Raw genomic sequence first — 71834 nt, forward strand, 5'->3', positions numbered from 1 at the left:
CTGCTTTGCATTCTAGAAGCAGGTGGAAATGTCTGACAGCTGTTTTAGAACAGCTAAAAGTACAGAACGATTGGTATTCTTTGGAAAAAAACTCCTTGCACTTCTCACCCTAAATCTCCCCATCCCTTCTCCCTTTATGTTGTTACAGTTTCTGGGGCTGATATAAACTGCCCCCCTCCCTGCCCCCAGCTGTGATAAGTGGTGTCCAATACTGGTTGAAGATAAGAGGCTACCATTTTGTGGAGAGGATTCTGAGAAACACAAATGCCCTCCTTCCTTCCTGCACCCCTGAATTATTGGGCCACTAAGTCACGGACAAAATTGTTATGTTCTGCTCCCAGTTTGTTGTTCTCAGTGGCCGGTATGAGTTCTTCTGTCTTTCTGCCTCTCCTCTTGGCTCCCTGCTAACCCCTTTCCTCTCCTAGCTCCATGCTGACACCCCACCTTTCCCTTGTAATTTTAACAATCAGAGTCAAGAGGGACCGTCTCATAGTGCGTTAACCCAGAAAGGCCTTGGAAAGCTAGGAAGAAAGCATCCCCTTTGTCCTGGCAGTGGTATTTACTGAGCACTCAAGTACTTTGGCTTATCTCAGGCCTGCTGGGGTTACTAATTCAGTGATGGAAAATGAGCCCTCCTCTGGTCTTTTCTCTTTCCGTTATGAAATATGTTAATCTTGCCTAGCTGGGGTAAGATCTCATCCTCTTTTTGAGCATCAACCTGTTACCTTTGAGAGTGATAGTTTTAAAGGTCTGGTGGGAAGGATCAGGGCCAGTGTGGCCACAGGCCTGAAGGGTTATGTGGGTTGGTCTCAATGGGAGGATTGCCCTCAGGGTAGGCACCACTTATCCTCTCTCTCTCTTCATTGTGGTAAAATATACATACACAAAATTTACCATCTTAATCATTTTTAAGTGTATGTTGTGGGGGCTTTCAGTACATTTAGTCTTGTGTAACCATGGCTACCACTGTCTCCAGAAAGTTTTCATCTTCCTGGACTGAAACTCTGCCCTCATTAAACGCTGACTCCGCCTCTAGCGTTTGGCCACCACCATTCTACTTTCTGTCTCCATGAATTTGAAAGTTTCACTATTTTAGGCATTTCCTATAAGTGGAAAAAGGACAATCCGTGTCCTTTTGTGTCTGGCTTGTTTCATTGAGCATAATGTTCTTCGCATGAGGTAGGGTGTGTCAGAAATTCCTTCTCTTTTCAGGTTGAATGACGTTCCATCGTCTGTGTATGTCACATTTTGTTTACCCATTCATCTGTGGATGGGCACTCGGGTTGTTTCCATCTTTCGGCTGTCGTGAGTAATGCTACTGTAAATATTGGTGTACGAACATCTGTATGAGTGTTTGAGTCCCTGCTTTCAATTCTTTTGGGTAGGTACCCAACAGTGCAATTGCTGGCTCATAAGGTAATTCTATACTTAACCTTTTAGGGAACTATCAAACTTTTCCCTAGTGGCTGAACCGTTTTATATGCTTACCAGCAAGAGTAAGCATCTTTGTCATGGGTGCAGTGATTTATTTGACACCTTCAGATGCTCAATTAAATCTGTAATCAAATGTCAGATACACATTCTAAAAGTATGACAGCACATGGGCCATTACGCAGCATAGAAAGATGTATTTTCTTCATGTTTTCACATCCAACCTCATAGGAAGTCAATTGCTTTGGGTTTAGAAAGTCTAATAGGTAAAAATATTTGATCAAAGACAACCAAAGTCTTCATGCTCTATTGAAAGTGAACTTCCCTTCTGATAAAAAAGGACCATGTCTTATACCCAAACATGACGGGCCATTTACATACCCAGGGACAAAATCTATTTCCTGATTTATTCCACAAGAGTTTGTTGAACTTTTTAGGGAAATTCTTCCTAAATCTAAATTTTTTCTCTTTGTGCTTGAAATCACAGAAGTACGTATCCTTTTTCTTTGACTTAAAATTCTATCAACTGTGCAGGCATTTGGAGAGTAGCGTATAGAAGATGCTCAGTAAGTGTTTTCTGGAATGAAACAGATGCTTTCTGATTAGGTTTGACAACCAGTGGTGTATTAGCTACTCTCCCCCGCCACAAATCTGGCTAGAGTGCGGGGAGGGAGAACTAACTTCCATGTGTTGTTTTAGATTTTGAAGTGTGATTGCTGTAGTACTTGCCAGTGACAAGCAGAACACGAGTCTTTACAGTGACTCTGCTTTGCCCATAGCACTGACTGTGCTTGTGGTCCAATTAAGCAGCTGACTCTCCTCCTGGACTAGAAGCTCTTCAAGGTGGATGAGCTGGAGGGAAGCTGGTCCTCTCAGCCTGAGCCCTGGGAAGGCCCAGACCCTGAAAGGGACCCTTCCGTATCTTGACAAGATAGCCTAGAAGCCAGCAGGAGAGGACTGAAGACCGGTGAGGAATGAACACGAATCCTGGGCTTGCTGGCGAGAAGGAACAGGGGAGGCCCTTCTCACCCCTGCTGCCACACCTGGGCATTGGGCATTGGGTTTGTTCTCCATGCAACCCTGTTGCTCTGGTGCAACCTTGCTCATTTAAGATCTTAATCCACAGGGGATATTATTATCTGATCCAGTCTTCCTGTGCAACACTATCGAACACAATAGTCACATGGCAACATCAATCTCTTGCTAACACATCACGTACATTCGTCTTGAAAGGCTCATGGTGGCCTGTGGTGGTTACCATATGAGCCTAGAGTTCTGTGATGAAGCTGCATTCCTCAGGGAGGAGACCATGTGGTCCCGCTCATTACCCTTCTATGAGCTCTCATGTGGGCTGCTCCGAGTCAGCAGTCACCCTGAGGCTCTTAACACACACACGTTTGGCACGGACCTCTTGATTCCTTTGCAAACAGAACAGGAAATCCATGTGCGGCCAAGTCAAGGGGGGTCCATGGTCTCCACTTGGCTTTTCTGGTATTGAATCCCTTTTTCTTTTTCTGATAGCCCGTTGACTTCGCATTTTGATATTAATGTATTTTCTTACCGTGAGTCCCACTCCTCAAGCAGGCTGAACGGTTGCCCAGCTCTTGGATAAAGAGCCTTCTGACAGTGATGAGGGTGTGTGGGTGCCCGCACCTTGAGCATCCTTTGGGGTGGCATCCGGGAAACGCTTGGTTGAGCTGGGTAGGACCAAACCAGATTTTCAGAAATATTTTCCTTGTGTTTTCACACATTTGCTTTTCTACCAACTGACTTTCATTAGCTTTCTGGAATCTGGGTGGGAAAGTTAGCTGCGTGGAGGAGCTCTGCTTGAGGGAGGTTTTGCCTTTTTCTTTCCACACCTTTTATACCTTACTTTTCACTGCTTTGTGGCCGAGCAGGAGGGTAATAACTTGGAGGTTCTGAGGGCTCTTTCCTTTTTTTACGACGTCTCCAAGAATTTATTCTTCTGATTGATGTTCCTACCTCTACTTCTTCACTTTTCAGAAGGCAACCCATGTACCGAGAGTGCATATATATATATATATTTTTTGGGGGGGGGGTGGGATTGGTTAAGAGTAATCGTTGATGTTTAAAATACTCTTTTGACCTTGATGTACTGGTTTGCCAGCAAATTTTATTGTGTAAGCTGAAGCAAAAACAATCCATGTCTACATTCTTCTTCTCTGCGATACTTAGCATACTGTGGTATTTATATGTCAAATGCCACTAATGGTAGTGTAAATAAGAGATTATGTGACCCGGGGGGGGGGGGTAGGCATTATTCTCAGTGCATTGTACAATGCTTTCTGGCCTGGATCAGACTTGGGTACTTTCCTTTTGCCTGTTACTTCCTGAGCCCTTGCGGTCATACCATGTTCCAGTGGCATAAGGAGAAGAAGAAGACAAATTCTATGCCCTCAAGAAGCTTGGGGAAGAGGCTAAGACGTGAATAGTAACATGCAATGTGACCATTGCTACTGTACAGATTCAGACCAGATTTGGGGAGACTGCTTGTCTCCCTTTCACAGAGGAAAGGAGAGTGTTCGGGAAGGAGGGCAAATGAAAATTGAGCTGAATCTAGACCAGGCTTTCTCATCCTTGCAACTGTTGACAACTTGGAGCAGATCCTTCTTTGTTGTCCTGTGCATGGTGGGATATGGAGACTGGCCGCTATACTAGGTGACAGTGATAGCAACTCTCTTCTCTCCAGCTTGTGTCAATAAACAAATGCCTCGAGACACAGCCAGCTGTCCGCTGAGGGACAAGGTCGAGCTTCACTGAGTCAGTCACTTGTGGAATCAGAAAAAAAAAAAAAAGGGCTTCCCATACAAAGGCACAGAGGTTGGAGAGAGCCCATCCCATTTGGGCACCGCTAGTGCTTCAGAAGTGGGTGGAATTCAGTATTACCTGGAGACTAAAAGGTAAATGGGCCTTTTGAAAGTCTTATGTGCAGAGCACTAACCACTTAGGTGCAGGGAACAGCACTATACCATCAGCTAGAGGTGTTACTGGGTAGCCTACATGGGTGTCATTAACAATATGCACCATCTGGCAGCTTCCTGCTATAACTAATTTCTCTTTTTTGTTGTTGTTTTAAATATTTTATTTATTTATTTTGATAGAGAGAGAGAGAAAGAGAGAGAGAGAGAGAGAGCATAAGCAGGGGAGCAGTAGGCAGAGAAATAGGGAGAGCAGGTTCCTGGCTAAGCAGAGCACCCACTGCAGGGCTCAAACCCAGGACTTTGGGATCATGACCTGAGCCAAAGGCAGATGCTTAACCAACTGAGCCACCCAGGTGCCCCTAGTCTTGCTAAGTACTCTCTAAGCTTTAAAAATCCTTATTTTAAAATGCTACACTCTAAAGTTTGGTGCCCTGGGGCAAAGCTTAGGTTCCTCTCTCTCTCTTAGCGGTCACACTTGGAGGGAGAGCTTCAGGTGTACTTGCTGGGAGCCAGTGTGGAAGGTCGCAGGAGAAGACCCTTGTCATAGCAAGACAACCTGCTGTGAAAGTTGGAGAGCACCAAGACTGCAGCCTGGAGACCAGGTAAAAGGCAACAGAAACATAAAGACCTGAAACACAGACACGACACCCAGGCTGGAGAGGAAGCAGGCTGGTGAGCCAATAGAAGGCCTAACTGGCCGGGCTTGCACAGGAGCCTGGGTGGGGGAAGGGGCGGTGCAGGATGAGCCCAGGTTGCCCGGTTTGGGTGTCTCCCTTTTGTAGGTGCCCAGAGATGGGAGCTAAGGGAAGAGCCAGTGCAGGTACAGGGAGGTGACAACGCTGGCTGGAGTCACTAGTCAGGACAGAGGGGAAATGATCTCTCAGACCACTGGAATCTGGGGCTGGGGAAAGAGGACCAGGCTGCAGATACCTATTTGTGAGTCACTGTACCAAGGTGGTGGTTGGAGCTGCGGGTGAGACTGCCTGGGGGGCTGGGGTGCAGAGAGAGTGGAGACCCTTGGACGGAATCCTGTTTTCCATTCCTTGCAAATCTTGCTCTAGAGCTCTTCTCCCACCGCTAGGGCTCTTCTCCCACCGCTTGCAGCCCCCAGAGTGTCTCCCAACCACTCCTCCTTTGAAGTCAAAACCATTGGCTAAACAGTCACAGACCGGAGATGTTTTGGGTTCTGACAACTCCCTGTATTTCTGGTAGCTTCCACGTGTCTCGCTCTTATCTTCCTGACTCCAACCGTAAGCTCACTCAGGCTGGGGCTCTATTTTTGTACCCTCTCCCCCACCTTACTCTATATCAGTTCCATCCAGTAACAATCCGCCCTCTGAGGACTATAGGCTCCCTCATTGAAGATCCTGGGTCCAGCCGAAGAACACCGTGTCGGAGGACAAAGTTCAGTTCTCCTCCGAGAGCCCTGCACCTGTGTCCCTCCTGCCAGCACCTGGGGCCCAGGACTGACTCACCGAGTCAACATCTCTCCCATCTGCTTGGTGGATTCCCAAACCCTGACACCGTGTGAAGCCCTTGGAAGACTGGTGGTTTATTTTACTAAAAATAAGCTGGATATTGAAGCAGCAAGTTGAAACACAAAGCAACGGGGTCATTGTTTATTTTGGGAGAAATATAAAAATTCTGTTAATGCCGTGTGATTGGTGATCAGCACCAGAAGGACCAGTGAGGGGCCCTTAGTAAACCCGGCCGCCGGAAGGACCGCGCAGAGGTATCGTAAACCCTGCCGGGGGTTATCTGCCAAGGAGGGTGCAGCTTATCACCATGGATGTTTTTGCCAGGCAGCTCGTGCACTTTAACCTGCTGTTGCAACTGGGGTCATGCGCAGGAGCCACAGGATCTGGGCCCCCCCGTGCGGCCAAGCCAGACGGGGGCCTGGTGTCAGCTGGGTGCTCCGACCTGCCGGTGAGGCGCAGGCTGGAGAGGGGTGGCAGCACCCAGCGGGCTGCTTCTGCTGTATCAAGACAGGGTGTGACGCCAGTGGGAGATGCGGTCCAGGCGGAGCCAGGCTTCTCCCCTGGAGGGAAATGGCGTAGCACGGTCCAGGGCAGTGACACCCCATTTCTTGACCTACCCACCTGTGTGTTCTGTGTATGCCCAGAGTGCTGGACCCTGGGCTGCTCTGCATCTCGCCCAGGCTGCCGGTTTAATAAGTGTGTGAATCAGAAAGTGTGACCTGCCAGCCAGCACCCGCAAGCACGGGGCACCCAGGCGTGTTGCAGCTCAACAGGAGCTGCCGTGGTTCCAGCCACCTGGAAGCGGGGCTTGGTTTCAGGCTGGGGCCCAGCGCTGGGTTTGCTCTTGCTGATGCGGCCACGGTGCCATCTCCCCAGATCCCACAACCCGGGGGGTGGCCGGGGGGGGGGGGGCGGTGGAGAGTGTCTCTCCTGCGACTCCCGGGGGGTCCAGCCTTCCTGAGAGTATCAGAGCTGAGAGAATGAACGTGCCCCTGCAGGAATGCCCCAGGCTGCCTTGGCGTGGCCACACGCATTTTCAGCTTAAAGGCATCGAGAGAAACAAACAGTGGGGCGAGCTGCCTTGGGGCAAGGGCACCCCCATTCCGAGTGACGGTCACATCTGCGGGTCCTACGCTCTCTCCTTTCTTGCCGAGGCCGAGGCCGTGTGCCGTCTGCAGCTGTCTGCTTCTGCAGTGTCAATTGCCTATGGTTTTTGCATTTCGCTTTATTTTTGCTGGGAGGCACACGGGGCCAGCGAGCAAGATGTGCCAAGGCCGTTCCTCTCTCCCTACCCAGAGATTTGCTAACACACGAGAGGTGGGCGAGAGCCCGGGGTGCCTCCGGCTCTGGGGCGGGAGTGAGTGTGGGCTAGTGGGTGGGGGTGGAGCCGGGAGGCAGAGCCGCCCCGGCTTGTTGGGGGGGCTCAGCGCCCTAAGGGCCGGTGGCCGGAGCCCGGTGGCCTTTAGCCTCTCCTTGGCCGGCCGCGATCTTTCTGCAGATCTTCATTCCCAGCCCCCAGCACGTTGCCTGGTTGGCGTGGTTGGGTAAAAGTGGTGAACACCTGGAGATGCGCGGGGCACAGGGAGGGGGGGCCAGGCAGGGGAGCCTCTTGCTCAGCCGCCCTGCACCTGCTCCTCCCTCCTTTGTAAGGCGCCCCAGCCTCCTCCTCCTCCTCCTCCTCCTCCTCCTCCGAGGACGGCCTCCTCTCCCCTTCCTTGCCCCGACCAGGGGCCCCCTGCTTAGCACGGAGGCCTCCCGCTGGCTGGGAACGGCGGGAGCACGCGGCCGCCCCATAGGCAGTGAGTCAGCACCCATCCTCCAAGAGGCTCTGGGAACCGAGGGTGCTCATCACCTCGGGTTAATATTAACTGTCCAGGCAGGTCCAAGGCAAGTCCGGGAAGAGAGGCGTGGCGTCCTCGGGGCAGATGGACCAGCCGAGAAGCCGAGTGCTCGTAACCTGGGCCCCCGAGCTGCCCAGCTTAGCCCTTCCTGCAGCTTGTTCCTCTGACCCCGTGACCCAGGGCCGCTGGCTTGGCCCCCAGAGGGGAGGGGGCTGGGGGCCCCAGGATGCTTGCTCCTGAGCTTTCAGAGGGTCAGAGCAGGATCAGAGGTTCCAGGTCCACCGTCGATGGCCATGGGGCCCTGGACGGGTTACTCTGAGCCGGGGTTTCCTCCCCCCGGGAAAAGCACCTCATTGCACGTCCATTTCATGAGCGACAAGGTGTGTAAGTGGCAGCTGTTAGGTTCCTTTCTCTGAATGGCTCTTTCCCTTGATACGTCCCCCAAGTCCTGGCTTTCCTGCCACAACAGCCCGCAGAGAAACTTCTCAAACAGCTCTGCTGTGAAACCTGGTGATGGGATCTCGTGCACGGCGAGGAGCAGCCGGTTTCTGCTTCGCTCGGGGATGCGAGGAGGGTGATTGTGTCGGGGGGTGGGGTGGGGACCACACAGGAGTTGGGGGGGCACCGTGCTGGGCTGCGCCGACTCCTCCCAGGTGCTGGGGTGGGGGCTGTAAAGCACTGATTCACCCCAGTGGGGATTTCCTTAGTGATCCCGAATCTTTTCTCGGGCCCAAGTTATCTTGACTCTGGAATCTCCTCGAACCTCTGACATTTGGAAAGGTGAGTTCAGGACGGTTGTGAGCAAGCCCTGCAGCCTCGGGGATTTGGGGAAAAGGGTCATGAAGTCGGGCATTGCATCTCCCGTCCTTGAAGGCTTATCATCCACTGACAGATAACCGGAGTCTTGGCCAGATGACTCACAGGCTGGTTTAACTCCTTCCGGGATCGTTCATGGCTAGTTCTTAGGAAATTAGGGAATACAAAAAAGAGGAAGGTTTGTTTATTTTCTTGGCAAATATTTACTGAGCACCATTATGCGACAGACCCGTCCTAAGCTGCAGAAGACGCCGAGAGCCCTGAGCTGAACGGACAAGGACCCCAGTTTATGTGCAGCTTCATTTCACGAAGGGAGGACAGGGGGCAAACAGGTGTTTAAGTAAAGAACAAAGAGCATTCAGTGGGCAGTAGGGTGTGATGATGAAGAAATGGGCAGTGGTTCTCAAACCCAAGCGATCCTCAGACTCACCAGCAGGGCCAGTTAAAACACGGGTGGCTGGGCTCCAGCCTCGGCCTGTCTCGTTCAGTGTCCAGGGAGGAGCTGCAGAGCTGACCTTTCTAATGGGTCCTCAGGGATGCTGATGCTGCAGGTCTCTGGGCTGCACTTTGAGAATCACTGACTCTGTACACGTAGGAAGGGATGCGGAGGGGGCTGGTTTAGCAACAGCGCTCAGGAAGATGGGGGTCAGGGTTCCCTTAGGTTGGCTGGGTGCAAAAAGGATGGGGGCTGTTTTTTTTTAAATATTTTATTTATTTATTTATGAGAGACCCAGAGACACAGGCAGAGGGAGAAGCAGGCTCCCTGCAGGGGTCCTGATGTGGGACTCGATCCCAGGACCTGGGATCATGCCCTGGACCTAAGGCAGACGCTCAACCGCCGAGCCACCCAGGCGTCCCAGGAGGCTGTATGCATCTGCAGTTTTGCTTGTGGAAGGGACAGCTGCAAAGAAACGGAAGCCTTGGTCTCCCTCACCTCTCACTCTGCTTTTGTCCCTGTCTTGATTAACATTTGGAATCTCCCTGCCCTGGAGCTGGCTGTCCAGTTGGCCTCAAGACAGGACGCTGCTCTGCTGCTCTGCGGCCGGCCGAGAGCACTCTCATCTGTTAGTTCTCATAAAGCAGCAGTTTAAAGGCCAGATCTCAGTCGAAACATTTCGGAAACATCACTGTCACCAAATAGAAAGACATTCCTGTTCTAGCTGTAACCAGCCCCCTGGCTCCTTGGGACCCTTCTTACCAGTCACCAATTGGGTAGTTGTGTTTGTGTACAAATCTATCTGCACATGAAACGAGGATGAAAGCCATCATGGATTCCTAGATGATGATTTATCTGTGGGCTGATGACATGACTCTCAGGGTCTGGCAACACGCTTGCCTCAATGATAAGCTGGAAATGCCTGTTGATTTCAAATATACGCTCGATTCACAATGGGGCACTATGGTGGGTGCTGGAGATTTCATGGCAAAGGAGACAGATGCAGCCCCTGCCCTCACTGGGTTGATGATCTAAATAGGGGATGCAGGCAAATTAGTAAGTACTTTCCATGTGGAGAGTTGTCTTACATTCTAAGCTAGGAGTAGGGCCGGGTGCTGTGGGAACACATAACCTGGGGAGGTCAGGAAGGCTTCCTGGAAGAGGTAACTTTTGGCAAGGGGGCGCGGGTGGGGTAGATAAGGAGTGGTGAAGGAGTGTCCTAGGTGCTGGCCCAGAGGTGAGACAGAGCATGTAGGACACAATCCCTGACTGGCATTGGTTTAGGATGACTGGCACCAAGAACTGGGCCCCAATCCCCAAGTCCTTGCAGGGATGAGTGAACAATGTTGGGGACGCTGAGAAAATGTCTTAGGGGCTTCATTGCTTGGTGGCTACGTACACCACGTGTAAGGGCTTGGCCTCACGCCCAGGTTGGGGAAACCTATGGCGGTGGTTGGATGCTGCATTGGGTTGGCTCTGTGTGCAGGTCCTGGTTCCCAGATCTGTAGTTCCTCCCACCTGTGGAACGAGGAGTCCTGGGCAAACCAGTTTGGATCAAGGAAGGAGCTTGTGGAGCTCTTCACCATCAAAGGGCATTCTTGGAACAAAAGTGACAACTGTATTATGGTGTGGTTGGCAGAAAGATCGTGTCCGAAATAGTTGTCGAAATACTAAAATACTATTTTAGTGTTGATGGCTTCGGCCCGGAGAGGCACAGCTGGTTTCCTGTTGAACTCGGTTTGCCTGCCTGGCATGTAGGCTCTGACGAATGACTCGGTGACCTGGGGCCAGCCAGGTCACCTTTTGGCACTCTGCTTTTTTATAGTTACAAAATGGGGGTAGTCTCTGCCTCTGAGAATAGCCTGGGAATGTTGTGTATAGACACGAGATGGGGTTTGAGAAAACAGTGGGCTCCTGGAGGAAAAGTTCAAACCTCCAGGACGTTGATTGTTAGAGGCATTTAGTTGGTGTGGCAATAGTCACTGCTTACTGTGTGTGTGTGTGTGTGTGTGTGTATTTAATGTTTAGCTCTTTAGCCTAGAATCCGTATTTAGTCTCTTTCCATAAAAATACTTTCAGTTTGCTTTTATGTAGACTTTCTTTTATTTATACAGAGAGTAGTATGTCCTCTTGATCGAACTCCAGGTTCACAAAACATCTCAAATATAAAGAGAATGAGCCAAACACCACTTTTTAAGATTAATTTTTAATTGCACTTGGAAAAGCTACACATTGCAGCTAAAAAGTTTGTGTATATCATCTCAAAAACTCTTTGAACCCCCTTACCTTTCTTTTTGAAACACTTTTTTTCCCTAAAACTATTGAGATTCTTCAGCTTCTTTGGTCAGCGGGCAGCACCCCCTCTGAAAGCGCTAGGGTCTAATTTAAACTGGAAGAGCCACTAACATCCTGGGTTCTGATGGACTGATTTTCTGGCATTTGTTTCACAGATGTGAAAGAAACTCTCTACCTGGAGAGACTTTCCATGGGCTTTCTCTTTCCTGATCTGATTTCCTTCCTATTCCTCACTGAGGAATGGCATGGAAAGTAGAGAAATGAACTTCTCCTGTAAAATGTGAGCTGTTTGCTTGGTGCAAGGAAGGGGGTTAAAGTGGCTGATGCCAAATGCAAATTATAGTTTGTGGCTGCGAGAATAATAAAGCTTCACTTTTCTCCCCTTTAATCCCGGAGTCCAATGTGCGGAGTCCTAAAGGGAATTTAAGTGCCTTTAATCAATTTGTGGATGAAGCCTAATCAAGCCAACTTTTATTCTTCTGGTAGAAGTCTTAAGGATGTGTAAATGGAACCAGAGTTTTAAATGTCCATATTCTCTTAAAATCCAAACTTGGCTTCAAATAGAAGAACATTGGAAATTCAATATAATGCAATTTATTTCAGACTATATGAGATTGGCTCACCTGGGAGCATCATTTCTGATTTGAGCCCATCAGGCTGTGTGCCAAGCTGGTCTTCTTGACTTTAGCCCTGCTTCCTCCAGGTCATCTTTGAACCATTGCCATAGCTATATTGCCCCCAAACCAGAGTCTGCTGCTTTTCCTCTACTTGATCTCCTTCCATGGCTCAGTGGCTGCCTATGACCTTTTGAACCCTTTCCAGATGCCTTCGCATGCGGTCAGTTCTCACCTCACTACGGCTCTAGCTACAACATTCCTTTCAATGCACCAAGCATCCCCTTTCTTGCCTTTCTACTTATCCTTTGGGATTTGTCCTTCTCTGAAGCCCTCAATGTCTTCTGAATCTCTCCTCTGGGCTTCTGTACCATGCCTGCATTAGAGCAGTACCACCTTGACTCACAATTTTTTCTTGATACTTCTCTGTTTCCTACTAGGCTGGGGGACTTGGGGGTTTGACATGTCTGTTTAAACCGAGGGTCTGGTTCAGAGCAAATGATCAATACTTTCATGTTGCATCATCAGTGAATCAATGAATGGGATGGGATAGGATGGGGGCAGCATGGAAGGGAGGATTCATGAACAAGTGTAAAAATGTTTCCTTAGAATAGAGGGCGCTTTGGGTACAACTACCAAAAACTAGGAAGAGTACTTATTCAGTTGGGCTGATGCCCAAGTCTGTGTGTCTCTGAACATGAGTCCTTTCAAGGAAGCTTTGTGGTCAATGATGGATTGCACACTGGGAGCTTCTAGAAGGGAGGGTGGTTGGGGGGCAATGGGAGACAGCCTGAAGCCTGAAGAATAGTGTTATCTAGAGATGTGGGAAGACTTTGGAGAACTGTGAGAATATGAAGCTTCAAGATGAAGCTGTCTTGATTTTTGTGATTTGAAAAATCACATGAGTTACCAGAACTAGAAGATTTTCCGAAAGCAAAAGTTGTTTTCAAGGTTGATCACTAGGAGTGATCAGGCTGGAAGTCTATAGTCTAATTTCTGATTTTGGTCCTTTCCTTCTTCAGTTTTCCATTCGATTGTTAGCTGATCGCAGTCAAGGACAATGTTCAAATTTTCCAATTATTTTGATTGTAAAACTAATGCACGCTTGTAAAAATAATGCACAGGTACACAGGATGAAGATGCAAGTCTCCCTTCATAGGATTGCCCCTGGCTGTAGGGAACGCTTGCATGAATTAGTAAAAGCCACTGCTGCTGTCTGCCAGAACATTGTCTAGCAGGACACATGTGAATCTGGTATGAATGCTTAGCCTACCACATCTGGCCACCCTGCTTCTGCAAGCCTCCCTCAGTCCACTGCTCTCCTCAGAGGTGGCCAGGTATCTATCTATCCGTGTATGTGTACATGTGCATATATTTACACACTGACACACATACTCAGAAATATATATAGAGAAGAATCAAGAGATTTATAGAAATGGGGCCATATTTTACATACTGTTGGGTCACTTGTTTTTTTCCCCTTGACAAGGATCTTGGATGTAATTTTCTCAATTTATATAACTTTACGTTATTCTCTGGTGGCTGCTTTCCCAATAGCATGGCTGTACTATGTTCAATCACTCCTTTCTAGAAAGGCATTTAGTTTGTGTCCAATTTTTTTTCCCAATTTTTTTTTTAAATTACACCCAATGATGTAATTAATGTATGTGAGTGTTCTACAGTATAGGTTCCCAGAATGAGGTTAAAGGGTATTAGATGTTCACATTTTGAAAGATGATGCAAAATTGTCCCGCAAAGTTTGAGCCGAATTATATTCCTATTTCTCCACATCCTTGCCAATAGTTGACATTCTCAATCTTTTATATTTTTATCAGCTCAACAGAGGGAAAATGGCACCTCATTTAGTTTTAATTTCCCTGATTACTAGTGAGGTAGAGCATCGTTTCATACATTTATCAGCTCTTTGTGTCTCGTCGTTGCAACATGTGTTTATCCTTTGTATTCTCAAAGTTGACTTGTTTAATCTTTACTGTGTATGCATTGTAATCATTTACTTATTACATTTACCTTATTATGTTTTCAACACACACCAACTTGCTGTTAACTCCGCACTGGAAATAAATGATGAAAACAGTAAGAGATAATGCAGTCAATCAGAAAGATCATAGTGCTTTGGAGCAGAAAGAGGTCATGGAGATTTTGTTGTACAAATGCCTTCTTTTACAGATGAGAAAACTAAGTTTTTCAGGAGGCAAAAGATGTCTCATAGCTGGTGAATGGCAAGTCTGAAAACGGAGTCTAGTTCAAGTTTTTTCCCCCCCTGCCTGTTACCCCTTCATATCATTGGCTTGTCTTTTCTGGGTACTGTGTTTTCCAAGTAAATCTTTACTAATTTAATAGGAAGCGGCTCCCGACAGCCATGTTACCATGCAGAAAGCCAAGAATAGTTTCTTAGGTATATCAAGAGAGTGGAATGAATAGTTTTTGTGGGAAAAATGGCATCGTGTGCTGATGGGGTTCTTACTTAAACAAGAGGGAGAGGCTGGTGATAGGCCCCCTGTCTGCGTGGGGAGCCTCCAGTGGTTGTTGTATACTCTGGTTCCGAGTGCTTTCAGAATCTATGATGAAGGGTCCACAGAAATCATTGGATTCAGGGCACCCCAGGTGGCTCAGCGGTTTAGCACCTGCCTTCAGCCCAGGGCATGATCCTGGAGGCCTGGGATTGAGTCCCACATCGGGCTCCCTGCATAGAGCCTGCTTCTCCCTCTGCCTGTGTCTCTGCCTCTCTCTCTCTCCGTGTTTCTCATGAATAAATAAATAAAATCTAAAAAAAAAAAAAAAATCATTGGATTCAGAAACTTTCCTATAATACTTGCAAAAATACCTCACATGATATGGGGGGGCGTGCTCTCCCCACATGCAATGAATTTGGCTTGCAGAGAAGACTGAGTTGGAATCTTCTTTTAAGGAGGAAAATGTATGAAGAGATTGGTGGAGAGTCAGTCTTCAAGTCAAGTTAGAGGCAAGGTAAGAACTTCCCTTCAGGACCAGAGCATGAGGACAGAGCTTCCTCAGAGCTGACAAAAGACGACAGGGTATTAAAGGCAGAGAGAGTCATCATAAGATTTTATGCTGACCATGCAGTTGGAATTTGAGGTGATGAGTTTTCTTGGTTCTCACACAGGACTACAAGGAAGAGAGGCAAAATGGGCAAGACCGGGAATGTTCCCTGGCCTGTTGGCCATGCGGTCCAGCGTAGCCCAGGGTGCAGCTTCCTGCACACAGTGGACAGGAATCTGGGAACATAAGACCGAATTATTATCTGAATATGTGTCTGCAGTGCTGGGACTGCCACCCCCTCGCCCCCACCGGGTGCTCACCAATCTGTCTTCTCTAAGTCATGTGGCCACTAGAACCATCCAGGCATTCCTTATTATCAATAACTACCCACCCAGGGTTCATCATTTTTCAATTATAAGATGGTGATGATTATTATTAATTATAATACAGCTACTTTTTTTGAACTGGGGTCTGATAAGGTTTATGTAAGTTTATAAAGTGGGGTTGGTGGAAATGTCTTTTTAAATCTATAATCTCCCCTTTACTTTTTTCTCTTTGATTTTTTAATTTTTTGGTTGCTTTTGAAAAAAATGAAGTCATTGTTTCCTGTGGAGTTTCCCATACTCTTAATGTTGCTGATTATTTATCCCGGGGGAGGGGGGTGTTGATCATGTTGTTCTGTCTCCTATGTTTCTGAACCTCTGAGTTGGTGAGATTTGGTTACATGCGAGTTTGACTTGTTTTGGGATGCAACCCCATCTGGGAAGTGGTCTTGTCACCTCTCTGACCTCATTTACCCCACTCTGTCTTGCTCATTCTGTTTCTGTCCCCCAGCCTTGAACGTTCTAGGCGTGCTCCCTCTGTAGGGTTGTTGTACCCCGTGCCTTGTTTCTCATCTCCTTTAAGTCGTTGATCAAAATTTCCCTTTCTTTTTTCAAAAAAGATTATTTGAGAGAGAAAGAATATGTGTGAGCAAGGGAGGGTCAGAGGGAGAGAATCTCAAGCAGACTCTGCCCTCAGTGTCAAGCCGGATGTGGGGCCCAATCTCACAATCCTGAGATTGTGACCTGAGCCAAAATCAAGAGTCAGGTGTTCAACTGACTGAGCCACCGGGGGGGGGGGGGGGGGGGGCTCTAATTTTCCATTCTTGATGAGACCTGCCACGGCTACCGATTGAGTACGTATGTCCTCATATCAGCACTCCTGGTCACACTACGGTGCCTCTCACTACGTGTGTGCTGGATAAGTCAAAGAAAGGGAGGGGGACCTCCCTCGGACCTCTTCCTCCAATGCTTACTCTGCCGGCGATGACATGAACAGTCACTGAAACCCACTCTGCACCAGGTATACCATGTGCTAAGTGCTTAGCCTATTTCATCCCTACAACAACAGAGGGCAGGTCCCATCATTATCAGCCTCCTTCTACAATCGAGTGTGGTGGCCACCGAGCAACTCGGCCCGAGTCCTCCTTCAAGGAAAGGCTGTGGCTCCAGGGCAGGGGGTGCTGTCAGCAGGGAGCCTCCAGCACTCAACTTCTTGTTCAACATCATGTGTAGTCTGTGCTGTCTACACTGATCACAGATCCCAAGAACAGCCAACTACGGTGGGCTCTAATGGACAACATATGCTCCAGACCTCATGGAGCTGGCATCGGCTTAGCTGAAGTTCTGCTTCTCCGTCTGCCCAAACTTGATTCCTCTGCCTTCCCCCTCTGTACTGTTGATTCCTAATAAATACCCTAAAAGTGAAACCCCACCTGAGCGTCTTCATTCTGGAAAGCCCACCCTGCGATGCCAAGGAAATAGATGCTTACAGAATTAGGTAACCCTCCCAGGGTCACGGTCTAGTGGGTGGGAGGGCTGTGGTCCCTGGGAGGCAACGCATTGTTTCTCTGAGTGCTCTCCCCACCCTGCCCCGAACCCTGCATGTGGGGGAGGACCGTCAATGCCCTGGTTCGGCTCTCTTCTGGTTCTTGGCTATTTTTGGGAGGCATCCTACCAACATTTAACATGTTTCTACAGGACACTGGATTCTTAGTCACAAGTGGCTGACTACATTGCAGGGTAGGAAGATGAGTTGTAGACTTCCCATCCAGTAACAAGGGAAAGATTCCGCAGAGAGCTCAGATGTATGATGCTCTGAAGAAGCGCTGTGTTGGCTGGGGCGTTAGGGATGGGGAGGAGGGCGGGGTGGCAGGATGTCGGGAGGGCAGGGAGGGGCCTCTGCGGTGAAGCTGGAAAGCTGGCAGGGAACTCAACAGAGGGAGTGGTTTGGTGAAAATGATGTGTTAGCAAGATCTGCACGATGCGCGCAGGGGGTACCGGGGCAGTGGGGACAAGTCAGGCCAGGAAACTGGGGCAGCGGTGATGTCGCTTAGACTGGGCTTGAGGACATCAGAGAGGGAGAGACGGGGACGAACAACGTGGCTTTGGAGTGGGAAGACAGAATAAAGAAGCAAATTAAAGATGAATTCCATGCCGTTGAACTTGAACATTTTAGTTGGACTGATTTAATTTTACTAGTTTGCCCAAAGAGATGCAAATCAGCACAATCATTTGGTTCCATTTCACCAATCAGTGTGACTTTCTCATTGTTTCAGTGAGTGTGCCTGAGATGTTTGAGGGGCTGGGGAAGTGAACAACTCTCCTGCTCTCCAGTGGGATTGCTGTAACTTCTTCTTCTTCTTCTTCTTCTTCTTCTTCTTCTTCTTCTTCTTCTTCTTCTTCTTTTTTTTTTTTTTTTGCTGTAACTTCTTATACAACCATTTCACAGTTCTGATGAGAAACTCAAAAAATGGTGGTCTTATGATGGTCAGAATATGGAAATGTCCATCGATGGACGAGTGGATCAAGGATATGTGGTATATATATGAATACCCAATGGAATATTATTCAGCCATAAATAGAATGCAATCTTGCCATTTGCAGTGATGTGGATGGAACTAGAGGCTATTATGCTAAGTGAAAGAAATCAGTTAGAGAAAGACAAATATCATATGATTTCCCTCATATGCAAAATTTAGGAAACAAAACAGATGAACCTAGCTAAAGGGAAGGAAAAATAAAATAAGATGAAGAAAGGGAAAGAGGCAAACCATAGGAGACTTTTAGCTATAGGAAACTGAGGGTTACTGGAGGTGGGTGGGGAGATGGGGTACCTGAGTGATGGGCATTAAGGAAGGTGCGTGATGTAATGCGCACTGGGTGTTGTATGCAGCTGATGGATCACTAAATTCCACCCCTGAAACTAATAATATAGTATATGTTAACTAATTTAAGTAAAACATTTAAAAAATGGCAGCCTTTCATTTCCCAACTTCAGGGAAGTGAACTGTGTGTGGAAGGCGAAAAAGAGGTGAAAAAGATCACATTTCCTAAGGCGGGAGTCCCTGCTTTCATCCTGGAGCTTTTGGTGGCCTCAGGACCATAAACCTTGCCTTATCTCCTGACCCCACAGATGGGTCCCTCCCCGGTGTCTTACAACACTGGTTACTTATTTTATTTTTTTTTTAAAAATCACTGGCTTCACTTTGTAATCTGTTTGTTTTGCTCTTCCTCTTAAGATTTTGGGTCCTCAGGTCAGGGGCCGTGTTGTGACTGTGTGTGTTTCTCTCAATGAGCACAGGGAAGGCATTGATCACAGATTTGATGAGTGAATAATTGAAGGGCTTACGAGGAGTGGACAATGGTTTATTTTCAAGTCTGGCTTCTCGAATTCAACACCACCTGCAGGCTGCAGGTATGTGTGTGTGAGGGTACAACACAGGGCGGCGATTGTCCATACAGCTTTGTCTGGTTTCGGCAATGACTCTGAGAGCAACGAGTTCCTAACTCCTTTGTTCAGCTCCAGAGGCCAGTCCATGGGCTTTTCTCCATGTTCCCTAGAAAAGGAAGTATGCTTTTCTCTGTCTGGCTTGTGCTTCAGGTCCAGACAGGGTCCCCTTCCAGCTCCTTTGCTATGGAAAGAGAAAGGTCCCTTCAGATCCCTACTCCTAGGGCAGGTGTTTCCCAGGTGGGACACAACCAACCCTTTCTTCTTTCTTTGGCCTCCCTTGGCATATTTGGGCTCCTCTTTGATCTATTGTTTCATGGATACTGGAAGTCCCTTGAAGAATCCTCCCTTGTTTACCCAATAGCAATGAACTCTTAACAACAAACCATTTCTTACCCGAGTTCTTCAGTGTAGCCTATAGGCTGCCCTGCGAGACTGCCTCAGGGAGGTGGCAAGGTGGCGGAGAGGCTTTCTGACTTGGAGTGGGGTGTCGCCCTTTTGAGGAAGATGGAGGCTGCAGGTGGAGACCTTGAGTTTGTGGAATTGGCTAGTAAAGAGAGCAGCGTGGAGTGATAGGTGGAAGGAGGATCGGATCCAGGGCAGACTTTGCATCCTGCTGGGGGGCTTTGTCCACGTGTAAGGTTAAACATCCACGTCAGTGAGTATTTTAAACTCTGGTGAAGTGAAAGCTATAGGGCACGGTGATGGAGCCAAAGGGAAAAGCAAGCAAGGCCCTGGGCATGGCAAGGGGAGCTCAGGGGGTGAGGTGGGGCCTGGGCAGTGGGTGGAGGGGCAGAGAGGTACAGTTCTGAGGAGAAGAGGTCAGGCAGACAGAATGGCAGCAAAGCTCCCCAAGAGATGACACAGTGGAGGCCATGGAACAGCAGTGTGGGTGGCTTGTGGGAGTTTCACCCCCAGTCCTGCATCAGTCACGTGGGGAATTTAAAAATATACTGATTTGGGGATCCCTGGGTGGCTCAGTGGTTTAGCACCTGCCTTTGGCCCAGGGCAGAATCCTGGAGTCCCGGGATCGAGTCCCACGTCGAGCTCCCTGCATGGAGCCTGCTTCTCACTCCTCCTGTGTCTCTGCCTCTCTCTCTCTATCATAAATAAATAAATAAATAAATAAATCTTTAAAAAAAAATACTGATTTGGACCTTTCTCCAACTGGTCTGGAGTTCAACTCAGGTGGGTCTGGGTGATTCTAATGTGCCAGCTGTTTAAGAATGACCACTTCGGGCTTAGGGGAGGGGGCAGTATTTTTGGTGAAGGTGGAGAAGAAGAGAGGGCTGATGGAGAAATTGAAAATAATAATAATATGTAATATCATGTATTTTCCTAGTTCTTCTCTTCACATTTCTCAGACTCGAATGTGCAGATGAATCCCCTGGGGATCATATTATACTACGAGTTCTGACTCAGTAGGGCTGGCTGGGGCCTGGCGGTCTGTATTTCCAACACGCTCCCAGGGGAAGCCGCTGCTGCTGGACCACATTTTGGTTAGCAAGGCATAAGGTTTACAAAGTGTTTTCATGTTGACCTTCTTGTTTTGCATCTCAATTATGATATGAGGCTCATTATTGGGTAGATCTTACTGTCCTCATTATGCAGACAAGGACTTAGAGATTAAGAGAAGGGAAGAGGGGCCAAGAGGGGCTCTGAAAAGCGATGTTTGGTGATCCTTTTGGGGCTCCCAGCCCAATACTTTACACCTGCTCCACACTTAACTAATTTCCTCAGACCACACACCTGTAAGTGGTGAGCCCAGGTCTGACTCCAAGCACAGAGCGAGATCTTTTGGATTCCAGCAGCCTGGAGAACCAGGACACGAAAGAACTTTGATATTACCGAAAGGGAGGGTGAGTAGGAATAGGAGCTTAGAGACAAGGATGGGCATCTGGACACACTGTTATAAGGAATCAGCCAAGGGGTGGGGAGAGAGGCTGAGCAGGTGGCGTTAGAGCCAACCCGCTGCTGGCCCTTCCTAAGTCAGCAGTGGATGAGATCCTCTGTTCCCTGAAGGGGGATGTCTCCAACTGTGCCCTAAATACAAGCCGAGAAGGCATATGGATGGACTTCCTGCAGTCAGGGAGATGAGAAAGATCATGATGTAGGCCAGGGCTTGCCAAACTTGAATGAGCATCAGAATCACCTGAGGGGCTTTTTGGACCCAGAGTATGCCCCACCCCCAGAGTTTTAGGAGGTCTGGGGTGGGGCCTGAGAATACGCGTCTCCAACAAATTCCCAATTGATTCTGATATTGCCAGTCCCAGGGCCCCGCTTTGAGAAATACTGGAGCAGTCCCCTGGCCACAGATCCCCTGAAGGTCAACGAGGTCAGTGAGAGCCAGAGCGGGCTGTTGAATCCTAGTGCCTTGTGTGATAAAGTCCAGGGAGTGAAAGTTTAAAAGAGGCGAAAGGTAGCAGTTTGACGGGCTCAGTGAGGGTATAAATTGGCAAAGTCTGAATCCTTGTCCTCTTGTTCACCTTTGAATCCACTGCGACTGGGAGAAGTTGCTGGCTCTTGGAGTGATGGTGATGACCCCAGGGAAGTGAGACTTTTCTGGGGAAAGGTCAGCTTCTGCAAAAGGGATGCCATGAGAAACGAGGTTTGGGATCTTGCCCTGATGAAGTAGAGCAGGGGTTACTATCCAAAAAAGGCAGCTGCAGAAGGACTTGCACGTGCCAGGGTGGGGTGGACTGGACAGGAGCCCCAGAGAGGGCAGGAGGAAGGACAGGTGGGAAGGAGATTCACAGAGCGTGATGCCCGCATGGGTGGACGAGCACTCCCTACTGACTGGTGGCCAGTGAGTGACCACAAATGTCATGCTTCCTTCCACTTGCCTGCAGTTGCTGGTCTTTCAAACAACTCGCCCTTCTGTTACCTCATTTGGCCTTTCAGCATCCCTGTGAGTATGTGAGGAAGCTACTCTCACTTTAGGCTTATAGATAAGGAAATAACCACAGAGGGAAGGACATAACTCGCCTGAAGAGGCTGGGTCAGCTGCAGAGCTCAGGTCTTCCTATTCTGGGGATCCTGATGTTTCTGGAAGCTGGTGAGGGCCTCAGGTTGCCTTGCTTTGAGGACAGGCCTGGGCGTGACTCAATGGACACAGTGGGATGGGCGCAACCGTGTCTCAGAGATGGACCCAACTCCCTGGAAGGGCTCATTGCTGAATTAGTTTGGGAAGAGAGGAGCCTAAGGTGCATTGCCTCAGGGGATGGGCGTTTGGGGGAGAGAGGACCCGGAGAAGGAAGAGAGGTGGGGAACATTTCCACAGGCCCCAAGGAGGACAGGGATGCTCTTCAAGGTCTAGTGTTACTATAGCAATAGTTCTCCCCCTTGAAAATGGAGAGGGGGGATCCCTGGGTGGCGCAGCGGTTTAGCGCCTGCCTTTGGCCCAGGGCGCGATCCTGGAGATCCGGGATCGAATCCCACATCGGGCTCCCGGTGCATGGAGCCTGCTTCTCCCTCTGCCTGTGTCTCTGCCTCTCTCTCTCTCTCTCTCACTGTGTGCCTATCATAAATAAATAAAAATTAAAAAAAAAAAAAAAAAGAAAATGGAGAGGGTACTGGGAGCCCTGCACCCTGTACAACCTCCTACCTTTATGGCCCTCCACCTCTCTCCGCTTCTGGTCTCTTGCTGCCTGCGACTGTCCCTTGCATCTGCTGCAACTGTGGCTCCACCATACTGCCGTGACCCGTACTGCTCTCTCCTTCCTGTGTACAGCTCCACTCCTTGGCATTCTCCTCCTGTGTATTATACTTAAGAATTCTTAACGATGAAGACCTTGTTTGAGGATGGGCACAAGGGTGGGGTCACAGTCCGCCTCTCAGGCTAGTCTAGCAAACTGGGACCAAGGTGGTGAGGCGATCTGGTGCAGAGCAGGTGTCCGGGCTGCCAGAGGGCATGGCAGGTCCTCAGAGTAGCACGCACCATACCTTGCAAAAGCAAAGCAGACCCCCCTGTCCTAGGGGAATTTGAGAAGAACTAGCATACCTGGGCAGGTTTCCAGAAGTTTCCAGGATTTCCAGAGAGTGAGATGAGATTTCATTTTCCAGACCTGAAAGGGTAAGTGTGTGGTATCTGGAGCAGCCCACAAGACCATAGCTGGGCGAAGGGTTAGGTGGCGCTGGATAGGGTAGAGGGACATGGCAATACGTGCCAGGTGATTGGGCTAACCACCCCTAAATCCCTCCTGCCTGGGGTCTGTCCTGCTCCTGGCTACCACGGCTGGGCTGGGCTTGCAGGGAAGGGTCTGCAGGCCTCAGCTGTGGGATGAATGTCAGTGACGGACTGACCAAGGCCATAGGGGGCAAGTGCAGATGGATCCACGTGCAGCAGACCACAAAACCACCATGTCTGCATGGAGAAGGGGCCCTCACACATAACACACGCATCGGGCCCTGTTTTCAAATGAAGAGAATTCCATTCTCACTTGTAAACTCCCAAGTGCTGGCAAGAGCACCTCATCTGTGAACGTACTCCTAAAGCCACTTCAAAGAAGACTCTTGCCCGAGGGGCTTACCTAGTGTTTCTCATCAGAAGCCACAGCATAGTGATAGAAGGAGGGGGTGCCTGTGGGTGGTGAGTCCTTGGAGAATATTCCAACAGAGGCTGAAGGGCCACCGAGCAGCCATCCCAATCAGGGGTGGCGAGTGTTGGCTGGAGGCAGGGGGAGGGGAGGGACCCTGGGGTCTTGGAGGCCCCTCCTCAGTCTGACACCGGATTAGACATTCCAGCCTCTGCCTTTACCAGGCTTCCCATTCCCAGGGCTGCCAGGAGCAGGAGGGGCCTTCACGAGGCAGTCCTGGTGAGCGCCTCGCTGTCCTGTAGGTAAATGGCAACTCGTTCCGGAGGCCCAGTTGTCTGAATGCCACATCATTCAAAGCAAGTACAAAGAGGTCACGTGTTTATGTCGTAGCTATTTCTCGTACAGCCTCTCCTACCGAAATGCACTAATGGCAAAGTAAATGTATTCTTTTATTGTTTATTTTTTTATTTTTAAATTTATTCATTTGAGTTAAAGAGACAGAGCATGAGCAGAGGGAGAGGGAGAAGCAGACTCCCCACTGAGCAGGGAGCCCACCTCGGGGCTTGATCCCAGGACCCTGAGATCATGACCTGAGCTGAAGGCAGATGCTTAGCCAGCTGCACCACCCAGGTGCCCCTAAATGTATTCTTTTCAAGTCCCTTTGTCCAGCAGTGGTACCACTCTCATGGAGGACGGTTTCCTACACTGGGTTATAGTGATTTGTGTCTTCCTCTGGACTGAGCTATTTCTAAGCAGGATCGTGCTTTTTATTTTTTTATTTTTTTTTTTATTTTATTTTTTTTTAAATTTTTATTTATTTATGATAGTCACAGAGAGAGAGAGAGAGAGAGAGAGAGAGAGAGAGAGAGAGGAAGAGGCAAAGACACAGGCAGAGGGAGAAGCAGGCTCCATGCACTGGGAGCCCGACGTGGGATTCGATCCCGGGTCTCCAGGATCGCGCCCTGGGCCAAAGGCAGGCACTAAACTGCTGCACCACCCAGGGATCCCAGGATCGTGCTTTTTAATAATGACTTCACCTTGTACTTGGCCACCTTCTTAGACAGACATCACCCCAGGGGACCCTCATGCTTTGGGAGGGAGGCGAACTGGGCATCACTGTTATATACTCAGTAAGTGTGGATTAAATTTCTTGCCCAGGTGCTATGCTGTCGTGGCTTCAAGTCCAGGCATCGCTCATCACTCCCTCTGTGGCTTTCACCTGTCCACACCCAGGGTTTTCATCTATGAAAACATACAGTTACCGTGAGACTTAAGAGAAAATGTATGATTGATATATATGTATATAGAACCTTTAGCACATACCTTTCATCTAGCAAATGCTCAAGAGATGGTAGGCATCATTACTGTGAGCAGCAAGCCTGAGCCTTATTCCTGCGTAATATTATTTATTATTACGCATTGAGCAATTGCTAAGCTTTGTGTTACCTGCTTTGCCTCAGTTACTATTCACAAACCTCTGCAAGTTTTTTTTTTTTTCTTCTTCTATTTTACAGACAAAGAAATGGAGACCCAGAGAAGTTAGGTTTGGAGTTAAATTGGGGTAACGTTCTCTCAGTTTGGCTTACTTCCAAGCCGCCCAAGAATGCAAAGGAAATATGAGTTATGGCTACAAAAGAGCCAGTGGACAAGCTCCCAGGTCCTTCTTCCCCCAGATCTGGGGTCATTTCAGCCCTCAGTCTTCCACTTGCTTGGCTAGGGGCTGGGCCACATCCACTCACCTGGGTTCACCTGTCCCCCCCCCAACCCCCGGGGGAAACAAGTCCTTTTGCTCCAGGTCTAGTTTCCACAGCCTCAGAAAGCAACAGCAGTCTGCCAGGCCCACCTCCCTTGCACGTAGAAGATGCTCAGGAATCAGGAAATATCACAGAGAACACATGCGGACCTGGAAAAGGCAAACTCCGTGTTTTATATGTAGGAGTTTTGAAGGCAAAGATTTCAAGGGATGCAAAAAGTATTATAGACCTTGATCCGAAGGGACTTAATTCGAAGGCACTTTGTTTAGAGACCAGTGGGAAGCTAATATTAATAATATTGACTGCATCTTAGGTACTTTGCCAGATGAGCTCAAGGTTTTTCCTTATTAAATCCTCCCAAAGCTACAATGATGATGGTCCTCTGTTGGCTGCAGAATGTATTATAACTACTAGAGGCAATGAAAAAGTGTCAACTGTGATCTGCTCCTCCACCCCCGGGAGGACTCTGCAAAGGTGCGGGGAGGGTGAGAGGGGAGCCTCCCTCCCCCAGGCTCCTCCACTGAGAACTCGGCCCCGTGAAGCTACAATTATTTCCCCCACTTGACGTCCGAGCGTACAAGGTTCAGACCCTTGCTGTGGCTCAAGATCACATAATTAAATTCCGTGGCAGAGTTAGGATTAAAATGCACCTTTGTCTGGCTTTTCCTACTACCCCACACCACCAGGCGCTGTTTCATGCACTGAAAGTTCTGGAGAACTGGGTTGATTTTTAACTTCACCGTTGACCAAGGGCATCACCCTTGGGACAGAGACTTCCCTTCTCGGTCTCTTGCTGGGTTTTCCTTGTCGCCTGAATGAAGGAAGCCTGTCTTCACCTGACACATTCCCTCAGAAGGAAGAGTAGCAAGGCTCAGAGAAGCTACAGTTTGGTGTCTTCTGAAGGTGCTTGGGGTCAAGGTTATACTGAATACAGTACGAGCGGGCGATCCTGAAAACGTTTGAATTGATTATTTGCAAACGTGTTTTTTGGCCACAGGAAAATGTGATGAGAGTGGGGATGTTAAGTTAGCGCAGAAGGAAAGTCAGATTTTGGAGCATATAATCCGTCTTTGGGACTCTGGACCTTGTGATTGAGATATTTAAATAATTGAGTGTGCTGACTTCTTCCATTTTCATTGAGGTGTTTGGCAGCAGGGAGGCAACCTGAATTGGATCATTCATTCCGTTTTCTTGATGTTAAGGTTTACTTGCACACATGTCCTGAGCCTGGGAGAGATCCTTTAGCCGGGCTTGGTGAATTCATGAAGAATGTAGCCTTGCCTGTTTTTTTTTTTTTTTTTTTTAATTGTGCTAAAAAATACCATTTCCACTAATTTTGAGCATACGGGTCAGTGGGATTAGGTACATTCACGTTCACTTTGACCATGACCACCATCCGTCTCCAGAACTATTTCATCATCCCCAACTTGGTAGCCATTAAACACTAATTCCTTATTTCTCTTCTTTTCCCAGCCCCTGGTAACCATGATGCTACTTTCTGCTCTACGATTTTGACTACTATAGGGACCTCTTATAAGTGGAATCATATAGTATTTGTCCTTTTTGTGGCTGGCTTAGTTCACTGAATGTCATGCCCTCAAGATTCACCCAAGTTGTAGCCTGTGTTAGAAGTTCCTTCCTTTTGTAGGCTGAATTGCATTTTGTTGTATGTACAAATCACATTTTGTTTTTCTGTTCATCAGCTGATGGGAGCTTACGTTGTTCTCACCTTCTGGCTGTTGGGAATAATGCTGCTACAGATTTCAATCTTGTCAGCTTATTTTCACATCTGTGTCATTGTTCGTTTTGAGAATTCATAGTCTTTCCAGTATCCCAGACTAGGATTTGGGGGTCCTCTTTCATTACTCTATTGTAAAGCCAAGAAAAAAATGATTAGAAAAATCTTTCTGATGATAAGCTTGTGGGAAAAGCTACTTTGAATCTTGCTATTAAGTTGTCTACTTTTAAAAATTTTTAAAAGATTCTTAAATTTATTGATTTGAGAGAGAATCCTGCTTTGAATCTTGCTATTAAAATGTCCACTTTTTAAATTTTTCTTTTAAGATTTTATTTATTTATTTGAGAGGGTGACAGAGCAAGCATGAACAAGGTGGTGGGGGGATGGGCAGAGGGAGAGGGAGAAGCAGACTCCCCTCTGAGCAGGGAGCTGATGCGGGGCTTGATCCCAGGATCCTGGGATCATGACCTGAGCCGAAGGCAGAAGCTTAACCACCTGAGCCTCCCACGTGCCCCCACTTTTTAATTTTTTAAAAAGATTTTTGAATTTATTGATTTGAGAGGGAGAGAGCAAATGAGAGCACAGCAGAGAGGAGGGTCAGAGGGACGGGGAGAGGGAGAAGCAGAAGCAGACTCCCTGCGAGCAGTGAGCAGGATGTGGGACTCAATCCCAGGACCTCAGAATCATGACCTGAGCCGAAGGCAGACGCTTAACTGACTGAGCCACCCAGGCGTCCCAAATTGTCTACTTTTAATTCCTCTTCAGGGCACACCGAGCCATTGATCTTTCTGTTTGCTCGCCAACACGTGGTTTGTGGAGAGTGGAGTGACCCATTCCTGCGCCATGTGGGGCTCCCAGCTCTTCTGCTCCTTTATAACATTGTGCACATGTTCACTTGAGACTGGCAGCTGCCCTGCTGCATCACTCTCTGTCACTTCCCTCCCTGTATTTCAGACTGAGCTTCCAAAGCCCTAAGCAGCCGCCTGGTTGAGAAGTCTTTAAAAAAAAAAAAGAAAAGAAAAGAAAAGAAAAGAAAAGAAAAGAAAAGAAAAGAAAATATATCAGTTCATAAAGAATAGTTCTATTGAACTCACTCTAAAAAGTTTGGCTTTATTCAGGCCTCAACCATAATGCCTCATGAACCCTTCCATCTGGGGATCTTTCTGCTTTGCAGTTCTCCGTGCCCTACACGCTCAGTTTGTTGGGATGGAGGAGGAGGGGTAGTCTTGCCTTGTGCTTCATCACAGTTAAGTTATTCTGGATCTCAAGAGGCCTCATAAATCTGCTCCCCAGATGGAAGTCTCCATAAAAGGCTCCTCTCTTTGTGTGAGTCTCAGATTTCCCTTTAATTAAAATTTAACAAATGGATAATCAAGTGAGGTAAATTGCCATATATACATATATATATATATATATATTTTTTTTTTAAGTGAGTCCTGTTATGAATTCTGACCTCCCTCCTCAGTTTATGAGTAGCCATGTCTACAGTAGGTTAACCGGCAAGTCCTCAAACAAGTCAAGGATAAGCCAAAGGTCTATTAACTAGCACACAGCTTTGAGTAAACAAAATGTTTCCAAGTCTCAAGGCATTAATTATTTATTTCTCCAAAGGAATTTCATAGCATGAGTTTGAGTTTATTAGGGTAGTTTATAAGAGCCTAAGGTTTAATTTTTCTTTCTTTTTTAAAAAAGATATTTTATTTAAGTCATCTCTATACCCAGTGTGGGGCTCGAACTCATGATCCCAAAGTCAAGAGTCACATGCTCTACCAACTGAGCCAGCCAACTGCCCCAGGTTGAATCTTTTCTTTTCTTTTTTTTTTCTTTTCTTTTCTTTCTCTTTTCTTTCTTTCTTTCTTCTTTCTTTCTTTCTTTCTTTCTTTCTTTCTTTCTTTCTTTCTTTCTTTCTTTCTTTCTTCTTCCTAATTTTATTTATTTATTCATGAGAGACACACAGAGAGAGGGGCAGACACATAGACAGAAGGAGAAAAGCAGGCTCCCTGCGGGGAGTCCAATGGGGACTCTATCTCAGAACCTGGGATCATGACTTGAGCCAAAGGCAGATGCTCAACTGCTGAGCCACCCAGGCATCCCTTAATTTTTCTTTAAAGAGGTTAAGGGAAAGGTAGACTTGGAAGCCAAACCAAGGGTCTCACAGTGTGACCTTGGGGGTGAAGGAGTGACCTTGAAGTGAAGAACAGAATCTCAAGTGCTGGTCTGGGGTCACCCTCCCTGCCCTGCAGACCTGGGAGCTATTTGTGCATTTGGGACTGGTGGTCTAGTGGCCTGGTGGCCTGGTGCTGTGTGGGGCACTAACTCAGGGAACACACTTCGGATCTCTAGGTCAGAAGCCTCACAGCAACTTGGTGGCTTTCAGGTCCTCTCTCTCCCCACACCAGAGCTGGATCTAGCCTCCAGCTTTGCTGTGGCTTTGTGCCATTGGTATAAAAACCATTGTGAAAAAAAAAAAGAAGAAAAAAACCAAAAACCAAAAACAAACAAACAAAAAAAACCATTGTGTCCTCTTTCTACCTGGCACACAATTCTCTAGGCCTTTTATAATTTGTTTTTATTATTATAAAAGGACCACATATTGACTGAGACAGTTGTAAACAATACAGAGCAGGGCAAAAAACTTATCCCTCTTCTTCTGGCTTCTCTCCTATCATCACAGAATTGGAGGTGAATCCTTTTGATTTCTGATTATATGGAAGTGCAAATCATATGCCAGATTGTTTTATATTAAAGCAGTGGAGTCGTATTTTACTTATTGTTTTTGCAATTTGTTTTTCACTTAGCAATATATCATGGAAATCTTCCCAGATCTATGTATTGAGACTTAAATCATTTGAGTTGCATAATATATGCAAAAATTTGCTATGATTTATTTATTCCTGTGGATAGACTTTTCAATTGTTTCTCTCTCTCTTTTTTTTTTTTTTTTTTTTTACTGTTATAGACAATACTGCCACCAAAAATCCTGTGTGTATAAGTACGGAAGTTTTTATTTCTGCAGAGTATGTGTCTTGAAGTGGGATTGCTGGATATGCCCAAATTTAACTTTAACATATGTTGAAACAAGTTTAATTTTCCAAAAGCAGAGAAATTCACACCACCACCAGCTATGCTTAAGAATGCCCATTTCTTCACATTCTTACAAAGACTGATGCTGCTTCAGCTTGTCAGTTATCGCATTATTGTCTCCATTTAGAATTCTCTGATCACTAGTGAGACTGAGCATTTTTTCTGTAAACTATCAGTCATTTGCATTTTTTTCTCATATGACTGTGTGCTTATATATTATTTTTCATATTTTTTTGGTTGCTTCTATTTTTATTGTTAACTTATATGACTAAAAAAATTAGTGACATTAACTCCAAGGCTGTCAAAATGATAACAAATATTTTCTTCCAGTGTCTGTTCATCTTTTGACTTCGTGATGTCTTCGGTGATGCAGATGCCATGGCAAAATATTTGCAGTCAGATCTCTCAATCTTTCTTTTTTCACTTTTGAGATTTTTGCTTTGCCTAACACCTTCTCTATTTCAAGCAAACTTACCCTGTAAGTATTTGATTCTAAAAATTTATTGTTTATTTTTGATGGTAAAATTCTTATTCTGTCTTGGATTTTTTTTTAAAGATTTTATTTATTCATTCATGAGAGACACAGAGGGAGAGAGAGAGAGAGGCAGAGACATAGGCAGAGGGAGAAGCAGGCTCCATGCAGGGAGCCCGATATGGGACTCCATCCCGGATCCCCAGGATCACGCCCTGGGCCGAAGGCAGCGCTAAACCGCTGAGCCACCTGGGCTGCCCAGAATTTATTTTTCAATATGATATGGAGAAAGGGGCATTTAATTAATTTGTTTTCTAGGTGCTTTCCAGTTATACCAACATCATTTATGAAATAATCCATTATTGATATTGGATTAATTTAATATACTTTCTTTATCATATAGTTAAAATTCCTGTACACCCTTGTCTCTGCTTCTGGGGTCTCTGTTCATTTTTTTTTCTCTGTTCTTTTACATTGATCTATATGTCTATTTGGCGTTGTTCTTATGCCAATTCTACAGTGTTTATCATGGTTTTAATCATTAATTTTAATACATGGAAGGACAAGCTCCCTTACCATTTGTTTCAAACCATTTTTGGCGGGTTCTGTACATGTATTCTTCATAGAAATGTTCAGATGATCTTATCTAGCATGTAAACATTTTCTTAGTGTTCTGATTAGTATTTTTAATAAATCATTATACTAATTTCAGAAGATACATTTTATTTCATTGTTTTTCCATCCAGGATCATTTTGTTTTATGTCTTTCAGTAAAATTCCATGGCTTACTTAGTTTAAACTGCATATGTTTCTTGTTACATTTATTCAAAGATACCTGTGTTTTCTCTTCTATTATGAATAAGATGACTTTTCTATTTCCTTAAGATTTTGTATATTTATTTATTTTATATTATATATTTTATTTACTTATTTATTTGACAGAGAGAGCAGGAGCAGGGGGAGGGGTGGAGGGAGAGGGAGAAGCAGGCTCTTCTCTGAGCGGGAAGCCTGACATGGGGCTCCATCCCAGGACCTGGAGATCAGGGCCTGACCCAAAAGCCGATGCTTAACCTTCTGAGCATTTATTTATTTTAGAGAAGTTTTAGGTTCACAGCAAGTTTGAGAGGAAGGCACAGAGATTACTGATATACTCTGCCCCCATACATGCACAGCCTCCTCCATGATCAACATCCCCCACCAGAGTGGGACTTTTGTTATGATTGATGAACCTGCACTGACGTATCATCATCACTCAAAGTCCATAGTTTACTTCAGGGTTCGCTCCTGGTATTGTGCATTCTGTGGGTTTGGGCAAATGTCTAATGACATGGAGGCATCATTATAGTATCATACGGAGTATTTTCACTGCCCTAAAAATCTGTGCCCCGCCAGTCATCCCTCCCCTACTTGGCAATTCCTGATCTTTTTACTATATCTAGTACTACTGTTTCCAGTGATATCTTTCAAGAATATCATAGTGTTGGAGTCATATAAGATGTAGACTTTTCAGATTGGCTTCTTTCATTTAGTAATATGCATCCAAAGTTTCTCTGTGTCTTTTCATGGCTTGATAGCTCATTTCCTTTTAGTGCTGAATAATATTCCATTGTCTGGATGGACCAGAGTTTATTTTTCCATTCACCTACTAAGGGACATCTTCCAAATTTTGGTTGCTTCCAAATTTTGACGATTATGAATAAAGCTGCTACAAACATCCATGTGCAGGTTTTTGTGTACGCGTATATCCTCAACTCATTTTGGTAGATATCAAGGAGTGTAATTGCTGGATTATAAGGCAAGGGTATGTTTACTTCTTCTTTTTTTTTTTTTTTCTTTGAGTATGTTTACTTCTGTAAGAAACTGCCGGAGTGTCTTCCAAAGTTTAAGTAGCTATATTATTCTATATCCCTACCAGGAACAAATGAGAATTCTTCTTGCTCCACATCCTACCAGCATTTGGTATTGTCAATACTCTGAATTTTGACCAGTCTACTAGGTTATTGTTTTGATTCGCGTTTCCCTAATGACATGATGTGGAACACGTCTTCATATGCTTATTTCCCATGTAGATAATTTCACTGGTGAAGTGTCCATTAAGGTCTTTGACTCATTTTTAAACCAGGTTGTTTGTTTTCTTATTGCTGAGTTTTAAGAGTTCTTTGTGTATTTTGGTTAACAGTCCTTTATCAGATACGTCTTTTGCAAATATTTGTTCCCAGTCTGTGACTTGCTTTCTCATTCTCTTGACACTCTTTTGCAGAGCCAGAGATTTTAATTTTAATAAAGTCTAGTGTATCAATTCTTTCATGGATCATGCTTTTGGTGCTGTATCTAAAGAGTCATCCAACCATGTCCAAGGTCATCTAGTTTTATGTTATCGTTTAGGAGTTTTATAGTTTTGCATTTTACATTTATGTCTGGGATCTATTTTGAATTTGTTTTTATGAGGGATATAAGGTCTAGGGTTTTTTGTTTGTTTGTTTGTTTGTTTGTTTTTGCTTGTGATGTCTAGTTGGTCCAGCACCATTTGTTGAAAAGACTGTCCTTATTCTATTGGATATCTTTGCTCCTTTGTCAAAGGTCAGTTGACTATATTTATGTGGGTCTATTTCTAGGCTCTCTATGTTGTTGATCTATTTGTCTATTCTTTTTTTTTTTTTAAAGATTTTATTTATTTATTCATGAGAGACAGAGAGAGAGAGAGAGAGCAGAGACACAGGCAGAGGGAGAAGCAGGCTCCATGCAGGGAGCCCGATGTGGGACTCGATCCCAGGACTCCAGGATCATGACCCGAGCCCAAGGCAGGCACCAAACCACTGAGCCACCCAGGGATCCCTATTTGTCTATTCTTTTGCCAGTGCCACACATTTTGATTACTATGGCTTTATAGTAAATCTTGAAGTTGGGAAGTGTCAATCATCTATTTTTGTTCTCTTCCTTTAATATAGTGTTGGCTATTCTGGGTCTTTTGATTCTTCATATAAACTTTAGAATCCATTTTGTTAAGCACAAAATAATTTACTGGGATTTTGATTGGGATTGTATTGAACCTATAGATCAAATTGGGAAGAACTAACATTTTGACAATATTGAGTCTTCCTATTCATGAGCATGGGATATCTTTCCATTTATTTAGTTATTTTTTGCTTTTGTTTACCAGAGTTTTGTAGTTTTCCTCATATAGATATTTTATATCTTTTGTTAGATTTATACCTAAATATTTCATTCTTGGGGTGCTAATATAAATGGTAATGTATTTTTAATTCCCAATTTCACTTATTCATTGCTGGTATATAGGCAAGTGATTGATTTTTGTATAGTCATCTTATATCCTGCAACTCCATTTCTGTTTTAAACTGGTTATTGGTAGAATAATTAAGAGCTTTTGACTTCTGTGCATTTGTTATATGTAGCTACCTTGTCAAATTCTAGTACCTATAATAGGTTTTAAAAATTGACTCTTGGTGTTCTAAGTATACAATCATTGTATATATTCTTATTTCTTCTAATAGTTATTCTCCTTAATTTTCTTGTTTTATCACATCAGCTAGAACTCGTAAAAGTAAACTGAATAATTTTGATGAGGGAGGCATGTGTATTGTATGTCTTAGTCCAAATTTGAATGGTAGCTTTGGTATTTGTTTAGTTTAATGTCTATCATTGGATTTTGGTAAATAGGTTTTTATCACACTTAAAAAAATTAGGAATAGCTCCTGAATTTTATCAACTGCCTGTTTTTCTCTAACATTAGTAGTATTTGCCCCTCTTCAAATAAGCCTCTCATTAAGGGTCCCACTTTATTTTATTTTTTACATTTTGTTATTTTTTAAGTTTTTATTTTAATTCCAGTTAGTGCACAGTGCTAAATTAGTTTCAGGTGTACAATATAGTGATTCAACCCTTCCCTACATCACTCGGTGCTCATGACAAGTGCCCTCCTTAATCCTGCCCCCTATTTCACCCATCCCCCCACTCCCTTCCCCTCTGGTGACCATCATCAGATGGCTCTTTTAAGAGCCCCACTTTAAAAATTGTTGCTTTTGGGGGCACCTGGGTGGCTCAGTGGTTGAGCATCTGCCTTTGGATCCTGGATTCTTGGGATGGAGTCCCACATTGGGCTCCCTGCATGGAGCCTGCTTCTCCCTCTGCCTACATCTCTGTCTCTCTCTCTCTGTATCTCTCATGAATAAATAAATAACATCTTTAAAAAAAAATTGTTGCTATCAGCTGGCAATGAAAATTCCACAGTTCTCAATGGATGTCAAACTTGGATGACCTGCTGTATCCTCTGGAGGCCCTGGAGGGTGTCAGCTTGGAGAAGTCACTTATACATCATGGGGCAGGGCACACAGCAAGATGGAAACCAGGGCCTTACAATGAGGGGTGGAGGTGAGTGTGTCATTCCTGAAGGAGATGGGGGAGTGCTCAAGTAGAGTCCAGGAAGTAAAAGCAGGTTGAGGAAAGCAGATTGCCAGCTGTCATCAATCAAAATGTCAACGTGAGCCTGAACGACAAGGGTGGAGTTGAGGGTGGAAGCCGGTAAGATCCCTCACCAGACTTTGGGGAGAAACCTGTGGAGCAGATACCAGCTGAAGTCATGGGCCCGCCCAGGTGAATGAGGTAGTAGGAAATGGAGCTTGAGAAGCAGATGCGGGTCGTCCAATTAATCCCCTTGGCTTACCGCACCTTCTTAAAAACCCAAGAACTTATTTCCTTGTCTTCTTTTGGTTTGTCTTGAAGACAGAGTTTCATAGGCACCTGTGAATAATACACTGGGTGAAAACTTTGAATAAGACACACAACACAGTATTTCGCAATTATTATTAGATGCTTTCATCTTTTTTTTTTTTCTTTTTTCTTTTTTTTCTTTTTTTTCGCTTTCATCTTTTATAAAGAGAGAATTATCTGAAGCCAAAATTTTAAAAATAATTTAAAAAAAATTTGTTTTTTAATTATCATTTTAAAAATAATCCTTATTTAAAAAACAAAACATTGACAAAAAAAAAATCTGACCTGGAAAACAAAGAAAAATATAAAGAAAAAAATAAGAACAACTAATAATTCTGTTCCCTAAAGATAGCTCCAATTGGCTTGTTAGTGTATTTTCTCCCGGTTTTTCCCCTGTGATTTGCAATCATATGGAATCTATGTAGATAAGCAATTTTATTGCCTTCTTCACTATTGTCATGCCATAGGCATTTTCTGGTGTGATTGAGGTATGGAATCAGGAGCTCTGTGTTCCCACCATCTCTGGTACCTAGCACAATGCCTGGCAGATGCACAAGGAGCTTATTTGTTGAATGGATGTTAATTAGGTCATTAAAAAGTCTTTGTGAGGGACGCCTGGGTGGCTCAGTGGTTGAGCATCTGCCTTCTGCTCAGGGCGTGATCCCAAGGTCCCAGGATCAAGTCCCACATCCAGCTTCCTGTAGGGAGCCTGCTTCTCACTCTGCCTGTGTCTCTGCCTCTCTCTCTCTCTGTGTCTCTCATGAATAAATAAATAAAATCTTAAAAAATGTCTTTGTGAACACAGCATTGAATAGCTGCATGAAGTTCTTACAGACATGGCCTAATTTACAGAAGTATGTGAGACCACCTTGCTCCCCCACTGCATGTCTTCCCATGCCTCAACCATCCTGAATCTCTCTGAGGATCTGGGGAACACCAGTTCTCCTCACTTTTCCTGTTTCATGCTTGATGTGTCCTTTGCCTCCTGCACCCCCCTCCCCGCCCAAACTTGTCCTTGCCTTGAGGTTCCAGCTTAGCACACGCTCTGGCAAATCTGCCGTATGCCCACCCTGCATTGGTTAGAGTCCCTGTCAGTGGCCCCACAGCACCCTGGCTTATCACTTATGCTCCTGGTTGCAAATAGAAGGTGCAGTCTAAGCAGGTCAGGGAGGAGACTGTGGGGACAGACCATTTACAAAGGTGTAGGCAGGGTGACTGAAAGCCAACAGAGGAAGGTGGAGCACTCCGGGCTAGCACAAGGAAACCACAACCAGCTCTGCTTGAAGGAAGAAAGAAAAGAAGGGGTTCCTGGGGTGCAGAGAAGACTCCCAACAGAAGCTTGGTAGAGGTGCACATGGGCTCACACCCTGTGGCCTGGCAGGGAGGGTGTCCTTCCTCTCCTCATTCTCCCATCTCCCGCTGGAGCCTCCTGCTCATCAGCACCGTGGACACCAGGAGGCAAGGGTAGGACTGTGAATGGCCAGCAGCCTGGAGCTCAGAGCAGGGCGGGGGGGGGGGGGGGTGGGGGGTGAGTGCGCCTGGAGGGCAGAGTGTCCAGTATCTAGCGCTCCCCTGTCCAGCCCTTGTCCAACTGTGTGACCCTGCACATCTGCCCCGCACACAATCATGGAAGATCCTTGGAATCAGGAACCATGCTTTATCCCCTTGTAAATATATCCCCAGGAAATAACATGAAAGGCAGGGGGGGCGGGGGGGGGGGAGTCAGTAATGTGCACAGCAATTCACAGTACCATTTTTAAGAGTGGGGGATTAGAAATGCCCCCAAATAGGGAAGGAGTCCAGCAAACCAGCTAGGACATGTCATTATACAGCCCTGAAAGGATTCTCAGGTGGGCCCCGTTAACACATGTAAATGGGGTCACAGGATAACAAGTGACGAAGCCAACCCCACTGATTATAAATTTGTCACAGTGTGTAGAGGTGTCCTCTATAGGGAGAGATTAAAGGCACTTGTGTTCACAGTAGCTAAGAAATGCTGGCCAAATGTCACATCCTAAAGTTTAAGAGAAAATAACAAAGGTCTGATTGAATTGTCACAAATGTTAGTGCAAAGTAGCTAGAGTAATTAGGACTGTGCACAATACAAAAAAGGGGGATGGCAGCTTATTTCAAGAGGCGCTGCCAGGAAAAGCCACTTGGCTTTTGTCAGCTATTTCACCTCCCCCGCCCCCCAAAATCTCCAATATCCTAGTTGATAATGAAACTCCTTTTCCAACACCCGGTGGTGGGCTTTGGGAGGAATTTGTTGGCTACACACGGCAAAGGGTCTTCAAAGTTTCTCAAACTTTCATGTGCATATGAATCACCCCGGGGGATCCTGATAAATCCCAGATTCTGCTGCTCTAGGTCTGGGAGGGGCCTGAGATTTCCCCCTCTGAACAAGGTCCTATAGAAGATGAGAACACTGCTGGGCTCGACCAGGCTTTAAATAGCCAGGCCTTAAATTGGTGGGATTATTTGTTTGCTTTTCTTTTTTTTTTTTTTTTTTAACACCTTTTAAAACATCCTTGCTATTGACAAATGTGCAAATTACACACTCTTTGTCACCTACCCTGCTTCCAGATTCGGACACACCTCTGACAGTGCTGGTCTTCCGGGTTGAGAATCCCAGTATCTTCTGGGCGTCTGCACCAGCCAGAAGGAACTGGGTGAGTTTTCCTTTTAAACTAGGCATTCCAAAAATGATACCTTTTGTGTTCAAATAAATATATTTATTTATACATAAATATCGTGGGGAAAAGAATTTCAAGCCACATGTGATTCCCGTCCCTTTTCTTCCCAGCCACAATTATTTTTCTGATTATCATCACATATTTCTCACACTATCTTCATGTGAGAAATTTAAAATTCTCCTTGGAGCCTTCCATCTTCATGAATTTCTTACAATGACCTATGGAGGTGATGCAGGGCATTAATAATATAGAATTCCAAATAATGTCCAGTGACCTGGTGTGATTCCACCACACCAGAGAGGAGATAGGTCCCCACCAAGGATTCACATTTGCTGTTTGTTTCCACAGTTCTCAGGACTTGAGTCAGGTGCCCCATCAGCTGGTCTTGCTGTAGGACGAGTCTCCCCTGGAAGGAAATGGCATCTATTCTCCTCCTTTTCCAGACATTTCATTTCCATTGAAATGCTCATATTTTGCACATGTCTGCAAAGAAAACACTTCTACTATGGTTATAAGTCAAGGTGTTTGGGTTTTATTTTCTCTCCTTCACTTCCCATTAAAAAGTATCAAGAATGAGGGTCGCTGGAGGGGAGGGGTGTAGGGGACGGGGGTAATTGGGTGATAGGCATTAAGGAGGATGGAATGATGGATGGAACGAGCACTGGATCTTATGTAAGACTGATGAATCACTGAGCTCTACCTCTGAAACCAATAATACATTCGTGTTAATTAATTGACTTTAAGTAAAAAATAAAATAAAATTTAAAAAGTATCAAGAATGTACATGAAGTTCCTACTTGCAGAAGTCGCCTTTGTCACTGATTATATTTTCTAATTTAAAGATGAGCTTCTAGATCCAACAATCTAGAATCTAGAAAAAAGAATCACTTTACCTCTGCCTTATTTTGTCCTTCTCCCGGCCTTCTCTCTCTTTGCCCGGTTTTGTTTTCCCAGCTCAGTGTTGCTGTGGAAGGTTCTGATGGACCGTTGGCAAGTGAGGTCCTTCCTCCACCAGGATCCCAGGCTTGTGCCAGTGGGTGACCCCCGCCGCCTGCGAAGGCCTGAGCACATCTGAATACAAGGGCAGTGGGTGGGGATTCTCTCCACAGCTGTGTGACCTTGGCTATGCTAAATCCCTTTCCTCTGGAGACCCATTCCCTGTAAATCTAGAAAGCTGTTCCCAAGGAATTATTGCATCTTCGTCCTCCTAGATGTTCAGCGAGGATGTAGGAAGAACCCTGGTATTGGATCTGGTCTCTGGCCCCTGTTCCCTACATACACAGGTTCTTCAAACACACATCCCTCATGTGAGAGAAGATCTACACTTTGCTCCTAAATCTGTGTGTTTGTGCAGGCACAAATACACACACACACACACACACACACACACACACACACACACACACACACAGAAGCACCAAAAGTAAGCACCATCAGTCAACAGGCCTTTGCCCGGAGCTACTTCTTTGTTGTCTCTGCAAGAATATCGCCTCTAGCCAGGCCCAAGAAATTTAAGTAACTCACTAATAAATACTTCACATCTGTTCAGTGTTCTTATTCCTCAAGCACCTACTTATTCTTCTGCCACCCAAGCAATTCAATATGTCTATATCAACATCTGCCTCTCTCGCGCTCCTTTAAAAACTGAATACCCCCCTTTTAAGCCCCGTGAACCACAGTCTTGCGACCCAGACCAGGAAATAACCTGGTTCATAGACTGTGGAGGGCTGGGAACAAAGCTGTCTGCTGAACCATCTGCTGTTTCTTAGCTGTAGAAAAAGAGGATTTACAGGTTTTGGGGGCAGATTATTTCTAGGGGCTTCCAGGCTACTAATATTCTATCCCTGTTTGCATAATTCCTCACCAGGGGTTGAGACTCCCACAAGTCACTGTGACCTCCACAGAGAGTCAGTGTCCCTGAGATGCATTCTCCTGTGGAAATATTCTAAAAATATGGAATCTGGAGCAGGAGAATCTGCTCCACCCGTATTCAGTCCTGCCCGCAGGCTTCTAGCAGAGCACCTCGCCCACCCCACCTACCTTAGGGAGGGATGCGGAGGAAAAGGAATAAAACAAAAGTGAAGTCAATTTGCATTCAGATGTTTGCATTAAATATTAATAGGGCTTGAGGGTGAGGGTAGTTTCTCTTTTATTCAGACTCAGGTTGCCATGGCTGTCTGGGGTTTGCAGGGCTGGCTCCAGGGAGGAGTGGGGGAAGCAGGAGGGAGGGAAAGGCAGCCTCTCCCCTGCACGTGGCTCAGGGTTCAGGCCCCCATCCTGTGCCCTCAACGCAGTGGCCCACACCGCCAAGAGCAAGGCCAAGGAACTGAAAGCCATGGAAGTTTCCAGCAACGACCAGAGAACATCTGGAGGCCAGTCTTCAACCAATGAAACCCTTTCATGCTATAAAAGCAATGATCCGAGTTTGGGGTCAGGGAAGAGTCCCAGGGGAGGGACAGGAAGGAGAAGAGTGGTGGGGAAGGGGAGCCCCAGTGCAGAGGGAGCCGGATCGGAGTGTCTCTGTCCCCTGAGTCCTTGGTCGGTGGGGACCGGAGACCACGGTCAGGCTTTTCCTTAGCCAGTGCTTTCTGGAGCAAATTTATGAAATCAATATGGGAGAGTGGGGGGCAGGAAGGACCACCAGCCTCTCTCTGGCCTCCAGCTCTTGAAGGAAGGTCAGGAGGTTGTGCTTTTGGCAACTGTGGAGGGAGCAGTCACTTTGTGCCCAAGGTGGGCTTCATGACAGGTCCATGTCCTTCCCAGAGGAAGCCCCCGAAGCCAAGTGTCCCCCATCAGGAGAGGTTTTCGTGTCTTCTTTTGCTTGTCTTTTTTTTTCCTTTCTTTTTTTTGGGGGGGGGGGCGTCCCAGTGCCTCCAAACTCACACCAGCTGAATGACTGTTTACTTAGCCTTCCTGCAACGCTGGCTCTCGTCACCCACGTCTGGGCCCGTCCCTGTGTTATCCTTCATGACGGGAACTTGGAAATTTCCATCATTTCCCTATAATACGAGTCCACCCTGCAGTGGCCAAACCGCCCTCGGGTGCCACAGTCTTAGAGCAGAGATTGTCAATTCTGGCCCCCCGCTGGCATCACCTGGACACGTTTGCAACGTCCAGATGCCCAGATAACACGCAGCCCAATAACAGCAGAATCTTCAGGGGTGGATCCCAGGCTCAAGAGTTTTTAGAACTTCCCGAGGTCATTGCAGTGGCTGCCAAATTTGAGAGTTGCTGGCAGAGGGTTATGAGCACATCCAATGGCCTGGAATTAGCTGTTGGCTCTGCTGCTCCTGGAATTAGCCTGGGGCAGGTTATATGCCGCTTTCTGCCTCAGTCTCCTCATCTGCACAGAGGGAATAATACTGGTGCCAACAAGAGCACACAGTGTTGGTGCGAGGATTCAGCGAGCTAATCCAAAAGGTAAAAAACACATACCAAGGGCTTGGTCACTGGCTGGCACAGGGTTAGTATTTTCGAAGTGTTAGCCATTTATTACGCTGGGGAGCATATCTCCAGTGACATGGGCGGGATGGTGCGGGAACCTAAGAAGAGGTATAGAGAATTGAACCTATTTCTCCTGAAAAGGAGGCAGCTTTGTTGGAATATGCTGGGTGTCTTCAGATTCCTATCAGATAGAAAAGGAATGTGGTTTGTTTTGCATGACTGTGAAGGAAAGAACAGGGATTCAGCAATGGGAAGTTTCCGACAGAGCCATTTAGCAGCAGGATGCATTGTGTTGTGGGGAGTGAGTTTCCAGGCTCTGGGGGTATTCAAGCAGCAGTGGGACAGTTTTTGGTGGAAATGTCATAAACGGAGTCACGATGGAATGAAAGGACCCGCAAGGCCTCCTCGAGCCCGTACCTGGCATGTCCTGAGCGCTACCGAACGTTAGCCATTAGGGGACGTTCGCTTGCAGCGGACGAGGGCGGGCAGGGCGGTGTGGGTGTCCTAGGCGAGTCTAGAGCTGTGTTGAAGGGAGCCCTGAGGTCAAGCCAGGGGGAGTCAAACCCGTTCTCAAGTCAAGGAGGTGAAGCTGGGCCAGGCAGCGGAGCTTGGTCCAGGCGGGCCTGGAGCAGGAGTGGATGAAGACGCCAGCCATGGGGGTGAGAGGGTGCGGGTCTGGGGTGTCTAGGGCTGCTGGGCCCCCAGGCTCTCCTGGTTGAGCTCTGGACACCAGGTAGACGGAGGCAAGTGGACATGTTCTCAATCTGAAGCTCAGCCCTGCGGCTGGCCTCCTGCACCCCAGGCCACTGCCCCTTCCCCCTGCACCCCCTCACTGCCGCTCGCCTCCCCTTGTACTGTGTGGCTTCCTGCCCTGCGCCCTCTGCTTGGCGCAGCCTCCGCGGAGCCCATTCGACCTGCCCTACCTTTCACGGCCGTGTGGACGGTGCTGGGCATCCCTCGGGCACCGTGCCATGGGCACCCAGCTGTCCCCCGGGCCTGCTCCCCCTGCAGGAGGCTGCACCGTGCCAGCCCCACCTCTGGGGTACCCTCTGCACCCCCCCCCCCCCCCCGGGGCCTTCAGTGCCTCTTGGGCTCATGCCCACGGGCTGCTCCGGGCCTGCCCTGGGGCCCCGCAGCCAGGCCTCTCCGGGGTGTTCTGGACACACTGGTGGCACCTGTTCCCTCCCCGCGTCCTGGCGAGCCACCTGGGCCACTGTCTCAGAGGCACCCGGGTCCCTTCCATGCATGCCCCCGCTGGGTCCCGAACTCCCACCTGCTCCAGGAGAGGCTGAGCTCCCCCACCGAGCCCCCCCTCGGACTCCTGCCCGGGCCAGCTTCCCTTCGCTCTGTTTTTAGCTCCCTATCACGTGGCAGTGACAGCTGCTCCGAGTCCCTGCCGCCTTGCTCCCCTCCTCTGTCCCCCCCCAGACCCGCCCTGTGCTCGGGGACCCTGTCTTCCCTTGGCCCGTGTACAGGGATCCCCTCCCTGGCCTTTCCCTCTCCTCTCACTCTGGGCAGGCATGGGGGGTGGGGGGATGCTTTCCAAGGCTAAGCCCTCCCTCTGTGCCCCTGACTGTGTCCCCTCTTCTCTCTCTGCCCCCCTGCTCTGCTGTCACCTCTTCTCACTTCAGCCCTCATTTCCCCTTGGCTCTGAGTCCTGAGACTCACTCCGATTTCTTTCTTTTTCTTTCTTTCTTTCTTTCTTTCTTCTTTCTTTCTTTCTTTCTTTCTTTCTCTTTCTTTCTTCTTTCTTTCTTTCTTTCTCTTTCTTTCTTTCTTTCTTTCTCTTTCTTTCTTCTTTTTCAAGATTTTATTTATTTATTCACAAGAGACACACACACACACACAGAGGCAGAGATGCAGGCAGAGGGAAAAGCAGGCTCCCTGCAGGGAGCCCGACCTGGAGCTCAAACCTGGGACTCCAGGGTCACGACCTGGGTCGAAGGTAGACACTCAATCACTGAGCCACCCAGGCGTCCCTCACCCCGATTTCTTTTGCTTTAAGGGACAAGGAGTCACAAAGCCCGGCCTTTGTCCTGTGCCTTGCCTCCCTCCTGTCCTTAGCATTTCCTTCATCCTCCCAAGTGGGGTACCTCCCCGTGTCCCCAGGACCCAGCTGCACTGAGCTAATGTCCCTGGAGTATGCCTGGTCCTCTCCCTCCTCCCTGGGAGACAGCCTTCTGAGGTAGAAAAAGCACTGACATTGGAGGCAGCCACTCAGGGGTTTAAATCCTGGCTTTGCCCCATATTGTTATATAATCTTGACCCTCACTTGGCACATTATTCGTCTTCCCAAGGAAGAGAAAATGGAAGCACCTAATTCCCTGGCTTGCTGTGAGTAGTAAACGCTTATACTTGTAAAGTGCCCAACACGGTCGGTGCAAAATAAAAAATACTCCCCTCCATCCCTTGCGTTAGCTAATGCGGATCCCTTCACATGCCATCCACCCTTCAAACCTGGTCGTACCTTCCCCCTCTACCTGTTGCGCCCACATCCCTCTACTTTGTTTGCTCTCTGAACCTTGTTCCTCAGTCATAGTGGGTGCCCTGGTCTACCCTGTGTCAGGATGTATCAGGATCACTTGTCTGGCCTCTCATGAAATCAAGAGCCTCGAGGGGCCAGGATATTGAATTCACCTTTGGATCCCTCTGAAGTACCTACCTATCAGAGCACCTACACTTAACAGCTATTCATAAAAAGTAAGCTTAAAAGAAATTTAGGGGTGCCTGAATGGCTTAGTCCGTTCAGTGACCTACTCTTGATTTTGGCTCAGGTCATGATCTCAGGGTGGTGAGGTTGAGCCTCAGTACAGCCTCACGCTTAGTGGAGAGTCAGCTCCTCTCTGTCTCCCTCTCCCTCTGCCCCTCTTCCCACTCATGCTCTCTCTCTAAAATAAATAAATCTTTAAAAAAAGAGTAAAAGAAAAATTAAAAGAATTGCTTGATGCTACGTAAATCTTTATAACCTAAAACAAAACAAAACAAAAATTCCAAGCTGATCTCTTTCTCACCTACGAATATACTCTCTAACCGTGTAGAATTTACGATAAGACAGGGACTTACAACCTGAAGACTTGGGGAAAAAAACCTCTTACCAAAGACCATCAGCAGATCTAGCTGGATTTTCTGTGGTCCTTTATGCTAGCTCATGGACATCATTTGCCTTCAGGTTACTAAGGTCCTCTTTTGGTAAGTAATGAAGACTTTCCCTGCTTGGTGGAATCCATCTGATTTCTTATGTGGAAGAGGAGATGGTCAGATTAGCCCATATCTAAGAGTCTTTCCAGCTCGAGCAACTATAGCTCCGTGATGGTGCATGATGAGTGTGCCATAATTAAGACATTCGTTTATAAAGTGACCAAGGATGCATCTCATGTTGGTCCTGTCATGAAAGTTCTCTGAGGAAGGGTGTTTGCTGCAAGTGCATTAATTATTGCTTCATGCAACAAATATTTGTTGAGCACAGACCGTGTGTGGCCTATTTGGTGTTGGGTGCTGGGAACACAATGGTAACTCAAGCCTGGTCTCAACAGAACTCTGGTTGACATTTGGCAGGTTCTTCTTAGGGAAGATATGTGGAGGTGGGCCGTGGGCTGGGCCAGGCCAGGCGGCTGCTTAGGCTTAGTGGCTCTTAGAGAGGACAGTCCAAGGGGACATCCTTCACAGCAGCAGCACCTGCCCCTCCTGGCAGGACCCTCCATCCGTTACTCTGAACATGAGTCTCTGGGCTTGTCACATTATCCACAGGCAGCCTGAAATGCCTCCTGCTATACACACCAGCTTCCCTCAATTCATCTTTCAATCTGGAGGATTTACAAAGATTTATACCATTAAGAGCAAGATCTCAACAACATGCCGTATGGGAAAAACATGTTTTGCTTCTGCCCGTATATGTATTAGTGTGTAAGCTCTTCTGGGCAGGGACCCATTTTATGTGTCATGTTCTTTCTGTAAAGCTTCATTCCCTCTTAGGGTTGATGTTTCAGAAATTTGGGTGTATAACTTCATCCAGGATCAGCATTTAGGAATTAACACCAGTTCTTGGCTAATGGTGAGTCACCTACATTTTACAGTGGGACACATGGGCCTGAGTCTTATCTTCTATGCCCGAAGAAAACAAAAGACAATGGAGGAGAGAATGCTGATAGGACTTAGAATCAAGCCCTCTTCTTTCTTGGCTTAGGAGCAAGAGGCCTGAAACGTGCTCATTGTCCCTATGGCCTGGAGACAATGGCTTCAAAGTCTTCAGGGATTGCTGGGGGTTAAGACACAGGACAGATGAGAGGGCAGCTCATCCATGCCATATGCGCCCTGTACCTGCCCACCTATCAGACATGCATGCTTCGTTGGTTCACAAAGTTCACAAAGAGCCCACACTGCCCCTAAGAATAGGAACATCACAGCAGGGCATTTGAGGGTCTGTGGATGGAAGGGGAAATGGAAAATCTCCCCCAATTCTCCTTTAGTGATTTTAGGGGAGCTTTCTTTGCTCCATTCTTACCTCGTGCCGGCTGTCCCCCTCACTTGTTGACCACCTGTCACATGCCTGTGTGAGGAGACCCAGATTCACTAGTCAGGTCTCTTACAAAGCAGAGAGGAGGGGAAAGCAGAGAACTGGGATGGTCTGTGGTCTGGACGGTTTCTCTGTGTTGTTGGGAGAGGAGAGGATAGAGGGCTGTGGGCAGAGAGAGAGGAGGTGGCCGGGTCCTCAGTTATACTTGGCACTGTACGCTTTCAAAGGCGGAATTTTCTGGCTCTTGGATAGGCAGATCCCAAAGGAAAAGATCTTGAGGCCTTCACATGCTGTAATTCTGTTATTTTGCCTCTTCCCCAAATGATCACAGTCCCCAAGTAGGTATTTTCTATGTTTGTGACAAATTTGGCTTGAGAAGTCCTCTGAAGCATACTGCATGTTTCCAGCCTCATTAATACTGGCTATCATTTGGGTAGGGTTGACAGTTTCTCTGGGCTGTTCACGTTTGCTCTCAGCCTCATCTGATTTGATCCTTAAAACATTCGTATATGGTGGGCAGGGTGAGCATTGCTCATCCGGGTTTATAGTGGAAGTGTTTAGGCTCAGATCTATTTTCATGATAGGATCCTACAGAATGCCACGAGTGTAAGGAATATTTTCCTTTATTCATTAAATGATGTCGGTGTGGTAGGGGGATAGTTAGTGGGAGTCATATATGCCAGCGTGGAGATTCCAACATCTAGTTTTACAGAACAATGATGAGCTCATTGTTAGAGCCTGGGGGTAGAGAAGCTGAGGGGTATTTGAAGGGATGGTGAGCCTCGCTCTTGCCAGACCCCACACCAAGGTCAGCCTAAGGCATTTTTTTTTCATTCTTTAAGGAACAGCTAACCCAGGAGCATTTCTCCCATCTCGGACAAGCCCACAGATTTAATCTGGTGTCTGGACACAGGGTGCTACTCAGCTAAATGAGTGCGAATGCTCTTTATCTTGGGGATCTTTCTTAGCACCACAGAAGACCAACAAGAAGGGTAAGGGAATAGGGCCCTGATTTCAATTTCTGACCAGCCAAAGAAAACCAACTAATCACCAACGGACAACACTGGCAGCCATTACACAAAATTCAGGGTGAACAGGATGGCTTGATTCGGCCAATTGGGAACAGCTAGGGGTTGAAATAAAATGGCACGTTAGGCAGGAAAAATAAATCATCTTATATTACCTTTCTCTCTTTGGCCATCTTATTAGGTGTAATTTGGATGTTGCCAATATACACTCACTAAATATTTCCATGTGCTCACATAAAATTTGAACTCATAAAAGTTATGGTCATAGTCATTTTCGGTTTGTTTCAATTGTTATGCTACGTTTCCTATTTAATGTAATAAGAAGTTTTGGATGGAAATGAAGATAACCATAGTCATAAATGCACGACTTAAGAACAGAAAAAAGGTCTCCTATTATATCTCTCATAAATTAGAAATGCAACTAACAGTTGCTCTGTCAACAAAAACTTCAGAGGCTAAAATCAGCCGTGGACCACTCACTGAGAAAATCCAGGATTGCCCACAGCCAGCAGGTGGATTGTATTGGCCTCTTAGCCATGATCTCAGGTTGATACCCATGCATCTTGACTGGGATAGATAGATGCTCTTTCTAGATTTATATTTGCATTTTCAGGAACGAAAGCCAGTACCTCTAACGGTATAAGGGACTTGGAGCAGGGAGTTTTAAAATTTGGATCTGTTCCTTGTGTACCGCTGTGAGAAACAAGGACTCTATATTGTGAGTGCATTATAGTGATGTTCTGTGAAGAGTCATACACAATAAGCTTATGCACTTGCCACCCACAAAGCTGTGGACTGAATGGAAATTGGAATCAGCAATGGAAACACATTGTTCGCCAAATTGCAGAGGTGATGGAGGGGGGGTGAGCTCACGTGATAGAATGAATGCTAACACTTAAAAGAGTACTAACTGACATTGAATGAAAATATTAGTTGCTAGTACACAGGATGCAAAATCCTTTAAGGTCTTAGACAATTTCGAGTAGAAAATTGGCACATTGTGGATTGATCTTAAGATCTGACTCAACATTCCGTTTCCAAAGTCAAATGCTTTAGGGGGAGTGTATAAATAGCTCCTGAAGTTGAAATTTGTTCATGATCCCAAAGCTCAGCTGATGAGAGGATAACTGCTCTCGTCAACATGTCAATAGAATCACTCTGGGAGAGAGGAGCCAAGTTGTTCCAGCAGAAGGAAATCAGAGAAGATATTCTTGGAGGCTAGCATCATACATTTTAAAGAAAATATTTATCAATCAGCATCCATTTAATCGCAATTTTGGATTAGTTGGAGTGTTTACACAGGTCATGTTTTAGAAGACAAGGCAAAGAATCACAAAGCTTTTTTTTTTTTTCTTTTAGCAAACAAAATGAATTAAATAGCATCTACCATTTGCTGCCTGCCCATTATGCTTCTAGGTACTTTGTTTTGTAACAGCCATGTGGTAGATATTGGATCCATTTTGCATATGAGGATGCTAGGGCTGAGAGGCTGAGTGGCTTTTCTTGGGGGGGAGGTCATAGGGCTAGATACAGCCAAGACTATCTGATTCCAAAGCCTGGGTTTCTTTTTGCTACTCTGCCTCAGAGAACTCTCTTACAGAGTCCATCCAGAGTCCATAAACATTTTTATTTTATTTTATTTTATTTTATTTTTTATTTTTTCCATAAACATTTTAACTGAATCTTCTATGTCTATGTGTGTACACACACACACACACACACACACACATCTATGTATATAGGTGACACCTTGATGCTGTCTATAGAGGCAGAAACTTACTGGGGGCATTCCCTTAATGGAGTCCTCAAATTCTTAGGTTCTGAAAATGGATCGTATCAGTTAAATATTGCCTAGGGGACTGACTCATGCTGACCAAACTGATTGATACAATAGGTGTTGCTTTGGCAATTAAATGTGAGCAAAAGTGATAAAATTTGCCACGTTTCCTTCCCAGCAGGGTGGCGATCCTGGACGCATGTGTTGAAGGGGGGGAGCCTCGGTCAGCTGGGTTCCTGGGTGACTAGTGCTGAGCTGACCTGGGCTGGGCAGTAGGGGCTGGGCTGGGCAGACTCTCTTGAGTCAACAGAGGTGATAGGGTTGGCTGTAAGTCTTATAACCTTGCCTATCCTGACCGATACAGTAGATTGGCCGCTCCTTCTAATATAACGGTGGATAGAATCTAGTCTATGCACATGAATGAGAGGTGAGCTTGAGGCCAGATAAAGTTTTTAATAAAACTGTCATTAAAATCTCAGTGACCTGTAAGTCAATTAATCAAAATCCAATTACTGTACTTCCCACTCTCTTCAGTGTGCTGGTCCCAGCCACCTTCACCTCTGGATAATTGCCACTGCCTCCTGTACTTTTTCTCTTTGGTCACCCAGCCTCCTCTAAATCCAATGCTGGGGTGTATGTTTTACAGGTTTTTTTTTTTTTTTTTTTTACTATTTTTCAAATTGGGATTTTAGTTGACAATAGATTGGATTACCTCTCTATGAAATTAATTATTTCTCACTGAAGGAACATGGCTTGAAAATCAGGGCCAGTCATTTACCCAAGGCCCTTCCTCCCAGTGGGCTGATCCTGGTGTGCTAAAGAGAAGGGCAGGTGGGGACTTGATGTGGAGAGAATTAGAACAAAAGGAACAAAGTCTCTGCAAGGAATATTTCCATCGGCAATGGTGCCCTCATTGTCAGGTATCCTGACCCCTAGCCCAGTCCTCTGTACATATAGTACATCTAACACTTGCTTCACCAGAAAATGGCATCTGGTTAACTGAGATTTCACGGTACACTCTATTTTGCAATAAGGCTATAACTGCATTCCTAAGAAACCTCAGGTTATCAAAAACTAAATTAACAAAGAACTGTTTTGATGGTTAAAAAAAAAAAGCTAGAAGCTGTCTTACCATCACTAAATTATTTTTCTTGCTGTATTTTCAACAATAAAGGTATTTCAAAGCTCTATTTTGCTATTGAAAACTTAAAACTCTATGTAATCAAAACTGACAAAAAACAATCCTAAATATCACAGAGGAAAGCCTAAATGGCATATAAGATTGAAAATAAAATCTATGTATTCGCAAACCAGGACAAGGAACCCTCGCACAGCTCATGGCTACCAGTGCCTGGGCAATGGGCCACTCAAACCAAGTGTGCCTGTGGACCACCTCTCCCTATGCTGCCCCCCCACCAGCTTCTCCTCCTTGCATCATGTCGGTGCCTGGTGATGATCATGTGAGAGCCAAGCACAATAGGCGTAATACAAACCATGTTCCCAGAATGATTGCCTTATTTCTTACACTAACAAGCACATGTGCTAAGGCAGCTCTCCTGTACGTACAGTCATCACCATTTCTGTGAATCAACCGAGAAACAAAATGAAACAAGAAAACAGAGAGGATGTGTATTTTAGCCCTTCTCATGTGGACCTCCAGTCTTTATTTCAAATAGTGGTCCCTCAGAGAACGGGCCACAGGGAAGTAGATGCTGTGGATGTCACCGTGTAACATGACCCGTGGCTCTCAGGGCTGTGCCTATCGTCCAGAGGGGAAAAATACCTGCCATTTGTTAGAACTGAATGCTTGCCAGAGTGTGTCCCTTTCATGGGGAAGTATTCCTAAAAGGATGCATTCAAGTCCACAAACCGTGTGATATCTGATGTTTTATCTGAAAGTAGATGAGGGCTGGGGGAGGGGAAGGGACAGGGAAGGCAGAGAGAGAGAGAGAGAAGAAACAAATGAAACCAATTGAAACCGTCTTCTTCCATGCTCCCAAACTGCGACACTCAACAGAAAAATTCTAGAAAAGCTGTCGGAACTTCTTACCTTTAGGAACAAAGGAATAGTGTGGAATCAGAAAGCCACCGAGAGAAAGAAGTGGATCTTTCTCAGGAGAGAATGTTCTACAAAAAGCCACAAAATGTGCAAGAGAAAGTTTATTTTTGACCAAAGCTGAAGGGAAAAATTTGGCCTGTGGCAGATCTTAGTGTCTTAGAGGGTCCACTTGTCCTGAGGAGTTTTGAGAAAACTCTAGTCTTCTGTAGGCTCTGGGGCTTATCAGTTGCCATGGAAACCATTAATCTCACTACTGAAGTTCTAAGTGATTTGAGATGAAGAATGTTCACTCGAAAACATTTTACCCCGGCCCCTCTTCCTGCACACGACTGCCCTGGCAGCTGGGTGCTCCCCACCACCTCCCCTGCTGCCACGGGGGCCACGGGTGCTGTGAATTTCCAGATTGTCTGCAAATTAGTGAAGCAGTCCAGACTGTAGTTAGGGAACTCTAGCTGGCAAATAACCCAAGCAGGTCTGAGACAAGTTGGTGTAAATGCTGGCATGGACCGGCTCACCTGTTGTGTGATTAAGTCATGAGGTTGCCGCTTGTTCTCTTTGGGACCAGGCCAGGCAGCATTTGTTCAAGTGAAAAATAAGGCTCTGTATGTGCGGTGTGATTGTAGCAACAGAAACAAATGGGCAAACAGATTCCAGTGGAGGAAAAGAATGAAAAAGTGGGCGGCGGGGACAATCCGGCAGCTGTGTTGAAAGGTGTCTTAGTCAGGTTGGCTTGGTGGTAAGAAACAAAAACCTACACAGCTCGAGTACAGAGGGATTTGTTTGATGGTACAGGAACCCAACTGAAGGAAGTAGGGGCTGACATCATGGCAACTGGAGAATTGTCTCCGGCTTCTCACATTCTCCGCCCTCCCATCACATGGGTCTGATGTGGAGTTGGGTTGCCATGGTGCCCAGGAGGGCTCCAGCTCAACGTTGTCTTACAGCACAGGGATCCAGGGCTCTCTAACAGGTGTGACTCTATTTGGAACTCCTAAGGCAGGTATCCGATTGGTCCAAATGCCTGTGGCCAGATGGTGGGAGCAGAGGGTGGGCTTCCTCTGAGTAGATGGGGGTAAGTTCTCCAAGAAAGAGGTAGAATTGGGGGTGGAAGTAGTGGGTAGAGGGGAATGATACACATTTGCAGAAGGAAACCTTGGCATGGGCCCTGACAAATCATAATGGCTCAGCATGGATCCTGGCCATAAACAACAGAATGGCTGGAACATCCTTTCAGGCTGGTTACTGTACTGGCCTGAGTGATATAGGAAGAAGGCAGCATGGAGGACTGGTTGTGGATTCCAGAGACAACAGGGAGGCGGTGCAGCTAGAGGGGTTAGAGAGATGCCAAATGTGGAGAGGATTGAGTAATTGAAAATCCTGGTGAGAATAAAGACTGGGAATTTGGAGGCTCCAGAGAACAAAGACGGCCTCCAGAGAGACATGGCCCGAGAGGAGGCTGTGAGTGGGGAATGAGTGGTTGAGGTCTGGGCTATGGCCATGCTGGGTATGATGTACAGACACATTGATAAGTGTCATATCCATGGATGATGTGATGGGCTGAATTGTGTCCCCTCAAATATTTATGTTGAAATCCTAACCCCTTAGCACCTCAAAATGTAATTGCATTTGGAGATAGGGTCTTTATTTTTTATTTATTTATTTGAGAGAGAGAGAGAGAGCACAAGCAGGGGGATTAGGAGAGGGAGAAGCAGGCTCCCCACTGAGCAGGGAGCCTGACATGGGACTCGATTCCAGGATCCTGGGATCATGACCTGAGGTGAAGGCAGATGCTTCACCGACTGAGCCATCCCGGTGCCTGGAGATAGGGTCTTTAAAGAGTCAATTAAGGTTAAATGAAGTCATAGAGGTGGGTCCTAATCCAGCAGGACTGGATAAGGCGTCCTTATAAGAAGAGAGGATTAGGACATAGAGATACAGACACACAGGGGAAAGACCACGTGAGGACCCAGTGAGAAGAAGGCATCTGCAAGGCAAGGAGAGAAGCCTCAGGAGAAACCAGCCCTGCCGACACCTCAATCTTGAACTTTCAGCCTCCAGAGCTGTGAGAAATAAATGTCTGTTGATTAAGGCCCCAAGCCAGTGGTGCTTTGTTATTGCTGCCCTAGCAGACTATCACAGATGGAACAGGGGAGAAGATCCCTTATGGGCCTAGAGGCAGCACTGGGATTCTAAAGAAGGCAAACCGCAGCCACCTAAGCCAATGAACTTTAGGGAGTGAGAAAAGCCAGGAGGAGGGGGATGTATTTCCCAGGGAGAGCAAGGAGTTCAAAGAAAGAGGTGAGAGAGGAGAGGTCTGATTACGGAGAGATGCCTCCCCCCACCGCAGTGCAGGGATTTAGGTGATAGGAGGCAGCTGGGATGAAGGAGCCAGGAGAGTGGGCAAGGGCGGGATGATAGTTGGGCTGCGTGCATGCAGCGCTCCATCCCGTGTACAGGATGCAGATATCACATGTCACAGAAGCATTGGGTGGAGGTAGAACAGAGAGTCATGTTAGAGGCAGAACGAGTTGACACGGGCTTGGCAGGATCTTGTAATTAATGGAGGAAGCCGAGTTAAAGAGATTACACACACCCACCCACACACACATGCGCACACACTTTGTTTTGTCAGAGGAGAACTCAGGGATTCTGGAACAAGAGGAATCTCAGGTCTTGTGTCACAGTGACCCCTTCCCAGAGAGTGCAGAGCATGTCCAGTCTGAATACGAAGGTCTGGAATTCTTTGGGGTGCTTGGATGTGATTGGACGCCTATATATGGTCAGACTCTGTACCCCCAGCTGCCTTGGAATAAAACCAGTTTCTGACTTCTTTTTCTGTTTCTGCCAAATTACTAAAGCATAGAGTCCCTCCTGCTTTGACTAATTCGGAGGCTTAGCTTTTTGAGGGGTGATCTTGCTCAGTGGTTTGCTTTGGCAGGGGAGGGATCGCAGGAGCTTTGTGTAAGATCTTCCAGAAGTATAGCTGGAAGGTCAGTAACTGATTTGTGTAGGATTTGGGAGGAGGGGGTGGGCAGTCTTGACTAGTAGCTGGTTAAAAGAAGAGGAGAGTGAGTGTATAGGTTTCCTGGGGAGTGTCCAGCGTGAACCGAGGCCGTGCCCTGCAGTAGAGCTAAGCCTTGTGCTTGGGGTACGTTGCAAGGTGTCATCATGTAGGTAACGCCAATTCAAAGCAGACAGCAAAGTATTGATAGCTTAACGTAGATCGATGTGGCCAACAGCACCAGAATGCAAGCTCCATGGGAGGAAAGGCCGTTTCTGCTGTATTTCCCGGAGCCTGGATAAACAGTGCCTAACCCGTTGGTGTTCAGTACATGCCTGCAGAATGAGTGAGTCAATCACGGAGTTCAAATATGTGGAGTTCAAAACCTTAGGTACTTCCACCCTCTCCCTTCCCTCCCACCCTCTTGTTTCTTTTGTCCAAACAACAACAACAAACACAACCAAAACTGGACGAGGAACATCTGCAGAAAAATCACATGAGAGGCACAGAGAGGCTAGAGTATGTTCAGCCTCGCTTAGAATCAAAGAAATACGATTAACATTATAATCATATGCTGCTTTAAAATTAGCAGACGTGTTATTTTGAAATTAGCAAAGATGAAAAGATGATACTACCGAATGCTGACGTGAATGCAGAGAGCTATTCTCTTATATTTCAGGTGGGAGCGTAAAGGGGTGTAATTTTTTTTTTAAAGATTTTTTAAAATTTATTTATTCATGATAGACATAGGGGGAGAGAGAAGCAGAGACACAGGCAGAGGGAGAAGCAGGCTCCATGCAGGGAGCCTGATGTAGGACTTGATCCCGGGACTCCAGGATCGTGCCCCGGGCCAAAGGCAGGCGCTAAACCATTGAGCCACCCAGGGATCCCAAGGGGTGTAATTTTTATAAGAAGTCAGTGTGTATCCAAAATGGTAATAATTGTGAATTGTAAAAATATCGTAAAAATTATAAATATTTTCATATGAGTTGACGTGCTGCTGATTATAATTACACGGCTAAATCGTGGGTAGAGTTTAATTCATTTTATTGCATTCCCCCCATTCCAGGATGGCATTTGCAAGGAAATGGCAGTGTTTTTGTTTTTGTTTTTTTTAAGATTTTATTTATTTATTCATGAGAGACACACACAGAGAGAGAGAGGCAGAGACATAGACAGAGGGAGAAGTAGACTGTGGGGTGGGGACTCGAGGAGGGACTCGATCCCAGGGCCCCGGGATCACGACCTGAGCCAAAGGCAGATGGCCAACCACTGAGCCACCCAGGTGCCCCAACAGTGCATTTTTTAAGAAGAAAATATTGGTAGTAGAAATAGTGAGATATCAAGACAGAAGTAGAAATAAGCAATCTAGAAAATGTTCCTGACCACACAGCAAGAAGAATTGTGGATTTTTTTTTTTTTTTGATGTAGAATAGAACAGCAAAGGGCCTCAGAAGATCAATCATCAATTAAGTCCTAGTGTGCGCAGAGCTAAGACCAAATTATTCCCTACCAGATTTTATAATAGTTTTACCAACTTGCTTTTGTATGACTGAGGTTTATGCCGTTAGACTGTTTAAAAACAGTCTAGCAAGGATTTAGCTAACACTTAAAATCAATACATTAATAACTTATATTCAGTATATTACAGGGCTGCAGTACATTGTCATCTTTTGAGTGAGGTACTTTAATAGTCCTTGGCTTGTGAATGAATGCCCAGTGACATGTTATTTTGCATTATTGCATTTGTTATTTTAACACTCCAACCTATATCTTACTATTTAGCAGTTCCAAAAAATAGTAGAGAGGGCGTATAAGAGTGAAATGGGAATCTTTCACAATTCAGGAATAGGGCTAAATGTAAAATGCAAATCCTGATAACTGTGATTGGTGTGTATGTGTGTATGTGTGTATATGTCTAAGGCTGGAATTCATTTGTTTTCAGATTTTATTTGATGGGCAAGTAGGACTGCTTTGGAGCTGAGTCGTTAATAAACCCCTGAGTTGCAAATGTCACACACCTGTCAGCCATGAATGGCCCTTTCTTTCTTGAGAGCTGCTGTGGTGTTAACTTTGCCTGACTTCCCTTCTAGCACGGCTTCTCTTTCCAGTGTCCTCTCTAGCGATTAGTCATTTCAGCAGAACTTCCCCATCAACATCTGTTCCGAAAGCCAGTTATGTGTGAGAGAATGTGGGACCGTGCTTTGCAATTTGCAGAGGGTTATTATGCAGATGGCAGCAGGGAGGTCTTGGCTCCCCCACGTAGGAGACAAATGCGATGGGTGATACTTCCACCCACACCCACTGCACATGTTCCTCCGAAAGCTGTGTTTGCTCAGTTTTTGGAAGCTATGAGCCTTCCCGGGGGCCTCACCTCCCTCCTCTGCAAGACCTTGTGACACACGGGTCAATACTACATAGTCCCTGTCCTCAAGGAGGTCACCATCTGGGACACATGTCACTTACTGTCTTGCTGCATTCAGTGTTGCCTCTGCTCTCTTCCTTGACCCTGTGCAAACTGGGTTCTCCTCCAGGGGTGGTTCTCCCCTGCCACCCCTGGCATGGAAGCTTGGTGGCCTCCTTTTGGGCCTGATCCTGTTGCACTCATGTGAATGGGATCCAAATTTGTCCTGTCCTTGTTCTCCTTCTTTCAGTGACCAGGGATCCTTCTTAAACCCAAGTGTGGTCCTTACATTCCTTGGCTCCAAGGCCTTCCGTGGTTCTCTGTTGCTTATGGGGGTATATTATCAATTTTATTTTTAGCATAACACCCCATTCCTTTCTTTCTGCTGGTCTCGCTTTAATTCCACTCATGCTTGCTGTGCTCGAAATGTTAACATTTTCGGCTCAGGTCCTTACTCAATTGGTATGCTCAGGCCATAAGACTCTGCCTCCCCGATTTCCTCTCTGCCATCCATCCCTCCCTCCACTGCTCCCATGGACTTCTATTCATTCTGCAAGGTCCAATTAAGAACTCATACTGTGGCAGCAACCCTGACTCCCACGCAAAGAGAAGTATTTGTGCCTCGCAGTTATTTATTGCAACTGTGCTATACCACCGATAATGCACTATGGTTTATTTGCATGTTTGCTCATCTTTTTCACCGAATTGTGGGTCTAATTCATTCATTCGACCTACTCTTTTTGTGCCTGGCATTTAATAGATGCTTAATAAAACTTTGTTAAATATAAATGAATCACTGAGCTCCTGCACTTCCTCCAACTGACTACAAATTTCCTGGGGCAGCCATTCTGTTTTTACTCTTTGTTTACTCCATTGAACTCAGCTTGGTACCTGCCACATAGTAAATGCCCAATAAATGTTGGAAGTGGTAATATCTGTCTATCTATCTATCTATCTATCTATCATCATCATCTATCATCTATGAAAGCCTGAATAAAGCCAATGGACAAAATTTGCCTGGCAAAATTCCAAGTTGCAAGGGGGAGCGTGGAGGTGGGAGAAAGGTGGTAACGTTGCCCATTTTTTGGATGAAGAAGCTAAACAACGGAGAGGATATATTGTGGGTACAGCTCAGACTTTCTAGTTGTACTACTTATATTTGCTTCTTTGGACACTTCTGAAAGTCTTATCTAAGGTAATGCCAAAGAATCGGTAGACATCACTGCCTTGAAGAAGTCTTAGGGTCTTGGGAGAGTCAAGGGCTCCTGCGCTCTGAGCACATCCGCGGTGTAAATGAACCCCAGCACCTCTGCAGTCCTCTTTCCTAGGAGATCAGGGGTTCTTTGTGGTCATTCAGCTCTCTGTTCCTGTTTGCTGGACATCCAAGTGGACTCGGGGGTCAGCCCAGTTTTCCCATCAGGGCAGTAGTTATTTATGTGACTAAATCTCCACTAAAAAGCATTGGTTCATATTTTCAGTTTTTTCTCTTCTTTTTCCTTTTTTGGAACCAGATTCATTAACTCAGCAGCACTGAACAGTTTTTGCTGCTGTGCGTCAGGCATTCTGCTAGTGCTAGTGTACAGTGGTAGAGAAAGTAAACACAGTCCCTGGTCTCTGGGGCTCCCAGGCCAGCAGGGCAGGCCGGCACACATGCATTTGCTCACACCTGCCCACCACACAGGTGGGGCAATGGGCACAAGACCACAAAACGAGGGGCTGGGCTGGGGCTGAGACTGCGGGTGTGACTTGGCTCCAAGGGCCGTTTGTCCAGACTGGATGACTCAGGCAGTCAGGCCAGAGAGGCCGAAGGAAGCAAGGAGGAGGCTGAGGGAGGAAATGCTTCAGAGAAGAGGAAATATGCACAATGTCCTTTGCGCGTCCCATGTGGCAAGATGAAACTTCTGGCTCAGGTAGCTTTCTTTCCCATTATTCTCAGTTTCACCTGACTCATTCTGTTCCCCATCCCAAAGAGTTTAACCTTGTCTCTATTTTCTGTACGTGCACACAGGCACAGAAATATGCATGTGAATACACAGACACACACACACACACACACACACACACAGCACCATGGTCTCTGCTCCAGCTTCCAGAATGTCTGATTCAGGGAGGGCGTGGGCTCACTTGCCTTTCTGATCTCAACTGCTGCTTTCGGGGCAGCTGCCCTGCAGCCTCTAGCCAGTGAAGTTTTGTTCCTACTGAGACAGTAGACACTAAAAAAAATAGAGGCAAGCAAAGCAAGGAGTTCAAGCGAAGAGGAGGAAGAGAGAGAGCTACACTGTTTTGACGTGGTAGGTATGCAACCAAGTACTTTGCTAGCGATTACCTTGAAAAAAAAAAACCAAAATCTGCCCTGCCTGATGGTTGCATTCTATTTTTCAGCTGGCCGGGTTGGTCTAACAAGTGAAACGATCGTAAAAGCTGAAATGGAAAGTGTCGATTTCCTTATTTTCCAGATTTCACAACTCAGGCAGAAGAGGAGTTAAATTGTAGTAGTGCAAGGAAGTAGCAGAGCAAAAGTCACTGTGCTATTTCTTGGAACTATTTCTGCCTAACCAGTTATCATTTCTCAAGCCCTCTGAAAGCGTGCCAGCAGCTGTCTGCATAAGTAGCGACAGGCTGAGCAGCCAGCACTGGGTGTTCTAGTGTTTGAGCGTAATGCTGAGCAGCTTTTACAGTTATCTCTTTAATTGGCCTCTTATTTGCTTTTATTTCAAGCAGTGCCTTTTGGTGGAAAGTGCACTGAACCACGAGTCAGAATATCTGGGGTCTCGTCTTAACCAGGCCACCGCGAACTACTGCCTTCGGGAGGTATCGGATTCTTTGCCCAAGAGAGGAAAAGCAACTAATAGCAGAACTCTTTCAAGGTTCTTTCTACTTCCAAGAGCCCTTGTTGTAGGTTAGGGGCTGGCAAACGGGAGCCCACTGCCTGTTTGTGTTCCACCCGTCAACTGAGAGTGGTTTTTACATTTTTAATGGTTGAACGAATCAAAAGGAGAATAATATTCTGTGAGCTGGGAAGATGGTCTGACTTCGAATTTGGTGTCCAGAAATAAAGTCTTCTTGGCACACGGGCATATTCACTTGTGTCTGGTCCATGAGTGCTTTTGTACTGCGGTAGTAGATGAGCGATTGCAACAGAGCTCATGGGGCTCGCAATGCCTACAATGTTTACCCTCTGGTCGTTTACTGGAAAAGTTCGCTGGTACCTGTTGACCACCGAACAAACACATACTCTTATTTTTTGTGTTCATTAAAACACTAATATCTCCATGAGTTACTGTAAGAAGTAAATGAGATAATGGGTGTATAGTGAGAAAGGATGTCACGTACATAAATACTCAGCTCCTGGGGGTGCTGGATGGAGAAAGAAGAAACCCTTATTAATAGTTTGTACAAAAACAAGTTATATTTTTATTCAGCAGGGTTGAAAGTGTACAGAATTGGAGGTGTGTGAAATGCGTACATCTAGAAGGAAAAATAATAGCTTACTTGCTAGGTTGATATGATTCTAGATGAGGTTGTGTATATGTGTGTGCTTCAATGATTTAAACTGCGATAACTCCCATTTTATTTTATTTATTTATTTATTTATTTATTATAACTCCCATTTTAAAATAAACAAAGGGGTGCCTGGGTGGCTCAGTCATTTAAGCGACAGATTTTTTATTTTGGCTCAAGTCGTGATTTTAGGGTCCTGAGATGGAGCCTGGCATTGGGCCTCACACTCAGCACAGAGTCTGCTTGACAGTCTCTCTGCCCCTGCCCCCCTGCACACTCTCTTTCTTTCTCAAATAAAGAAATAAATCTTAAAAAAATGAAATAAATAAGAAAAAGGAGATAATAAATAAGAAAAATAAATTTAAAAAAATGTGAAAAAGTATCCACTCATCTTTATTCCAATACTAACATTTAAAAATTTTATTTTGAATTTCCAAAGTGAATGTTGAACTTTAATGGATGAGATCTAGTTGTCTGTATATTCCATACTAAGTTGTCTGCAGGCAATGCTGTCAGAAACAACTGAAAGACATAGAGCCAAGGGATGGAAACAATATGTAATTTAAGAAAAATTACAACAGACATGATTTTGGGTTTTGTTACAATAATATTCGAATTTTCCTTCACCTGTTAAATAGTTCATCTTTTACTTAAGTGTTTAGCAAGAAAGCAAAATTCTACTTGTTTAAAATTTAACTTATTCAGAAAGCTGGGAGGAAAAATGAGCATTTTAAATGAGATCGGGTCAATGTCAGGTTTGGTAAAAGACACAAAGATCAAAGTTTATCCTGAGAGGTTCAGAGCTTCAGTGTGCCAAAGAATAACCCAGAGACAGCAGAACTTGGATTTCACATCCTATTTTCCAAAGTCACTGTCTAGTAGAGAGCTTCTGGATGCACTCAGCTAGTTTGTATCTTTGGTACTTAAGTAGCAATGTCCTTTTTCTACGAAAGCAACCAGTAGTTTGGTTGAAGGGTTAGATTTCTCTGCGGACACAGCCTCACTGTGAGCTGTGCACAAACTTCACACTGAATGTAGGGTTGCTCCTCTGTCTTCTCTGAGATGCACAATGATCTGGACAATAGAATTTCAGGAGGCTAGGGCACCAATTCCTGGGATGGCCATGTGGCTTCTCTTGGTATTAGTAGTGGGGCCTTGGACAAGCCACTTAATCCCACTGAGTCTTGACTTCTTCACCTCAAAGGGGAATGACAGTAGAATTCACTTCACGGATTTGTGAATACGAATGAAGAAAATCCATGTAAAAGGGTCAACATGAAGCACCTGGTGTGTAATGAATGAATGTTAGCTATCCTTGTTAGCATGGGTGGTCAGGTAGCTAAAAAAAAACAATGAAACAAATAGTTCTTGGTGGTGGGGGTTCAAGCAAATGTCTTTCCATTTCCTACAAGCCCTGGGTCATGTGATAAATGTAGACTGGCTCACTGGTTTGTAAAGGATGAAAATGTCTGGCAGGATTTATTAGCAACTCTAAGACTGTAGAATGCCTTAGGCGCAAGTTCTTTAGCACTCGATAAGTGATTTTTTTTTTTTTTTACATTAATATCCATCCAACAAAATGATGAAGAACATGCTGGTCATTGGATGTGTCAGGAATGGTCAATAAACAATGACAAAGGGTCTTTTACTTTCTCACCATAAACACTGCTGCTCCTTCTCACCATCTTCCTTGATAAACACCATCTGGAGGGAACTTTCGCCCAAGAGTCAATTCACTGCCATGATGGAGGATGAAGTTGGTGGCTGCTGGAATTTATCATTGCCCCCTCTTTTTTTTTTAAAGAATGGTAACTGATGGGGTTCCCTGGTTTCGGACCCTGGATGGTAGTGGCTCCCTTCCTGACTTGGGAGACAGCTTTGGGTAATGATTTATTTTTTTCTTTAACTCTATCATCTCAGCCTCTTATTTTTGCATAAAGGAGTGACTGAGCTGGTCTTGAGGGAGTTGAGGGGGATGTGGTGAGGAGGAAAGGGACTCGAGGGCAGTTGAGTGTGAGAGTAGCCAATGGGGGAGGTGAGAAGAGGATTTAAAGAGTGTGTTGTATGTAACAAATGGACACTCCTTCTTTAGTGTTTTTATGGGAAATAGCAGTAAAGAACTCAATATATTTTTGGATGTTGAACTAGTGTTTAATTGAATGCTACACTGGCCCAAGATGGGACCACCATTTTCAGCTCCTAGCTTACCCCCTGTGTCTAGAACAGTGCCTGACCTGTTGTAAGTGCTTAGTGAATATTTGTTGAATGAACTACCACTGTCCTGGTTCCAGGTCTACATCTCATGAACCTCATGCCACAGATTTCCAAAAGTATACATTTAATTATAAACATCCTCTAAATCTCCTTTTTTATGAAATGAGCATGCTATTATAACTCTTCTCCTGACCTGTCCCTGCCCTTCCCCCCTTATCCACCCTTACATCTACATTCCAGAAGCAGTTTCAGTGTCTTTAGAATTCATCTCTTTTAGAGTTTCCCAAGTCTGTCCTTATGCTTTCTGACCTTATTTCCTCATTACTTGACAGGGGTGGTCATAACATTATAAGACTAAAAGATGATATTTGGTCAGGGGCCAAAGCATATATATATTCTTTGCGGCCCATTCAGTGTTCCTCTCCAAAAAGTCCCACAGGAAGATAGATGTATGATAATAACCTGTGACCAAACTGTGATATAGAAGGAAAAGTAATCTAATATAGAAGAATGATGGCCCAAGGTCACCATCATTCAAGGAAAAGAAGAGCCAGAGGCACAGAGAGGTTGATCATCTGATTCCTGATACAAGCTTGGTCGTAGTGCTGTAGGGACATCGTCTTATACTTTGTGTGTATAAGGGAGGTGGAGGGAGGCTACTCTTTTACCCTGGACTTTTACTCCTGATCCTGACTCATTCAGTAGAGGAGAGGGGCAAGTTTGTGTGTGTGTGTGTTTGTATGTGAGAATCCTTGAGCCCTCTTTAGAATTTGAGCTCACTATGCATGGGTCATACTTGTGCCATAGTGGACGACCCCTTGTTGTGGGAGTGGGGGGTTGGGAGGGCTTTAAAGGAACCAGTGGCTTTGGGAATATTCATGTAAGAACCTAAGTCCCACCAGATGATCATCACAAATTCAAATATATTTTTTAAAGGTTTTATTTATGAGAGAGAGAGAGAGAGAGAGAGAGAGAGAGAGAGAGACAGGCAGAGGGAGAAGCAGACTCCATGCAGGGAGCCTGATGCAGGATTCGATCCTAGGACTCTGGGATCATGCCCCGAGCCAAAGGCAGCTGCTAAACCTCTGAGCTACCCAGGCATCCCAAATTCAAATGTATTTAATTGAGTAAACCACATTGTGCTCCTACTGTGTTCCAAGTGCTAGGGCTAAAAAGATGAACAAGAAACAATCTATTGCCAAGTGTCCCTCAGCTCAGTGGGAGAATATAAATGTGTAATTAGTATCATAATGAAGTATGCAAAAGGTGTTGTGCGATGAAAGATGGGGGAGCAATCAATCTTTGGCTGTAAGCTAGAGAGGCTGGCCATTTGAGTTGAGCAATAAAGGATAGTTAGAAGGCTGTCACATGGCTGATGTGGGGGATGGGAGGGGAAGGACATTTCAGAGCAGAGAGAATTGTAATGAGCCAACACAGGGCCATGCAGAAATGCATGATCTTGTAGGTATGAACAGTAGTTCTGTGTGGTTGGGGGTTCTCTAGTGTAGAGTTGTGAGGAGAAAGGAGGTAGAGGAGAAAATGGAAGGACACATCTTATTCCAAGGCCAGTCTGTTGTAGGTTGGGTTTTCCAGATGCTGAGATGGATTTTGGGAGCATGAAATTTCTCAGCCCTCAGGGCTAATGAAGGAGGGAAGAGGCAGGACTGGCCAGAGGGAGAAGTTGAATCCCAGCATATACCACACAAAACTTCAGCCACCCTAGTGGGAAGCCTTGTCCACTGCCTAGCTCTGAGCATCAATGGAAGAGTGAACCATTTAATAGCATACTTAGGAAGTCAGCCCCTGCCAGCCCACTTATCTACTTGAAATTCTTAAAAAAAAAAAAAAAAAAAAAAAGAAGTTCTCAGAGGGCCCTAGTTGGGGTAGTGGCATCCAGTGATGGGTTGGCTATTATTAACTCCTCGGTGTTAGTGAACACAGATGCTACACCTAGACCAAGACCCAATTGTGGTCAAGAGATCCACCTTGTAAAATCTAAAAGCCAGTTCATAGCTTAATGTGCTATAATTATTGACCGGAAGTTGTGGGTTTGCTGTTAATACCTTGAGGGCAAGCTTTTCTATGAAGATAGAAGTCAGCACCCACACCCTCTCAACTTGGTTGTGAACAAATCTTTGAACTCCATGCTTCTTTCCCTCTGATGAATGATGCAATAGGCTGTCATACTTGACATTGCCAATGACCTTTTATTTTTATTTTATTTTTAAAAAATATTTTATTTATTTATTCATGAGAGACACAGAGAGAGAGAGGCAGAGACACAGGCAGAGGGAGAAGCAGGCTCCATGCAGGGAGCCTGACATGGGACTTGATCCCGGGTCTCCAGGATCATGCTCCAGGCTGAAGGCAGTGCTAAACCACCAAGCCACCAGGGCTGCCCCCAGTGACCTTTTAGAAGGTCGGAGAGCACCTTTAAAGAAGATACCAGGGTATATTTTAGCTCTAGGATGAGCCCACTATAAAGACAAGACTTGACTGAGGGCTCTTTGTTTTGTAGGCTGGGTAAGGCTGAAGAATGACAGGGAGAGCAGAACACAGTTGTGGTCCATTTGTCTTATTCTTGGGTCCCCCAAAGACATTCTTATTTTTAACATCACACTGTCTTGGTTTAAATCCTGGTGCAATCACTTCAAGGTGTGTGCCTTTGATCAAGCTACTAAACTTCTCTGTGCTGCAATTTCTTCATATTTAAAATGGGAATAATAGGGGCACCTGGGTGGCTCAGTGGTTGAGTGTCTGCCTTTGGCTCAGGTCATAATCCCAGGGTCCTGGGATTGAGTCTTGCAGCAGGCTCCCCGCACTCTCTCTGCCTATGTCTCTGCCTCTCTCTCTCTCTGTGTCTCTCATGAATAAATTAAAAAAGTCTTTAAAAAAATGGGAATAATAAAGACAATAACCACATAGGGTCATGGAAATCATTATGAAGATTAAGTGCCTAATGAGACAGAAGTACTTAGAACAATGCCTAATGTATAGTAAATATTCTATAAAAGCTAGCTCTTACTATGATTATTTAAAAACCACTTAAAACATATACCCAAAACTTTAAGACCCTAGAGACTTTTGAAAAAGAATAAAAGAGCACAATGATGGGAATGGGCATGACACTTCCTTTACATAACTAATATTTTTGTGATAAATATCTGGTGCCACATAACTATGTGAAGACATGGGGTAACCTGAATAAACAAGATAAAGTTTCTGGCCCTGAGGACTCAGAGTTTAGTGCAGGACTTGGAAACTTAAGTAAAATATAATACGGCATCCTATGTGTTTTATTAGTAGTATATAAAGGTCATGGGAAGTGGCCAAGGCTCTGGAGAAGGAAGTGGCAAGGGGTGAGGAGGAACTCATTGGGTGCAGGTGCTCTGGGAGGAGGGTTTTGCCTGTAGAGGTTGCCACAGAATAAAAGTGTGAAGATGTGGAGGGGCTCGATGCTCTATTTTTGGGGAGAGCTGAGTGCAGCCAGAGCAGGGAGAGATGATGGCATAGGTGAGCTGGTGCCGGGCTGCCCAGAGTCTTGAACTACCAAGCAAGGGATTTGAACTTCATTCTGACAGAAAGTAGAGTGGCATGATGTGATCAAAATCTGTCTCAGAGGCCTTGTCTGGCTTTGCAGCAATCCAGAATCCTTTTTACTTCCTCCTTAGATCCTTTGTGCTTCCATTGAGCTAGCTCTCAGGACCAGCAAGGCTAGCTTCACTTGTGAGCTCATCAGCAATGCAGCATCTCAGTTCCCACCTCAGAGACCCCCCCAAATTGCCAGACCATTACAGTCTGGGCTACACTGCATATTTAGGTTCAGAGTATTTGCCTTACAAATGCTACCCTCTTCCCCATTGTGTTGCTGGAAAGCTGAGCTCCATGAGCAAGAAGAGCACAGGGTACTGGGGCTTTGGGGCTGAGGATTGCTCAGGTGAAGTGTTTTCTGAAAGGCTGTCGTTCCTGTAATGCTGCTAGGGCTGCTCACCCGTGTCTGTCTCCCATGGCTTTCCTCAGTCAGGTTATTTATATTTAGCAGCCAGGACACAGATGTGTTTCAAGATGTTTCTGCTCATCAAGTGCTTAAAAATTGTCTTTACCAGATTTTCATGTCCAGCCTTTGGAAGTTATAATCTGTTCCCATAGTTCTCTATCCTATCAGGCTTTCTCTAATATTATGTTAACAGCCCCAGTTGTGACCTTTATTTTCCAAGTTTCTCTACCAGCTTCTAGAAGTTTCCAAAGTTGCCTGGGGGTCTCATTTTCTGCGGGTATCTTTTCAAACATTATTTAACCTACCAGCATCCCTTCAGTTCATGAACAGCATGAAAAGGAAGCTTTCCCTCTTTTCCAGGATGTATTGGCCTCAAAGAAACAAGAATGAGGATCTGGGGGAGAAGGAACAGCCACATCCTGATGCTGCCTTTCACTGGCTCAAATCCAAGGCAAATGCATATGAGCTGAACATTGCATCGCCCCAAATAGATGAGCCTCTAGGCATCAAAGACTTTTTATAAAAGCTGAAAGTATATCTTTTCAGCTCTGCTCCTGTATTTTTTTTCAAGCTACTGTAGAACTGGTATGATATTTCAAAGTATAGCAAAAACCAGAGAAATTCTGAGAGAATTATTGTTTTCCTTTCAACTTCCTATGGTAACTGGAAAAAAAAAAAAAAATCTGCAAAGCTGCCTGGGTGTATCTTACTGAATCAATCCCAGAACCAGATAGCCCATCACAGAACATCTGAGTTCGACATTCTGTTCTCACAGAATGAATGCTCTACTAAGCAGTTAATCAGCCCTTCATTCCTACTCAGGGAAGGGAAGAGAGACAAAGGAAGCTGGGGGTGAGTGGGTGGGGAAGAGCAGAGCTTTCTTACTTCATATATCAAGGGTAAATCTGAAAGCGACGCTATGAGGACCTCTTCCAACAAAGGCATCCTACCGAACACAAAGACATAAAAATAAACAGAAAGGGATTTGAGTCTTATCATAGGGCATGGTGGTTAGACCAAGTTCACTCAGCCTTGGCATTATTGACATTCTGGACTGGATAATTGTTTGTGCACGGCTATCCTGTGCATTGTAGGGTGTCTAGCATCATCCCCGGGCTCTCCTCACTAGATGCATTCCCTTGGTCTTGATAACCAAAACTGTCTATAGACATTGCCACATGTCCCCTGGGGGTAACACTAGGTTAAAGAAAGGGCTAAGTGGATTCACGGCCCAGCTTTGCCACCTACTAGCTCCGTGATCTTGGATAAGTCTCTTAGTCTCTTGAGCTCAATTTCTCCATCTGTAAAAATAGGGCTACCTCACAGGATTACTATAGGATTAAATACTTAAATAAGCATTATCTAGCACATAGTACATGTTCAATAAACATCACCTATTTTTGTGATGATAATCATACCCTCTCACCTGAGGTAAAATACTGTAGCCAATAAACTGGAACAACTCAGCAATAAGAAGATTAAGGACACAGACCACATTTTAGATGATCACATGGGGAAACGTTCTGCTGTAGTGAACAAAAGCATTGATTCGCCCTACATTCATGCTCAGCTAAAAGAAAAGCACTACACACATCGGATTAGCAGAGAAGCTCTGGAAATTCTGAAGGACTCAAACAGTGTTAATAGGGGTGCCGGATTTAACCTTGGAAATCTGGAAAACAACAGGGCACAGTGTAAACAGAGTAAAAAAAGAACAGAGGGCCTTTTAGAAGAGCTGTAAGGCTTAAACAAAATCCTCCCTCCCTGTACAACACCCACTGTCTCACTTAAGCACCTCACTTAGAAAAGTCCCTTTGAGGTCTGAAGTAACCAGCCGTCCTTGCCGAAGAACATAGCGCCTCCTCCCTCCACTCTAACTTGCTCGTGGTTACTGACGATGGAAGGCGAAGCATCTGGTGTTCTCTGAGATGCTGAGCCAGGAACTCTAGGCAGAGCCTGGGGCTGGGGCTGGGGTGGGGACGGGGAATGCCAAAAAAGAGAGTTAAAACTGACTGAAGAGCCACCAGCTTTTGATGGATTTTATTATGGATGCATAAATCAAGCAAGATGTGAACTTTAAATGGATTGCAACATGTTACCTTATCGCTGTGTTCTCTGATTAATTTCTGGTCTGATCTTATCTTGTGTTTCCCAAGATGCTTCTGAAGGCTTTCATGTCCACAGCCTAAATCACGCTTTCTTTTCTCCTGCCACTATTCCGTGTTCCCGGAGCGCACGGAGATGGGGAACCGTTTTATGTAGCACAAATTGGTGCTTTGGGGGCCTCTCCCTTGCCTGTAGCAAATTCCTCAGGGTGTGAAAGAAAAATCTGACTCTACGGAGTTCCTTTTGGCTTTTATCATATAACTTTAATCTCTGCAATCATTTCGAGGCCTTGGTTTATTTTGATGTGTTAATTCATCCACTTTTTTCACTTTATATCTAATTTTATCCTTTATTTAAGTCTTAAAATTTCAATATCACCTTGAGTGTTATCAGGGTTTTTCTTCACGCCAAAGGCTCAAAAATACTGATCTACTTATGTAGCTTTATCTGGCTCTAATTTTTTTTTTTTTCCCTTGAGGTACTGTTATTAGTCAGGTTCCTGATAGAAAGAAGATGGCTGAATTGAAAAGAATATTAATGAAGCACTTTGGGCAGAGTTAGAGGAACCAACCCAGGATGGCAAGGCACCTGGGACCAAGAACAGTGAGGAGCCATGAGCCATGAGGGCTGAGGGGCAATGAGGGGTGGGGATAGAATTGTCAGAGCCAGAGGAGGCTTCAACAGGAGGGTAGCCACATGGGGATAGAGCCACCAACAGCTCTTTGGGAAGACATGGAAGGAGGAGGGAGACTAAGAACCCCAACTATCTCTTCTCCCAGTTTTTGGTTTCCTAGTGGTGCCCCTGATTGACCAATCTGGATGATCTGGTCCGGAGAGGTTATCTTTCCTGTCACAGAGGAGGGCAGAGAACAGATCTGGATTGAGGTGGGAATAAGGCACAAACAATAACTAACATCAGCCTCTTCTTTCCTTTTGGCTGTTGAAATGCTCATTAGATTATCAATAGATGAGCGATTCTCAATAGATTATCAATGGTGATGAATACACACGAATGCATGCCAGTTCTATTCTTGTTATGATGAAATCAATTTCTGCTCTTCTGGAGATCTGTATATAGTTTTGTTTTTGTTTGTTTGTTTTAGGAAACTTCTCTTTCTCCTGCTTGATCAGTTTTGTAGCCCTGTACAGAGTGGACCACTGTCTTTAAAAGCCTTGATGCCTATATAAAGCAAGTATTAGAAATGTTAATTCTCAGCCCCTACTCTACATCTACTGAACCAGAAACTCTGGGGTGGGGCCCATCAGTCTGTGGTAACAAGCCCTGTGGGGAGTCTGACGCATGCTCAGGTTTAAGGAGCACAGGGCAAGATGTTGTGCAGAACATCTCCGATGCTTCTCTCACACCACACCTTTTTGTTCTAGGTGTTGCTGTGGCAACCAGCAGTGCATAGGTGTAGCCTGACCACACCTCACTTCAGCTGCACGGCAGAGATATCTTCTCTGCCTCTGGGCTTCTCTTCCTCGGCAGTGTGGAATAACTGGGGGAGCCTGCTCAGCTCTTCTTGGGCATGTGCTAACCTGGAAATGCTAAGGAGTTCATTAGTAGTCCTGGGGCAGCCTTGGACCAATGGGGGTTGGGAAGCCCGTGGATATATTGCTCTCCCATGTTCTTGGGGTGAAGATACCTTCTACATGGCTCCTAAGTAATTTCCACCGGGACTGAGCTCCATTTGCCCAAAGTACTAACAAGCTCAGTAATACACCTTTGGGTTAGCTTTCCCTCTTCTCAATCACTTTCTAAAATAAACCACCTGCATGCAAACCCTTGTCTCAGGCTCTACTTCTGGGAAGAATCCAAGCTAAGACAAATTTTCTTTCCTTGTCCTTTATCAATATTTTACTCACCTTTAAGGGCCAATTCAATGTCATCTATTGCTCATAGACCTCTGTCTTCTCAGAGTCTGATGCTCCCTTGGTTTGCTTCCCTACGGCTTATTTTTTTACTATCACAGCAGTGGTTGTAATCTGTCTGGCAATATGGTTTTTCTGTAGCTCTCTGTCTCCCCAGTGAGACTAGTGTTCTTGAGGTCAGGGACAGTGCCTATTCATTCAAGGAATACTCCTCCACCCACCCTTGTCCTGGCGGGGTTTTGGATAGTGCTGAGCACAATAAATGTTTGTTGAATTTAATAGAATGTCAGAGTCCTGTCTGATGGCTTTTAAAGTCACATTGTAATATTCTCAGTGTGTCTGACTTTGGATAGCATTCTCCTTTATTGTTACAGTCTTGAAGTTACCAGGCCTTCTTTTTTAGCTATTTTCAATCTGGTCGCTGCTCAAAAATGAAGTCCGATTGATTGTAACTCTTCAGTACAGATTGATTGTAACTCTCCAGGACAGCCAGGGCACACTTCACCCACATGTAACCTGTGAAGTTGCACAGGGTCCTGTGTGTAGAAGGGTCCCACGCTTGGATGGTGCTTGGCTCTCGAACTTGTCAATAATTTTCTCTTTGTAGTTGTGTTCTGTGAGTGAAGGCCAAGGACACTGGAATACACATGTGAGCAGAGGAGATACATGTAATATGCATGTCTGCCCTTCCCTGCTTCCCCCTTCATGTGTAGTTGTTCATGATGCCCTATGAGTACAGAATCCCAGCCGACCCATGACACATGGGAATCTAGCAACACTTAAAATGAGTACAAGGCAAGTGTGTTATGTCCATGACTAAGTGAAATGAGAAGGAGAAGTAAGTAAGGAGAGGAAGTGGGGAAAAGGGGAGAGAGGCCATGCTTTCCAGGTAGAACTGGAACGTGCTCCCAACGCAGAAAGAAGGCAGTGCTGTTCCAAGAAACACCAGTGACCAGGAAACTCTATCATTTCCTGTCTCACTCATGTCACTTCCCTGTGTTAGCTCACCCTTTGGCTGAAGATGATGATGGAGAATAGGGAAAGCTAGGATAACCCAAGAGCTCCTTTCTTGTTTGTTCTTCCTTCCTTTTCAATAAGCTGAAGATAGAGAGTGTTGATAGACTGTGCACATAACAAGAGGTGCAATAAACACAGTTTGGCTCATTTTACTCAGTGTTTCTATTGTTTCAATAGGAATAAAAGGCATATGTGAGCTATATGGTATTGTAAAATGCCAATTGTACAATTTCAGTGATTTTGTATCCCAGTTGAATGTTACATCTGCATGTAAAAGGATCACTGTACCAGATAAAGATGAATAGGAAGATTTCAATATATTCATACATGGGGACGCCTGGGTGGCTCAGTCGGTTGAGCATCTGACTCTTGATTTTGGCTCAGGTCATGATCTCAGGGTCATGAGATCGAGCCTATGTTGGACTCTGTGCTGTGCGTGGAGCCTTGTTGAGATTCTTCATCTCCCTCTGCCCCTTCCTCCCACCCCCCTGTGTGCGTGCTCACACGCTCTCTCTCTCAAAATATATACATACAGGGATCCCTGGGTGGCGCAGCGGTTTGGCGCCTGCCTTTGGCCCAGGGCGCGATCCTGGAGACCCGGGATCGAATCCCACGTCGGGCTCCCGGTGCATGGAGCCTGCTTCTCCCTCTGCCTGTGTCTCTGCCTCTCTCTCTATCTCTCTGTGACTATCATAAATAAATAAACATTTAAAAAAATTAAAAAAAAATACATACATACATACATATATACATACATAGACATATCCATACATGAAAAGAAATATCAATTTAATAAAAAATACACTAAAAAGTTCTGTGTAATGAGCCATCCTTTATGTGTGTGTTTTAAGCATGTAAAACAAAATGCTTTAATAAGTAAGAAGAAATATGAGTAAGGTGAGCTGCTTCTATTCCCAGTTAGAATGTGCCAGGCTTTGGGAATATAAAGATAAAAGCCATCGTCCTTGCCCAAGGACTTCACAGATTAGCAGGGGATTCAGACAATCAACTCAACAATCAGAGAAGAGGGTGGTGAGAGCTCTGGCCATCTAGCTGCGTGGGGGTCAGGAGCAAAGAGCTCAGGCATCTCAGTGGGAGTCTGGATGCTGGCTCACATAGCCCTGTCCACTGGCCACCCTCTACCATGGTGCTTGGCACACAGTAGGCATGCAATCATCAGAGAAATGAATCTAACTCAGTGTAGTCTTTTGGAGGAGGTGATTTCTTACCTGGAGGTCCCGTAGCTGGGCTT

At 45.7% G+C, this 71834-nt stretch overlaps 2 long non-coding RNA genes across 3 annotated transcripts; both read left to right on the top strand.

Annotated features, from left to right (window-relative positions):
- The first annotated feature begins 7940 nt into the window (after positions 1-7940).
- Positions 7941-38583, top strand: LOC140594644 (uncharacterized). Of its 2 annotated transcripts, none has more exons than XR_011995699.1 (3): positions 7941-8072; positions 37540-37625; positions 37998-38583. It is a non-coding gene; the product is annotated as an uncharacterized lncRNA (long non-coding RNA). The 2 variants fall into 2 exon arrangements; XR_011995698.1 differs by lacking the exon at positions 7941-8072 and adding an exon at positions 25726-25837.
- An 18918-nt stretch (positions 38584-57501) lies between these two features.
- LOC140594909 (uncharacterized) lies at positions 57502-58946 on the top strand. The gene is made up of 2 exons (XR_011996182.1): positions 57502-57785; positions 58597-58946. It is a non-coding gene; the product is annotated as an uncharacterized lncRNA (long non-coding RNA).
- Positions 58947-71834: the final 12888 nt, after the last annotated feature.

This window comes from Vulpes vulpes, chromosome 12 (genome assembly GCF_048418805.1).
Source record: "Vulpes vulpes isolate BD-2025 chromosome 12, VulVul3, whole genome shotgun sequence".
NCBI lineage: Eukaryota > Metazoa > Chordata > Mammalia > Carnivora > Canidae > Vulpes > Vulpes vulpes.